Source organism: Procambarus clarkii, chromosome 29 (assembly GCF_040958095.1).
Source record: "Procambarus clarkii isolate CNS0578487 chromosome 29, FALCON_Pclarkii_2.0, whole genome shotgun sequence".
NCBI lineage: Eukaryota > Metazoa > Arthropoda > Malacostraca > Decapoda > Cambaridae > Procambarus > Procambarus clarkii.
Window position 1 is genome coordinate 21,224,863 of NC_091178.1, and position 72,089 is coordinate 21,296,951.

A 72,089-nucleotide genomic window follows, 5' to 3' on the forward strand; every position below is an offset into this window, starting at 1 on the left:
ATGTGCAAGCTTCAGAGCACGTTACTGGAGAACAGCTGGAATGACGATACGAGTACCTCGCAGCACAGTGTCGCGTTGTTGCGTAACACTTAATTCTGTCTGGATGCGTTCAAGTGCTTTGAATGCATCTTGGTCAACTCCTGAGGGTGGGATGCGTGGAAACTTTTTCTTAGTCAATGCATCCACTGTTGCTTGCAGAGTTGGGTCCTCTAGGGTTGCAGTACGGATTTCATCAAGATTAAGAGCCTTAGGGACTGCATCACAGGTTACAGAGTGTACATATTCCTCGGCAACTTGCTGATGCTTGGTGATGGTGAAACTGTTGGCAGGATGTCGACTGATGTAATCAGCGGGATTGCCTGCACCCGGCTTGTATTTCACCGTAAAGTTGTATGGTTGCAGACGAAGAGCCCATCTCTCAATGCGAGCTGGTGGTTTGGACTTTGGATTATTGAAGATGGTCTCCAACGGTTTGTGGTCAGTGACTATCGTGGTGAAGGGTGCACCAAGCAGATACACATTGAAGTGTTCACAGCCCCATACAAGAGCAAGAGCTTCCTTCTCTGTCTGACTGTATCGTTGCTCAACATCTGTGAGAGAACGGCTGGCGTAGGCAATTACTACTCTGGAATCTGGTTGACCAGGTTTGTGTTGGGCTAACACAGCACCTAAACCAACAGGACTAGCATCCACCGTTAACTCAGTGTCCATTGATGGATCAAAGTATGCAGCAGTCGCATTCTCTACTAGTGCATCTTTCACAGCATCAAATGCATTTTGCTCGATATCGCTCCAGTACCATGATGCATTTTTCTTCAGGAGCTCACGTAGAGGCTTCGTAATGGTAGCAAAATCTGGAATGAAGCGAGAACAGTAGTTTGCCATTCCCAGAAAACTATGTACTTCAGTGGACGTTGAAGGAGGTGCAGCATTCTTGATATCTGCAACTTTCTTAGGATCTGGAGACAGACCTTTGTCACTAAGTACATGTCCAAAGAATTCAATTTTATGTTGATTGAACTCACACTTTGCTCGGCTTAGCGTCAAATTCTTTTCTCGTAAGCGTTGCAATGTTGCACGAAGAGCTTTGTCGTGTTCAGCTTGGGTACGGCCATAAACAATGATGTCATCAGACATGTTGTCAGCATTAGGTATATCTTGCAATACCTGGCTGATGGTGTGCTGGAATACCTCGGCAGCACTGTTAATACCAAAACTCAGGCGCTTGTACCTATACAGACCTCGATGTGTCGTAAACGTTGTGATGAAGCGACTCTCATCATCAAGTTCAAGCTGATGATAGCCCTTGTTTAAATCTAACTTGCTGAATATAGTTGCACCATTCAAGCGGTAGATCATATCATCTACAGTGGGTGTAGGATGGCGTTCACGCATTATTGCCTTGTTGGGAACACGCATGTCCACACAAATGCGTATCTCATCTGGATTCTTCGGCTTTGGTGGAGTGACAATTGGGCTTACCCATGGTGTTGGACCTGTTACTGGTTCAATGATATCTAGTTCTATCAGCCTATCCAGTTCGGCATTGACTTTCTTGCGAGTATGGAATGGTTGTCGGCGATGTGGTTGGGCAACTGGAATTACATCTGGGTTGATATGCAGATGTACTTTGCTATCAGTATAACAACCTATGGATTTAAATCGATCAGAAAATTCAGCAACAATACCATCAACATTGTTTGCAGATTCCACTGCTACAGCATTAGAAAGCTGAAGTAGCCCCAATTTGGTTGAAGTCTTGTAACTGAGTAAAGACTCCTTTGCATTCCTAACAACATGGAATGTAGTAATGAGCATTGCATTCTTTGACTTAATCTCTGCAGTGAAAGTTCCAATCACTGGCAAGGCTACCTTTGAAGCATAGGCAGTGGCTTTGCCATTATAGTTTTCAAGCTTTGGGAACTGTTTTTTAAATTTTTCATAGTGGCACTCAGCAATGGTATCAATGTTTGATCCAGTGTCAATGAGAACTTTGAGACAAATACCAGCAATGTATACACGTGTCTCTGGGTTGTTTGGAAGATCATTCCATTCTGTGATTGCTTGTACTCCATAAGTATAATCACATTCACTGTCATCTGAGACTGGTTGTAATGAAATGTTGTCTTGTACATTATTAACATTCTGGATATGAGGTGCAATATTGTGTTTACCACCTCGACCCCTATGACCTGATCCTCGTACAGTGCTTTTATTCATTGACTGTGGTTTCTTTAGTGCGGAACGACACATAGCACCAAAATGACCTAGTTTTCCACACTCATAGCACTTCTTACCTTGAGCAGGACAAACATTATCTTGGTGTGGGTAGTCTCCTCCACAATTGTAACATTTATTGTTGACACCCTCTGATGTGGGTCGTTGTGACTGCATGAGCCTTGTTCCTTGACCCCAGTTGTGACGTGGTTCTCGGCTAAATTTACTGTTAGGTTTGGCATATCTTCTTTGATTACGATGTCCTCCCTGAACCTTACATACCTCATCACTGTTAGTAACAGTGGCAGAACCGTTGTTGGCACTGCACTCCATGACACGAGCATCACGTGCAGCATCTTCCATTCGACGAGCAATATCCAGTATCTTGGTAAGAGAACTTTCATCATCAACAAGTTCTAGAGCTCTTCGACGGAGACGTGTAGATGTGCATGTTTCAATTATTTGCTGTTTGATTTCTTTGTCAACATCAGCAAACTCACAATGGGCTGCTAAACCCTGCAGACGTGTGTGGTATTGATCCACAGTTTCATTAGAGAGTTGTCTGGCTCTCCTGAAATGCATAATTTCCATTGCAGTATTTTGCCTTGGTTTGAAATGCTCTGTTAGTTTGGCTTTGGCAGTGTCATAATCTTTGGCACCACCAGTGTCTTTCAGTGTGTCAAAGATGTCACAAACTCTATCACCTGCATAATGAAGTAGAAAGGCACGCTTTCTTTCAGCACTTTTGATGTCAGAAACTATCAACAAATTTTCAAACCTTTTAAGCCATTTGACCCACCTCTGTGACAGGTTTGTCTGGTCACAGTCAGGATCAAATGCAGGAAACTGAGGTATATTTGCCATTTTTACTGAATAAATGTAACTTATCACTTAAATGTTCCTCAGAATATTAAACACTTACTGCACTGTATATGTTAGTCAAGAATTCACTGTAATTACTTTAATTTTGCAAAGCACACAAGCATTTTAATGCAAAAGTTCACAACAGTGCACAATATAGCAGCAACTGACTTCTTACCTAGCCCTTGTGTACATGTGTTGTTCCTACTCACTGCAGCAGCACAGCAGTTGGTACAGCAGCAGTTGGTACAGCAGCAGTTGGTACAGCAGTTGGTGCAGCAGTTGGTACAGCAGTTGGTACAGCAGTCAGTTCAGTGTGATGAATTTTGTAGCACGAAGCGTCGTTTCGTAACCAAAACATCAGGTTTTGTACACATCAATGCGTCGTTTCGTACACAACGTCGGCAGATTCCTCAGTACACAGTTTCTTCAGCACAGCTTGGGTAGCACACAGCTTGGGTAGCACACAGCATTGGTTAGCACACAGCATCGTTTAGCACACAGCATTGGTTAGCACACAGCATCGGTTAGCATACAGCATCGGGTATGGCGCTCACAGCTTCTCTTCCTCCTCCAGGCAGCATGCTTCTCCCTTGTGTTTGAAACTGAACAAATACCTGCGTTCACAGTTCATCCTCGTCGCCAATGTGGTGTTTGTGTGTTACTGAGGAAGTCTTGGTTGTAGGGTTGATGTAAAGTCATGACTTGGTTACTGACTTTAATACTTAATATGATTACATGACTAGTAGCTACCAAGCTTGGCGGGCGTCCTGTACGCTCTATTGTTTACCTTCTCTCTCTGGCGTCTCAGCCGCCGCACATAGAAAACGGATGGTACCATTTTCTGTGAACATGACAGTGTGTTATACCAGGATAGTGAATTATTGTGTTCATTAATATAGAAATGTTTGATTGAGCTCAGGATCAGTGCAGCGGAGTATTTACGTTCTAGTGTTATTGATATTGTGTTGTTTGAACATTGAGTGATCCTTGAGAATTTAAAGAAACAGGCGCCTCACGCCAGGCAAACAAATAAACGAACATTCGCGCGGTGGGAGTCGCCAAGCTGATTTTGACATTGACGTGAGGGGGAGCATTGCCAGCTTGGCTAGTTAATGATTATTTGTGAGAACGAGCGACTTTCGCATGAAATAGCTGTTTGCTTATTGACTGTTACATCTACAGTCATGGAAAAGAGCCTAAAGTTTCCACACTGCAGTCTACACTAAGGAAACGAACATAGGAATGTGCCTAAATGCAAACAGCGACTGCCCAGACAGGTACAAGAGGAGTGTTGTTAACGCATATGTCGACCGTGCTCTCAGCCACAGCTCAGAATGGAAGCAAGTCGATGAAGAACTCTGTAGGGTAAGGCAGGTCCTAGTCAATAACGGCTTCTCCAATGGTTTCGTCGAAGACATCATAAGAAGGAAAGTGAAACGCCATGCAACCTCTGAAGAGACAACTAACACAACACCTATACCCCCTATTAGACTATTTTACAGGAACTTCTTTTCCACAGCTCATAAAACGGAGGAAAGGGTCCTGAAAGATATTGTTAATAGAAAGTTATCCCTACAGACAAAAATCAGAGGATACAACTGACGATTTACTATAAAACCAGAAAAACGGCCAGCCAACTCATGAGAAACTCTCCAGACACAAAGCAAAACGCTTTAAAAGAGACCAACGTCGTCTATGCCTTCAAATGCCCTCTTGGGGACTGTAAGCTCCAAAAAAACAATATATAGGCAAGACAACAACATCTCTTTCTAGGCGTTTAACGATGCATAAGCAACAGGGCTCCATTAAGGAACATATAATCTCTTCCCACAACCAAACCATCGCCAGAGAAATCCTAGTAAACAACACAGAAATCATCGATAGATACAGCGATAGCAGACGGCTTGACGTTTGCGAGGCACTACACATTAAGAAGTCAACACGAGCAATCAACAGCCAATTAATGCACAACTATATTCTACCCACCTCAAGACTCCGCTCCAATATAGAAGCATGAAGAAATATGGACCAATAGGCTTTCTACAATCACTTCCATTCAATACCCATTGTTTCGTGTTCTGTCTTGTGTTGATGAATTTAATATATATATATATATATATATATATATATATATATATATATATATATATATACATATATATATATATATATATATATATATATATATATATATATATATATATATGTATATATATATATATATATATATATATATATATATATATATATATATATATATATATATATATATATATATATGTCGTACCTAGTAGCCAGAACGCACTTCTCGGCCTACTATGCAAGGCCCGATTTGCGTAATAAGCCATGTTTTCATGAATTAATGTTTTTTCGACTACCTAACCTACCTAACCTAACCTAACCTAACTTTTTCGTCTACCTAACCTAACCTATAAAGATAGGTTAGGTTAGGTTAGGTAGGGTTGATTAGGTTCGGTCATATATCTACATTAATTTTAACTCCAATAAAAAAAATTGACCTCATACATAATGAAATGGGTAGCTTTATCATTTCATAAGAAAAAAATTAGAGAAAATATATTAATTCAGGAAAACTTGGCTTATTAGGCAAATCGGGCCTTGCATAGTAGGCTGAGAAGTGCGTTCTGGCTACTAGGTACGACATATATATATATATATATATATATATATATATATATATATATATGTCGTACCTAATAGCCAGAACGCACTTCTCAGCCTACTATGCATTGCCCGATTTGCCTAATAAGCCAAGTTTTCATGAATTAATATATTTTCTCCAATTTTTTTCTTATGAAATGATAAAGCTTCCCATTTCATTATGTATGAGGTCAATTTTTTTTTATTTGAGTTAAAATTAACGTAGATATATGACCGAACCTAACCAACCCTACCTAACCTAACCTAACCTATCTTTATAGGTTAGGTTTCGTTAGGTAGCCGAAAAAGTTAGGTTAGGTTAGGTTAGGTAGGTTAGGTAGTCGAAAAACAATTAATTCATGAAAACTTGGCTTATTAGGCAAATCGGGCCTTGAATAGTAGGCCAAAAAGTGAGTTCTGGCTACTAGGTACGACATATATATATATATATATATATATATATATATATATATATATATATATATATATATATATATGTATATATATATATATATATATATATATATATATATATATATATATATATATATATATATATATATATATACATATATATATATATATATATATATATATATATATATATATATATATATATATATATATATATATATACATATATATCTACTTGTATCTTCTGATTTTTGTCTGTAGGGATAACATTTCTATTAACAATATCTTTCAGGACCCTTTCCTCCGTTTTATGAGCTGTGGAAAAGAAGTTCCTGTAAAATAGTCTAATAGGGGGTACAGGTGTTGTGTTAGTTGTCTCTTCAGAGGTTGCATGGCATTTCACCTTCCTTCTTATGATGTCTTCAACGAAACCATTGGAGAAGCCGTTGTTGACTAGGACCTGCCTTACCCTACAGAGTTCCTCATCGACTTGCTTCCATCCTGAGCTCTGGCTGAGAGCTCCACACCCCCCCCCCCCCTCTCTCTCCACACACCACGAGAGCGAGGGGAGGTGGTAGATGGACCACAGCTGGATGCCCCATCTAGTAAAATATAAATATATCTGAACAGTGTTACAGTTTAATCCTGACCATTTTATTAAAAATATAAATATTAATATAACAGTTTAAGTCAGTTGTTTGCTCTTTTTATCTCACCGACTCAGTTTCATACTATTAGGAAAATTAAAGGAATATGAATGCATATGTCGGTCTGTTAGAGGTAATATCATAAAGTCTTGAAACAAATTACTCAACATATTAGACAAACCACAAGCTATATCACTCAAAGAGAGAGTAAGAAAATTCTGAACAAATGCTGCAATTTTTAAGTTATAAATCTCGCCATTGTTCTCCCTTGATGTTCAAATGTTAGTAAAAGAAATGTATTATCTAATCGATGACCACAATATAACTATCTTTTACATGTATACAAAATAGATGAATGCAATAAAAGTTGCAAGAGTACCAGCCCATGGCAGCCAACTCCACGGTAACGTAACGCAGACTGAAGCAAAGTGCTCTCTGATTGTCCATTACTCCAACAATAAATATTATTTTATGTTTTTGTAAGGCGAACAAATCGGTACATTTTGGGAGCTTTATGTGACTAGCAAAAGTGAATGTTATATGCTTTTAAGCAGTACAAACAAATGCATAAGTTCACTCACACAAATTACATACAATTCACCACAAAATCAGCGCCCAGCCACCATCAACAATTCATACCATTTCTTCTCATATTTCCTTCAAAACTTCATCGCTTCTTACCAGCTCGCGCTCTATAAGCACCTAACATTTACTATACCACAAACCCCACTCCACCAAAACGGCTTCCACTCCCTTGCCCTTTTCTTGATTCTCTTTCAACCCTTGTTGAAAGGGCATATAGGAAATTATTCTTGTTCTTGTTAAATAGGATTCTTGATCATGTGTTGCCACTTACTGTCAGGAGCTGTCCTTGTTCTTGTGTTGCCACTTACTGTCAGGAGCTGTCCTTGTTCTTGTGTTGCCACTTACTGTCAGGAGCTGTCCTTGTTCTTGTGTTGCCCCTTACTGTCAGGAGCTGTCCTTGTTCTTGTGTTGCCCCTTACTGTCAGGAGCTGTCCTTGTTCTTGTGTTGCCACTTACTGTCAGGAGCTGTCCTTGTTCTTGTGTTGCCACTTACTGTCAGGAGCTGTCCTTGTTCTTGTGTTGCCACTTACTGTCAGGAGCTGTCCTTGTTCTTGTGTTGCCCCTTACTGTCAGGAGCTGTCCTTGTTCTTGTGTTGCCACTTACTGTCAGGAGCTGTCCTTGTTCTTGTGTTGCCCCTTACTGTCAGGAGCTGTCCTTGTTCTTGTGTTGCCATTTACTGTCAGGAGCTGTCCTTGTTCTTGCGTTGCCACTTACTGTCAGGAGCTGTCCTTGTTCTTGTGTTGCCACTTACTGTCAGGAGCTGTCCTTGTTCTTGTGTTGCCACTTACTGTCAGGAGCTGTCCTTGTTCTTGTGTTGCCACTTACTGTCAGGAGCTGTCCTTGTTCTTGTGTTGCCCCTTACTGTCAGGAGCTGTCCTTGTTCTTGTGTTGACACTTACTGTCAGGAGCTGTCCTTGTTCTTGTGTTGCCACTTACTGTCAGGAGCTGTCCTTGTTCTTGTGTTGCCCCTTACTGTCAGGAGCTGTCCTTGTTCTTGTGTTGCCACTTACTGTCAGGAGCTGTCCTTGTTCTTGTGTTACTACTCACAATTCACTTCAGCATCTTTCATTTTCATTCATCATCTTTCTCCTGCCTGAAAGATTTCATCATAATTTAGTGTCCCGTGTTTCCCACGGATCACTCACCAGTATTATATCAGAAGACATTTGTCTCCTAATAATTTAAGTGCGGATTAATTATTCGATACTATTAAACAACATTTGAATTCAAGGTGAATGCTCAGTCATATAAATATATATATATATATATATATATATATATATATATATATATATATATATATATATATATATATATATATATATATATATATATATATATATATATATATATATATATATATATATATGCGAACAAGCCTGAATGAGAGAGAGGACAAGTTTTCAGTTATATATATATATATATATATATATATATATATATATATATATATATATATATATATATATATATATATGCGAACAAGCCTGAATGGTCCCCAGGACAAGTTTTCAGTTATATATATATATATATATATATATATATATATATATATATATATATATATATATATATATATATATATATATACATATATATATATATATATATATATATATATATATATATATATATATATATATATATTTATCTAACTTTATTTGAAAATGTCATTACACAAAAAAAGTTACAATATTGATTACATGCAGGGTACAAGGCTGCTTGTCACAAGTTGAACAGCTCCCCTAGCTCCTCAGATGGCGGGCAGGAACCATGGATGCAGTGAGCATTTCCTCTCTGGATTGCCACACTAAGGCGCTGAAAAAGAAAACTGGCAGCTCTATGGTCTCTAGTTGTATCGATTAGCTTAGATCCCAACTCCTTCAAAAAGCTAGCAGCACTTTTACCCCAGGCACCAAGTGTCTCTGAGGCAATGGGGGACAAAATTGTAGTGGTGCTCAAGGTCTCTGTATTTACGTGACTTGGCCGCTTCCCGGTGATTGGCAGCTCCTCCTGCTTGTGTAGCACTGAAGTCAACATAGGTATAGTGTGTGATTCATTCATCATTGTGCAGTGATATACGGGGTAATTATACCAGTGTTAGTGTCGCCCTGACCCCCGCCCCCACCCAGCGCCCAGGCCGGGAAGTACCTGCTCTCCCCCTCCTACCCACCCCACCACGTCGCCTCCCCACCCACGAGGCCACCTTGCCACCCGCCCATAGGTCCCGGGAGGCTCCCATGTGTGTCTACGCCACCCACCCACCCAATGTATACCCACATATTGTGTAGTGGGTGTATACCCACACATTGTATAGAGGTGGTATATGTATTACTACTCATCTGAGTGGTAAGTGTCACGGCCAGCTGACTATCCCCCCAGCCTCCAACCGCCGCCCACCCTCCAGTCTTCACCCGCTGTCCACCCTCCCGCCCAGCGCCCGCCCATGTCGCAGCTCTCAACAGACAGCCAGGCTTCTCCAAGCCAAGATGAGCTATCAAGCAGGGGTAGACAAGGCAGATGTCAGACGTGTGACCGGGTATGCTATATCCGGTCGAGTGACGGTAATGTGCACAATCATTACCACAACGGAGCCAGGTGTTTGGGTTCTGGGCGCCCTCCCAGGGAGAACACCAATCAACAGCCCACACCGCCCGTAAGGCAAAACACCTCCCAGACCTTCATTCCCACAGAAAATTTATTAGAAGCTATCAAAGCAACACTAGCCAGAACCTTGCAACACATCCCTAAAGCAGCCCGCCCCCATGCAGCAGCCAAATTATCTGCCCTCCTGAGAAAGGTCAACGACTCCTGGAACGACCCAAGTATGGCACAACCTCCTAATGTTTGGCAACATATGTCTAGCCACCCCTGCAAGGAGAGACAAAACCTTAGCTGCCTCAGTCATCAAAGCTATAAATGATTTTCCCAGGGAGGACAACCAGGTGCGCCTTCCCACTCGTGCGAGAAACACCCACGGCAGGAAGAGTAACAGTGGCATATCCTAGACATAAAAAATCAGAACATCAGTAACCAAGAAAATAGAAGAAGGAAACACTATTGGCGCAATAAGAGTCATCACCAGTGAGGACTCAATTGCCGACAGAGATACCGCAACAGCTCAAGCCCTATCTTTATAGGTTAGGTTAGGTTAGGTAGCCGAAAATGTTAGGTTAGGTTAGGTTAGGTAGGTTAGGTAGTCGAAAAAACATTAATTCATGAAAACTTGGCTTATTAGGCAAATCGGGCCTTGCATAGTAGGCTGAGATATGCGTTCTGGCTACTAGGTACGACATATATATATATATATATATATATATATATATATATATATATATATATATATATATATATATATATATATATATATATATATATATATATATACATATATATATATATATATACATATATATATATATATATATATATATATATATATATATATATATATATATATATATATATATATATGTCGTACCTAGTAGCCAGAACGCACTTTTCAGCCTACTATGCATGGCTCGATTTGCCTAATAAGCCAAGTTTTCCTGAATTAATATATTTTCTCTAATTTTTTTCTTATGAAATGATAAAGCTACCCATTTCATTATGTATGAGGTTAATTTTTTTTATTGGAGTTAAAATTAACGTAGATATATGACCGAACCTAACCAACCCAACCTAACCTAACCTAACCTATCTTTATAGGTTAGGTTAGGTTAGGTAGCCCAAAAAGGTAGGTTAGGTTAGGTTAGGTAGGTTAGGTTGTCGAAAAACAATTAATTCATGAAAACTCGGCTTATTAGGCAAATCTGGCCTTGCATAGTAGGCTGAGAAGTGAGTTCTGGCTAATAGGTACGACATATATATATATATATATATATATATATATATATATATATATATATATATATATATATATGTCGTACCTAGTAGCCAGAACTCACTTATCAGCCTACTATGCAAGGCCCAATTTGACTAATAAGCCAAGTTTTCATGAATTAAATGTTTTTCGACTACCTAACCTAACCTAACCTAACTTTTTCGGCTACCTAACCTAACCTAACCTATAAAGATAGGTTAGGTTAGGTTAGGTAGGGTTGGTTAGGTTTGGTCATATATCTACGTTAATTTAAACTCCAATAAAAAAAATTGACCTCATACATAATGAAATTTGTAGATTTATCATTTCATAAGAAAAAAATTAGAGAAAATATAATAATTCAGGAAAACTTGGCTTATTAGGCAAATCGGGCCTTGCATAGTAGGCTGACAAGTGCGTTCTGGCTATTAGGTACGACATATATATATATATATATATATATATATATATATATGTCGTACCTAGTAGCCAGAACTCACTTCTCAGCCTACTATTCAAGGCCCGATTTGCCTAATAAGCCAAGTTTTCCTGAATTAATATATTTACTATAATTTTTTTCTTATGAAATGATAAAGCAACCCTTTTCTCTATGTATGAGGTCAATTTTTTTTTATTGGAGTTAAAATTAACGTAGATATATGACCGAACCTAACCAACCCTACCTAACCTAACCTAACCTATATTTATAGGTAAGGTTAGGTTAGGTAGCCAAAAAAAGCTAGGTTAGGTTAGGTTAGGTAGGTTAGGTAGACGAAAAAACATTAATTCATGAAAACTTGGCTTATTAGGCAAATCGGGCCTTGAATAGTAGGCTGAGAAGTGCGTTCTGGCTATTAGGTACGACATATATATATATATATATATATATATATATATATATATATATATATATATGTCGTACCTAGTAGCCAGAACGCACTTCTCAGCCTACTATTCAAGTCCCGATTCGCCTAATAAGCCAAGTTTTCATGAATTAATTGTTTTTCGACTACCTAACCTACCTAACCTAACCTAACCTAACTTTTTCGGCTACCTAACCTACCCTAACCTACAAAGATAGGTTAGGTTAGGTTAGGTAGGGTTGGTTAGGTTCGGTCATATATCTACATTAATTTTAACTCCAATAAAAAACAATTGACCTCATACATAATGAAATGGGTAACTTTATCATTTCATAAGAAAAAAATGAGAGAAAATATATTAATTCAGGAAAACTTGGCTTATTAGACAAATCAGGCGTTGCATAGTTGGCCGAGAAGTGCGTTCTGGCTAATAGGTACGACATATATATATATATATATATATATATATATATATATATATATATATATATATATATATATATATATATATATATATATATATATATATATATAACACGGGCCTATATTCAAATAGGCAAGTGTTTCTATATACCTAGTATATACATAGCTTACCTGTGGCCGGAGAAAACATGCTTTTTTGAAAAACAACGCCATCTGTTGGATGTAAGAGCAACACATGCTGTAATCTCCCAAAGTTCTTCACCGATTGCTTTGAAATTCTGAAACAACGTTACATTCAAATATGTGCGTCCTTTTCTATACCTACTATATAGATGCCAACCCTGTGACAGGTAAAAACATGCGTTTTTTGAAAAACAGCGCCATCTGTTGCACATAATAGCAACATGCACGCTATACTAAATATGTCATGAATTCCATTTCAATGTTTCCGATTGCATTGATAAATTATATTTTCATAGACTTCAATTTATTTTACTTTTTATCGAATTATTTTGTGTGACATTTTGTTGCAATTGAGCTGTGTTGTTTACCATACCGTTCAATTCGTAAATATAAGTATAGATGCCACACCTGTTACAGGTAAAACTATGCTTTTCTTGAAAAACAGCACCGATGGTACCTGTATGAGGAACACTCATGCTATACTAAATATGTTACAATTCCATTTCAATGTTTTTGATTGCATTGATAAATTGAATTTTCATAGATTTCGATTTAATTTTCATTTTGATTTAATTTTTTTGGGTGTGAATTGCGTTAAAATTGAGCTGTGTTGTTTACCATACGATTCATTTCGTGAGTATAGTTTATTTTTTTACTTTTTCATATTTTCATTTCAGTTTTTTAACTGTTTTACTTATATGTCAGTGATGGGAACATCAGATCACTTGATGTTCCCAATTTTCTGATGGGAACATCAAACCATTTGGGAAGGCATCGGACGAGAAAGTGTGGGAATGGTGGGGATGACAACGGGACGGAAGTGAGAGATGGTGGGAAGGACTAGGGGCTAATGATGGGGAAGGACGAGGGGACGGGGGAGTTTGGGATGGTGTGGGACGAGGGGATGGGGGAATGGAGAATGGTGGGGAGGACAGAGGGACAGGGGGAGTGGGGCATGGTGGAGTGGGGAATGGTGGGGAGGACAGAGTGACAGGGAAGGTTGCTGTGGTCTGGTACTGCTAATATATATATAAATGAAAATGTCCGTTTGTTCAAAATCGCTAATCTCTGAAAGTTCTTCCCTGATTGCTTTAAAATTTTGACACCAAGTTCCATTCGCCTACGAGTGCATTTTTATATACACACACTATATAAATATTACGTCTTTGACAGGTAAATACATGTTTACTTTGAAAAACTGAGTTTTTCATGTGAAGGGAAATCTCCGAAACCTCTTTACCGATTGTTTTGACATTTTGACACAACGTTGCATTCGAATACGCGCATGTTTTTAAATCCCTGCTATATACATGCCACACCTGTGACAGGTAAAATCATTTTTTTTTAAACAGCGCCATCTGTTGGACCTAAGAGCAACATACGCTCTAATCTCTGAAAGTTCTTTACCGATTGCTTTAAAATTTTGACACAACGTTCTGTTTGAATACGTGTAAGTATTTATATACCTACTAATTAAATGCTACACCTGTGACAGATAAAAACAATTTTTTTCAAGTCAGCGCCATATGTTGTACGGCATAGCAACACACTCTTTACTAAATACATTTTGATTACAGTTGAATGTTTCTGATTGTATTGATAAATTGAATTTTCATAGATTTCAATTTATTTTCGTTTTGATTTAATTATTTGTATAGCATTGCGATGGAAGTGAGCTGTTTTTTTTACGATACCATTCATTTCGCGAGTATATATATTTTTTTCATTGTTTTTCATTTCGTTTTTAAACTGTTCTTCTTATTGCCAGCTAATAAATCTACTCAAAAGGTTCCCTGGTCAAAACTGACAACAGAACGAAAAATAATACTCAAAACCCACATTAGGCTTAGAAAAACTATATTGGGCTTTTCTACTAAAAAAAAATTATAAGCCATACAATTACTAATCTTAAAAATAAAAAAATACCCTTTTTCATTAAAATGATAAGTTAGAAATGCAACAGAGGAGATGCAAGAGCTAAGACAAGCAAGTCTCGAGGTGCGCTTCGAACACAGGAAAAGACGAAACACTTTTCAAACGCGATCTATATAACTCATATATAATGTGCTTTGCAATCGTTTACAAAATAATGGCAGCACGACTAGAGAGCTGAAATCCCTCTAATTGTGCAGCAATTTAATGGACGTATTGGTTGGGATGCCTTTGGTGTCGTGATGAAGCTGCGTGTGTCACTAAAAGTTAATGGATAGTAAACATTGTCTGTGTTTACCCCATCACCAAGGCCATCGGTATCCACCTCACTCGTCGTGACCTGCATCATGGCTTCCAACCTTGACACATCGTTTATTTTACCACTGGCGTCCATCCTAGTTCCGGTGTCCATCCTCGTCCGAGCGAGGATGGGACGGGGATGGACAACCTCAACCCCGTGTCCACACCCGTCCGAACATCCACACCAAACACGGCTATTACACCCGTCCCAGCGTCCTCGCTCAACCCCGTGCCCATACTCATTCAAGTGTCCACACACATCCCAGCGTTCACACTTATCCCAGCGTCCACACTCATCCCAGCGTTCACACTTATCCCAGCGTCCACACTCATCCCAGCGTCCACACTCATCCCAGCGTCCACACTCATCCCAGCGTTCACACTTATCCCAGCGTCCACACTCATCCCAGCGTCCACACTTATCCCAGCGTCCACACTCATCCCAGCGTCCACACTCATCCCAGCGTCCACACTTATCCCAGCGTCCACACTCATCCCAGCGTCCACACTTATCCCAGCGTCCACACTCATCCCAGCGTCCACACTCATCCCAGCGTCCACACTCATCCCAGCGTCCACACTCATCCCAGCGTCCACACTCATCCCAGCGTCCACACTCATCCCAGCGTCCACACTCATCCCAGCGTCCACACTTATCCCAGCGTCCACACTTATCCCAGCGTCCACACTCATCCCAGCGTCCACACTTATCCCAGCGTCCACACTCATCCCAGCGTCCACACTCATCCCAGCGTCCACACTTATCCCAGCGTCCACACTCATCCCAGCGTCCACACTTATCCCAGCGTCCACACTTATCCCAGCGTCCACACTCATCCCAGCGTCCACACTTATCCCAGCGTCCACACTCATCCCAGCGTCCACACTCATCCCAGCGTCCACACTTATCCCAGCGTCCACACTCATCCCAGCGTCCACACTCATCCCAGCGTCCACACTTATCCCAGCGTCCACACTCATCCCAGCGTCCACACTCATCCCAGCGTCCACACTTATCCCAGCGTCCACACTCATCCCAGCGTCCACACTTATCCCAGCGTCCACACTCATCCCAGCGTCCACACTCATCCCAGCGTCCACACTTATCCCAGCGTCCACACTTATCCCAGCGTCCACACTTATCCCAGCGTCCACACTCATCCCAGCGTCCACACTTATCCCAGCGTCCACACTCATCCCAGCGTCCACACTCATCCCAGCGTCCACACTTATCCCAGCGTCCACACTCATCCCAGCGTCCACACTCATCCCAGCGTCCACACTTATCCCAGCGTCCACACTCATCCCAGCGTCCACACTCATCCCAGCGTCCACACTTATCCCAGCGTCCACACTCATCCCAGCGTCCACACTTATCCCAGCGTCCACACTCATCCCAGCGTCCACACTCATCCCAGCGTCCACACTTATCCCAGCGTCCACACTCATCCCAGCGTCCACACTCATCCCAGCGTTCACACTTATCCCAGCGTCCACACTCATCCCAGCGTCCACACTTATCCCAGCGTCCACACTCATCCCAGCGTCCACACTTATCCCAGCGTCCACACTCATCCCAGCGTCCACACTCATCCCAGCGTCCACACTCATCCCAGTGTTCACACTTATCCCAGCGTCCACACTCATCCCAGCGTCCACACTCATCCCAGTGTCCACACTCATCCCAGTGTCCTCACTCATCCAAGCGTCCACACTCATCCCAGCGTCCACACTCATTCCAGTCTCCTCACTCATCCAAGCGTCCACACTCATCCCAGCGTCCACACTCATCCCAGCGTCCACACTCATCCCAGTGTCCACACTCATCCAAGCGTCCACACTCATCCCAGCGTCCACACTCATCCCAGTGTCCTCACTCATCCAAGCGTCCACACTCATCCCAGCGTCCACACTCATCCCAGTGTCCTCACTCATCCAAGCGTCCACACTCATCCCAGCGTCCACACTCATCCCAGCGTCCACACTCATTCCAGTCTCCTCACTCATCCCAGTGTCCTCACTCATCCCATTGTCCACACTCATGCCTGTCTCCACACACCACCCTCCCCTGTCTCCACACTCCGCCCCCTCCCCGGTCTCCACACACCACCCTCCCCTGTCTCCACACACCACCCTTCCCTGTCTCCACACACCACCCTCCCCTGTCTCCACACACCACCCTCCCCTGTCTCCACACTCCACCCTCCCCTGTCTCCACACACCACCCTCCCCTGTCTCCACACACCACCCTCCCCTGTCTCCACACTCCGCCCCCTCCCCTGTCTCCACACTCCACCCTCCCCTGTCTCCACACTCCACCCTCCCCTGTCTCCACACTCCGCCCCCTCCCCTGTCTCCACACTCCACCCTCCCCTGTCTCCACACTCCACCCTCCCCTGTCTCCACACACCACCCTCCCCTGTCTCCACACACCACCCTCCCCTGTCTCCACACACCACCCTCCCCTGTCTCCACACACCACCCTCCCCTGTCTCCACACACCACCCTCCCCTGTCTCCACACACCACCCTCCCCTGTCTCCACACTCCACCCTACCCTGTCTCCACACTCCACCCTACCCTGTCTCCACACTCCACCCTCCCCTGTCTCCACACTCCACCCTCCCCTGTATCCACACTCCGCCCCCTCCCCGGTCTCCACACACCACCCTCCCCTGTCTCCACACTCCACCCTACCATGTCTCCACACTCCACCCTACCCTGTCTCCACACTCCACCCTACCCTGTCTCCACACTCCGCCCCCTCCCCTGTCTCCACACTCCACCCTCCCCTGTCTCCACACACCACCCTCCCCTGTCTCCACACTCCACCCTCCCCTGTCTCCACACACCACCCTCCCCTGTCTCCACACACCACCCTCCCCGGTCTCCACACACCACCCTCCCCTGTCTCCACACACCACCCTCCCCTGTCTCCACACAACACCCTCCCCTGTCTCCACACACCACCCTCCCCTGTCTCCACACTCCGCCCTCTCATGTCTCCACACTCCACCCTCTCATGTCTCCACACACCACCCTACCCTGTCTCCACACTCCGCCCCCTCCCCGGTCTCCACACACCACCCTCCCCTGTCTCCACACACCACCCTCCCCTGTCTCCACACAACACCCTCCCCTGTCTCCACACACCACCCTCCCCTGTCTCCACACTCCACCCTCCCCTGTCTCCACACTCCACCCTCCCCTGTATCCACACTCCGCCCCCTCCCCGGTCTCCACACACCACCCTCCCCTGTCTCCACACTCCACCCTACCATGTCTCCACACTCCACCCTACCCTGTCTCCACACTCCACCCTACCCTGTCTCCACACTCCGCCCCCTCCCCTGTCTCCACACTCCACCCTCCCCTGTCTCCACACACCACCCTCCCCTGTCTCCACACTCCACCCTCCCCTGTCTCCACACACCACCCTCCCCTGTCTCCACACACCACCCTCCCCGGTCTCCACACACCACCCTCCCCTGTCTCCACACACCACCCTCCCCTGTCTCCACACAACACCCTCCCCTGTCTCCACACACCACCCTCCCCTGTCTCCACACTCCGCCCTCTCATGTCTCCACACTCCACCCTCTCATGTCTCCACACACCACCCTACCCTGTCTCCACACTCCGCCCCCTCCCCGGTCTCCACACACCACCCTCCCCTGTCTCCACACACCACCCTCCCCTGTCTCCACACAACACCCTCCCCTGTCTCCACACACCACCCTCCCCTGTCTCCACACACCACCCTCCCCTGTCTCCACACACCACCCTACCCTGTCTCCACACTCCACCCTCCCCTGTCTCCACACACCACCCTCCCCTGTCTCCACACTCCACCCTCCCCTGTCTCCACACACCACCCTCCCCTGTCTCCACACACCACCCTCCCCTGTCTCCACACTCCACCCTCCCCTGTCTCCACACACCACCCTCCCCTGTCTCCACACTCCACCCTCCCCTTTCTCCACACTCCACCCTCCCCTGTCTCCACACTCCACCCTCTCATGTCTCCACACTCCACCCTCTCATGTCTCCACACACCACCCTCCCCTGTCTCCACACACCACCCTCCCCTGTCTCCACACTCCACCCTCCCCTGTCTCCACACTCCACCCTCCCCTGTCTCCACACACCACCCTCCCCTGTCTCCACACTCCACCCCCTCCCCTGTCTCCACACACCACCCTACCCTGTCTCCACACTCCGCCCTCTCCTGTCTCCACACACCACCCTCCCCTGTCTCCACACTCCACCCCCTCCCCTGTCTCCACACTCCACCCTCCCCTGTCTCCACACACCACCCTCCCCTGTCTCCACACTCCGCCCCCTCCCCGGTCTCCACACACCACCCTCGCCTGTCTCCACACTCCACCCTCCCCTGTCTCCACACTCCACCCTCCCCTGTCTCCACACACCACCCTCCCCTGTCTCCACACTCCACCCCCTCCCCTGTCTCCACACTCCACCCTCCCCTGTCTCCACACACCACCCTCCCCTGTCTCCACACACCACCCTCCCCTGTCTCCACACACCACCCTCCCCCGTCTCCACACACCACCCTCCCCTGTCTCCACACACCACCCTCCCCTGTCTCCACACACCACCCTCCCCTGTCTCCACACACCACCCTCCCCTGTCTCCACACACCACCCTCCCCTGTCTCCACACACCACCCTCCCCTGTCTCCACACACCACCCTCCCCTGTCTCCACACACCACCCTCCCCTGTCTCCACACTCCGCCCTCTCATGTCTCCACACACCACCCTACCCTGTCTCCACACACCACCCTACCCTGTCTCCACACTCCACCCCCTCCCCGGTCTCCACACACCACCCTCTCCTGTCTCCACACTCCACCCTCCCCTGTCTCTATACACCACCCCACCCTGTCTCCACACCCCCCCCCCCCCTCTATCCACACACACCGAGGACGAGGGGAGGTGGTAGATGGACCACAGCTGGATGCCCCATCTAGTAAAATATAAATATATCTGAACAGTGCTACAGTTTAATCCTGACCATTTTATTAGAAATATAAATATTAATATAACAGTTTAAATCATGGAGATTACAGTTTAAAACACTAACCTCACCAACAGGTACATTAATAAGGATAAAGTCTGTAGATTAGAGTGTACTGGGTAGTTCGGTAGTTGATCGTATTCTTCGTGAGTGATAAACGAGACTGTGTTAAATGTAAACAGAAGTGCAAGGTTTATCTTTTACAAGACAAGGTCGAATCGGTGGATTTTTAGGATGTATACCATTTATATACGGCGGCGTGACGGCTGAGTGGACAGAGCGCGGGGTTCCTAGTCCTAAGGTGAAAATAGTTTATTTCACCCCGATGCCCCTGTCCACCTAGCAGTAAATAGATATCTGTGAGTTAGACAGCTGGTAAGGACTGCTTTCTGGGAATGTGTGTATGTGTGTGCGTGTGAAAATTAGGATTAAGGACTTGCCCGAAACTCTATGCGTGCTAGTGGCTGTACAAGAATGTAAGAACTCGTGTTTAAAAAAAATGTATAAATTTTCCTGAGGTGATAAAGCAGTTTGGGAATTGTATGTGTTACTTCTAATTCGATTACCCGATAACTTTCTAAAATGTAATCAGTTTCCGGTCCTTGCTACAAGCAGCAGTGAAATATTGTCAAATTTTGCGTACAAGTTATTATTCTTCCATCTCTGGTTGTGTGTTAGTAAGTGTGCAGCTGTATCTTAGTTGTAACCTCTTCTGTAGACTAAAAAATCCTTACAAAAACTGGCGATGTTTTTGTCAGATGTTTGCTCTTTTTATCTCACCGACTCAGTCTCATACTACTAGGAAAATTAAAGAAATATGAATGCATATGTTGATCTGTTAGAGGTAATATCATAAAGTCTTGAAACAAATTACTCAACATATTAGACAAACCACAAGCTATATCACTCAAAGAGAGAGTAAGAAAATTCTGAACAAATGCTGCAATTTTTAAGTTATAAATCTCGCCATTGTTCTCCCTTGATGTTCAAATGTTAGTAAAAGAAATGTATTATCTAATCGATGACCACAATATAACTATCTTTTACATGTATACAAAATAGATGAATGCAATAAAAGTTGCAAGAGTACCAGCCCATGGCAGCCAACTCCACGGTAACGTAACGCAGACTGAAGCAAAGTGCTCTCTGATTGTCCATTACTCCAACAATAAATATTATTTTGTTTTTGTACGGCGAACAAATCAGTACATTTTAGGAGCTTTATGTGACTAGCAAAAGTGAATGTTATATGCTATTAAGCAGTACAAACAAAAGCATAACTTCACTCACACAAATTACATACAATTCACCACAAAATCAGCGCCCAGCCACCATCAACAATTCATACCATTTCTTCTCATATTTCCTTCAAAACTTCATCGCTTCTTACCAGCTCGCGCTCTATAAGCACCTAACATTTACTATACCACAAACCCCACTCCACCAAAACGGCTTCCACTCCCTTGCCCTTTTCTTGATTCTCTTTCAACCCTTGTTGAAAGGGCATATAGGAAATTATTCTTGTTCTTGTTAAATAGGATTCTTGATCATGTGTTGCCACTTACTGTCAGGAGCTGTCCTTGTTCTTGTGTTGCCACTTACTGTCAGGAGCTGTCCTTGTTCTTGTGTTGCCACTTACTGTCAGGAGCTGTCCTTGTTCTTGTGTTGCCCCTTACTGTCAGGAGCTGTCCTTGTTCTTGTGTTGCCCCTTACTGTCAGGAGCTGTCCTTGTTCTTGTGTTGCCACTTACTGTCAGGAGCTGTCCTTGTTCTTGTGTTGCCACTTACTGTCAGGAGCTGTCCTTGTTCTTGTGTTGCCACTTACTGTCAGGAGCTGTCCTTGTTCTTGCGTTGCCACTTACTATCAGGAGCTGTCCTTGTTCTTGTGTTGCCACTTACTGTCAGGAGCTGTCCTTGTTCTTGTGTTGCCACTTACTGTCAGGAGCTGTCCTTGTTCTTGTGTTACTACTCACAATTCACTTCAGCATCTTTCATTTTCATTACATCATCTTTCTCCTGCTTGAAAGATTTCATCATAATTTAGTGTCCCGTGTTTCCCACGGATCACTCACCAGCATTATATCAGAAGACATTTGTCTCCGAATAATGCACGTTGTGTAGAGTTAGGCTTAAGTGCGGATTAATTATTCGATACTATTAATATATACATATATATATACATATATATATATATATATATATATATATATATATATATATATATATATATATATATATATATATATATATATATATATATATATATATATAAATATTAACACGAATTTTCTCTATCTTTCTTACGTTTCTTTTCACTGTTGATGGTAATTCAAAGATCAATTCTCAAAAATTCATTTTTATTTCTAGTCTGACGTGACACTTGAGAGCGTTTCGTAAAACTTATTACATTTTCAAAGAAAATCATTGAAAATGTAATAAGTTTTACGAAACGCGCTCAAATGTCGCATCAGACTAGAAATAAAAATAAATTTTGGAGAATTGATCTTTGAATTACCATCAACAGTAAAAAGAAACGTAAGATAGAGAAAATTCGTCTTAGAATTATTTATCTTACTTTTTCGGTCATATTAATTAATATATGTCTACAGGAAAGACTGCTACCAAAATATACTAATATATATATATATATATTTTTTTTTTTTTTTTTTTATAAAAGTTTGTGAGGGTACCACCTCTGGTGCCAATGTGGGGACCCATAGCCTCGGAGAAGAAAATAAAAAGTATTCAGAGGAGACCTTGTGGTTTCTCACTGAACACTAATATTATCTTCTCCTACCACCCCCATTCTTTTGTATGTACACATATATATTTACTTTATTTGAACTTTGTTACAAAAAAGGAGTTACATATAGGTTACAAAGATGGTTGTCATAGGTTGTCGAGTTCCTCCAGCTCCTCAGATGGCGGGCAGGAACCCTGGATGCAGTGCGCATTTCCCCTCTGTATCGCCACACTGAGGCGCTGGAAAAGAAAGCTTGCAGCTCTCGGATCCCTTGTTGTTTCAATGAGCCTAGAACCCAGTTCCTTCAAAAAACTGGTAGCACTTTTACCCCAGGCGCCGAGCGTCTCAGAAGCAATGGGGACAAAATTGTAGTGGTATATAAAATTGTATATATATATATATATATATATATAAATATATATATATATATATATATATATATATATATATATATATATATATATATATATATATATATACATATATATATATATATATATGTATATATATATATATATATATGTATATATATATATATATATATATATGTATATATATATATATATATATTTATATATATATATATATATATATATATATATATATATATATATATATATATATATATATATATATATATATATATAAAATGAAACCTCATACTCTCTGACCAAACTAAATTCCAAAGGGTAACGAAGGACACTACAGCCGAACTGAAAGCAAAGGTCAACAAATTGATCGAAACTGTGAACGCCAAGAAATCTGGACTCCACCTGCCAAAGATTATTGGGGAATATAAACCTGGATATGCGTATGGAAATGTCAAGACACACAAGCCTGGAAACCCACTTCGGCCAATCATCAGCCAGATACCCACACCCACGTACAGACTGGCGAAACGACTCAACGGCTTGCTGACTCCTTATGTCCCTTGCGCCTTCAGCCTGAAATCTCCAAAGGAATTTGTTGACTTGCTGCAGGAAACACGGGCCACAGGGATAATAAGAGCCTCGTTGGACGTAGAATCTCTGTTTACCAACGTACCTGTGGATGATACAATCGGGATGATAGCCGACAGAGTGTACCGTGATCCGGCCTGTACTCCTCTTGACATACCAGAAAACAGTCCAAGGAAACTACTCCAAGCTTGTACTAAAGAGGCACCCTTCTTGAGCCCGGATGGACACATGTATAAGCAAGTAGATGGGGTCGCCATGGGTTCTTCCCTAGGTGTCCTGTTTGCAAACTTCTACATGGGTACCATCGAGCAAAAAGTCTTAGTCGACATGAACTTGAAACCGGCCATATACTGCAGGTATGTTGACGACATTTTTACACAGGTACCTGATGTCAGACATCTGCAGGAGCTGAAGGAGGCATTTGAGCAGAATTCTGTGTTGCGTTTCACTTACGAGATGGAGAAGGATGGGAAGCTGCCCTTTCTAGATGTAACAGTCATGGAAAGGAGCGGAGTTTTCCACACTGCAGTCTACACTACGGAAACAAACATAGGAATGTGCCTGAATGCCAACAGTGACTGACTGGACAGGTACAAGAGGAGTGTTGTTAACGCTTATGTCGACCGTGCCCTCAGCCACAGCTCAGAATGGAAGCAAGTCGACGAAGAACTCTGTAGGGTAAGGCAGGTCCTAGTCAACAACGGCTTCTCCAATGGTTTCGTGGAAGACATCATAAGAAGGAAAGTGAAACGCCATGCAACCTCTGAAGAGACAACTAACACAACACCTATACCCCCTATTAGACTATTTTACAGGATCTTCTTTTCCACAGCCCATAAAACGGAGGAAAGGGTCCTGAAAGATATTGTCAGTAGAAACGTTATCCCTACAGACATAAATCAGAAGATACAACTGACGATTTACTATAAAACCATAAAAACGGCCAGCCTACTCATGAGAAACTCTCCAGACACAAAGCAGAACGCTTTAAAAGAGACCAATGTCGTCTATGCCTTCAAATGCCCTCTTGGGGACTGTAAACCTAAAAAAAAACAGTATATAGGCAAGACAACAGCATCTCTTTCCAGGCGTTTAACGATGCATAAGCAACAGGGATCCATTAAGGAACATAATCTCTTCCCACAAACAAACCATCACCAGAGATATCTTAGCAAACAACACAGAAATCATCGATAGATACAGCGATAGCAGGCGGCTTGACGTCTGCGAGGCACTACACATCAAGAAGTCAACACCAGCAATCAAGAGCCAATTAATGCACAACTATATTCTACCCACTTCAAGACTCCGCTCCAATATAGAAGCATCAAGAAATATGGACCAATAGGCTTTCTACAGTTACTTCCATTCAATACCCATTGTTTCGTGTTCTGTCTTGTGTTTGAATTTAATGCCCATTGAATACCCATTGTTTCGTGTTCTGTCTTGTGTTGGAATTTAATACCCATTGAATACCCATTGTTGAAAGTTCGTTTTTCACCTCATCCACCTCACCCAAATGTAGATATAAACCTCGAAGATGTGTAAGCTCTATTCAGTTTCAGTTGTGTGTTTGTAAACTAAAGTCTTTGAAAATGTAATAAGTTTTACGAAACGCGCTCAAGTGTCGCGTCAGACTAGAAATAAAAATGAATTTTGGAGAATTGATCTTTGAATTACCATCAACAGTGAAAAGAAATGTAAGAAATTTTATTTCTAGACTAGAAATAAAAATGAATTTTGGAGAATTGGTTTTTGGAATTACCACCAACAGTGAAAAGAAATGTACCAAAGATCGAGAAAATTCGTGTTAGAATCATTAATCTTACTTTTTCGGTCATATTTAATAATATATATATATATATATATATATATATATATATATATATATATATATATATATATATATATATATATATATATATGTCGTACCTAGTAGCCAGAACGCACTTCTCAGCCTAGAATGCAAGGCTTGATTTCCCTAATAAGCCAAGTTTTCTTGAATTAATATATTTTCTCTAATTTTTTTCTTATGAAATGATAAAGCTACCCATTTCATTATGTATGAGGGCATATTTTTTTTATTGGAGTTAAAATTAACGTAGATATATGACCAAACCTAACCAACCCTACCTAACCTAACCTAACCTAACCTATCTTTATAGGTTAGGTTCGGTTTGGTAGCAGAAAAAGTTAGGTTAGGTTAGGTTAGGTAGGTTAGGTAGTCGAAAAAACATTAATTCATGAAAACTTGGCTTATTAGGCAAATCAGGCCTTGCATTCTAGGCTGAGAAGTGCGTTCTGGCTACTAGGTACGACATATATATATATATATATATATATATATATATATATATATATATATATATATATATATATATATATATATATATATATATATATATATATATATATATATATATGACAATGTCAGACCACGGAAGAAAAATGAAACAGGAATTTCCTTAAGAACTTTCGTATATTAATACATCTTCAGAAGGAGTGACTCCTTCTGAAGATGTATTAATATACGAAAGTACTTAAGGAAATCCCTGTTTCATTTTTCCTCCGTGGTCTGACATTGTCACATTTTTAATCACGTGTTTATTTTCGTTATATACACACACACACACACATATATATATATATATATATATATATATATATATATATATATATATATATATATATATATATATATATATATATATATATATATATATATTTATATATATATATATATATATATATATATATATATATATATATATATATATATATATATATATATATATATATATATGTGTGTGTGTATATAAAGTTAAAGTTTATATATGTGTATATAAAGTTAATGGATAGTAAACAATGTCTGTGTTTACCCCATCACCAAGGCCATCAGTGTCCACCTCACTCGTCGTGACCTGCATCATGGCATCCAACCTTGACACATCGTTTATTTTACCACTTGCGTCCATCCTAGTTCCGGTGGGACGGGGATGGACAACCTCAACCCCGTGTCCACACCCGTCCAAACATCCACACCAAACACGGCTATTACACCCGTCCCAGCGTCCTCGCTCAACCCCGTGTCCAAACTCATTCAAGTGTCCACACTCATCCCAGCGTCCACGCTTATCCCAGCGTCCACACTCATCCCAGCGTCCACACTCATCCCAGTGTCCACACTCATCACAGCGTACACACTTATCCCAGCGTCCACACTCATCCCAGTGTCCACACTCATCACAGCGTACACACTTATCCCAGCGTCCACACTCATCCCAGCGTCCACACTCATCCCAGTGTCCACACTCACCCCAGTGTTCACACTCATTCTAGCGTCCACACTCATCCTAGTGTCCACACTCATCCCAGCGTCCACATTCATCCCAGTGTCCACACTTATCCCACCGTCCACACTCATCCCAGTGTCCTCACTCACCTCAGCGTCCACACTCATGCCAGCGTCCACACTCATCCCAGCGTCCACACTCATCCTAGTGTCCTCACTCATCACAGTTTCCACACTCATCCTAGTGATCTTTCTGACCCCAGTGTCTTCAATCATCCCAGCACCCTCACTCATCCCAGTGTCCAGACTCATTCTAGCGTCCTCACTCATCCCAGTGTACCACACTCATCCCAGTGTCCACACTCATCCCCTTGTCCACACTCATCCCTCTGTCCTCACTCATTCCAGCGTCCACACTCATCCCAGTGTCCACACTCATCCCAGCGTCCACACTCATCCCAGCGTCCACACTCATCCCAGCGTCCACACTCAACCCAGAGTCCATACTCATCCCAGCGTCCATACTTATTCCAGCGTCCACACTCATCCCAGCGTCCACAGTCATCCCAGTGTCCACACTCATCCCAGTGTCCACACTAATCCCACCGTACACACTCATCACAGTGTCCACACTCATTCCGACGTCCATACTTATCCCAATGTCCACACTCATTCCAGTGTCCTCACTCATCCAAGCATCCACACACATCCCAGTGTAAACACTCATCGCAGAGTCCTCACTCATCCCGGCGTCCTATCTCATCAAAGCGTCCACACTCATCCCAGTGCCCTCACTCATCCCAGGGTCACACTCATTCCAGTGTTCTCACTCATCCCAGCGTCCACACTCATCCCAGCGTCCACACTCATCCCAGCGTCAACACTCATCCAAGTGTCGTCAATCATCCAAGCATCCACACTCGTCCCAGCGTCCACACTCACCCCAATATCCTCACTCATCCCAGTGTCCTCACTCATCCCAGAGCCCACAATCATCCCAGTGTCCACACTCATCCCAGCGTCCACACTCATCACAGTTTCCACACTCATCACAGTTTCCACACTCATCCCAGTGTCCTCACTCATCCAAGTGTCCACACTCATCCAAGCGTCCACATTCATCCCAGTGTCCACACTCATCGCAGCGTCCACACTCATCCTAGCGTCAACACTCATCCCAGCGTCCACACTCATCCCAGCGTCCTCACTCATCCCAGTGTACCACACTCATCCCCCTGTCGACATTCATCCAAGTCTCCACACTCATCCAAGTGTCCACACTCATTCCAGCATCCACACTCATCCCAGTGTCCACACGCATCCCAGTATCCACACTCATCCCAGCCTCCACACTCATTCCAGTGTTCTCACTAATCCCAGTGTCCACACTCATCCCAGTGTCCATACTCATTACAGCATCCAGACTCATCCCAGTGTCCATACTCATCCCACTGTCCACACTCATTTTAGCGTCCTCACTCATCTCAGCGTCCACTCTCATCCCATTGTCCTCACTTATCCCAGCGCCCAAACTCATCCCTTGCGTCATCATTCATCCTAGCGTTCACACTAACCCGGTGTGACACTCATCTGGAATATGTTTGACTCATCCCAGCGTCCGCACTCATCCCAGTGTTTACACTCATCCCTACGTCCATTCTCATTCCATTGTCCTTACTCATGCCTGTGTCCAAACTCATCCAGGTGTCCACACTCATCCCAGTGTCCACACTCATCCCAGTGTCCACACTCATCCCAGTGTTCATACTGATCCCAGTGTCCATACTCATCCCAGTGTCCTCATTCAACCCAATGTTCACACTCATCCCTACGTTCACACTCATCCTAGTGTACTCACTCATCCCAGTGTCCTCACTCATCCCAGAGTCCAGTGTTCTCACTCATCCCAGTGTCCACACTCATCCCAGCGTCCTCATGCATCCCACTGTCCTCACTAATCCCAGAATCCATACTCATTCCAGCGTCCTCACTCATCCCAGTGTCCACACTCAGCCCATCGTCCAAACTCATCCTACCGTCCACACTCATCCCCAGTGTCCTCACTCATCCCAGTGTCAACATTCATCCTTGTGTCCACACTCATCTCAGTGTCAATACTCATCCCAGTTTCCTCACTCATCTCAGTGTCCTCACTCATCCCAGAGTCCAAACCCATTCCAACGCCGACACTCATCCCAGTGTCCTCACTCATCCCAGTCACCTCACTCATCCCAGTGTTCTCACTCATCCCAGTGTTCTCACTCATCTCAGTGTCCACACTCATTTCAGCGTCCACACTCATCCGAACGACCGCTCTCATCCCAGTGTCCTCACTCATCCCAGCGTCCTCACTCATCCCAGTGTCCTCACTCATCCCAGTGTCCTCACTCATCCCAGTGTCCTCACTCATCCCAGTGCCCTCACTCATCTCAGTGTCCTCACTCATCCCAGCGTCCTCACTAAGCTCAGTTTCATAACTCATTCCAGCGTCCAAACACATTCCAGCTTTCTCTCTCATCCCAGTGTCTTCACTCATCCCAGTGTCCTCACTCATCCCAGTGTCCTCACTCATCATAGCTTCCTCACTCATCCCAGTGTCCTTTCTCATCCAAGTGTCCACACTTATTAAATCTCTTACACTCATCGTAGTGTCCTCACTCTTCCCAGCGTCCAAACTCATCCACGCGTCCACACTCATCCCAGTGTCCAAACTCATCCCAGTGCCCATACTCATCCCCGTGTTCTCACTCATCCCAGTGTCCACACTCATCCCTACATCTACGCTCATCCTAGTGTACTCACTCATCCCAGTGTCCTCACTCATCCCAGAGTCCACACTCATCCCAGAGTCCACATTCATCTCAGTATCCTCACTCATCCCAGTGTCTACAGTAATCCCATCGTCCACACTCATCCCAGTGTCTTCACTCATCTCAGTGCCCTCACTCATCCAAGCGTCCTCACTCACCCTAGCGTCGAGACTCATCCCAGCGTCCACACACATCCCATCGTCCTCACTCATCTCACCGTCCATACTCATCCCAGCGTCAATATTCACCCAGTGTCCTCACTGACCCCAGCTTCCGCAGTGAAAACACTGGGATGAGTGTGGACGCTGAGATGAGTGAGTACCTTGGGATGAATGAGGACGCTGGTGTGAGTGAGGACACTGGGATGAGTGTGGGGGCTGGGATGAGTGTGGACGCTGGGATAAGTTTGGGATGAGTGTGATCCCAGCGTCTACACTCATACCCGCCCTCGCACTCATCCCAGTGTCCTCACTCACACCAGCGTCCTCATCCATCCCAGGGTCCTCACTCATCTCAACGTCCACACTCATCCCAGTGTTCTCACTCAACCCACCCAGTGCCTTCTCTCATCCCAGTGACTCTCTCATTTCATCGTCCACACTCATACCAGTGTCCACTTATCCCAGCGTCCTCACTCATCCTAGTGTTTTCACTCATCCCAGCGTCCACACTTATCCTAGCGTCCTCACTCATCTCAGCGTTCTCACTCAACCCATCGTCCTCACTCATCCTTAAGTACTCACTCATCCCAGTGTCTACGCTCATCCCAGAATCCACACTTATCCCAGTTTCTTCACTCATACCAGTGTCCACACACCTCCTAGTGTCCTTACTCATCCCAGCGTCCTCACTCATCCCAGCGTCCTCACTTATCCCAGTATCCACACTCATCCCAGTGTCCACACTCATCCCAGAGTCCACACTCATTCCAGAGTCCTTACTCATCACAGTGTTCAAACGCATCCCAGTGTCTACGCTCATCCCAGCGTCCTCACTAATCCCAGTGCCCACACTCAACCCACCGTCCACCCTCATCCTACCGTCCACACTCATGCTAGCGTCCACATTCATAACAGTGTCCTCACTCATCCCAGTGTCCACACTCATCCCAGAGTCCACGCTCATCCCAATGTCCGCACTCATAACAGCGTCCTCACTCATCCCAGAGTCCACACTCATCCCAGTGTCCTCACTCATCCCAGAGTCCACACTCATCCCAGTGTCTTCACTCATCCCAGAGTCCACACTCATCCCAGTGTCTTCACTCATCCCAGCTTCCACAGTTATCCCAGCGTCCTCACTCATCTCAGCGTTCTCACTCAACCCATCGTCCTCACTCATCATAGAGTACTCACTCATCCCAGTGTCTACACTCATCCCAGCATTCACACTTATCCCAGTGTCTTCACTCATATCAGTGTCTTCACTTATACCAGTGTCCACGCTCATTCCAGCGTCCTCACTCATCCCAGTGTCCACACTCAACCCACCGTCCACACTCATCCCAACGTCCACACTCATCCCAGTGTTCACACTGACCCCAGTGTCTTCTCTCATCCCAGTGACTCACTCATCTAATCGTCCACACTCATCTTAGCGTCCAATTATCCCAGAGTCCTCACTCATCCCAGTGTCTTCACTCATCCCAGCGTCTACACTCTTCCCAGCGTCCTCACTGCTCCTTGAGTACTCACTCATCTCAGTGTCCACACTCATCCCAGCATCCACACTTTTCCCAGTGTCTTCACTCATACTAGTGTCCACACTCCTCTCAGTGTCCTGACTCATCCCAGTGTCCACACTCATCCCAGTGTCCACACTCATCCCAGTGTTCACACTCAACCCACCGTCCACACTCATGATAGCGTCCACACTCATAACAGTGTCCTCACTCATCCCAGTGTCCACACTCATCCCTACATCCACACTCTCCTAGTATACTCACTCATCTTAGAGTCAAAACTCATTCCAACGCTTACACTCATCCCAGTGTTCTAACTCATCCCAGTATCCTCACTCATCCCAGTGTCTTCACTCATCCCACTGTCCTCACTCTTCTCAGTGTCCACACTCATCCCCGTGTTTACACTCATCCCAGTGTCTTCACTCATCCCACTGTCCTCACTCTTCTCAGTGTCCACACTCATCCCCGTGTTTACACTCATCCCAGTGTCTTCACTCATCCCAACGTCCACACTCATTCAAGCGTCCACACTCATCGCATCGTCCTCACTCATCCCAACGTCCTCACTCATCCTAGTGTCCTCAGTCATCCCAGTGTTTACACTCACCCCAACGTCCACACTTATCCCAGTGACCTAACTCATCACAGTGTTCACACGTATCCCAGTGTCCCCACTCATACAAGTATCACCTCTCAGCTTATCTTCCTTACTAATCCCAGTGTTCTCACTCATTCCAGCGTCCAAACACATTCCAGCTTTCTCACTCATCCCAGTGACCTTACTCATCCAGTGTCCTCACTCATCCCAGAGTCCTTACTTATTATAGCGTCCTCACTCATCCCAGTGTCCTCTCTCATTCCAGTGTCCACACTTATCCCTACGTCCACAGTCATTCCAATGTCCAAGCTCACTCATCCCAGTGTCCTCACTCATCCCAGCGTCCAAGCTCATCTACGCATCCACACTTATCCCAGTGTTCTAACTCATCCCAGTGTCCTCACTCATCCCCGTGTCCTCACTAATCCCAATGTCCACACTCATCCCAGCGTCCACACTCATCCCAGTGTCCTCACACATCCCAGTGTCCACAGTAATCCCAGCGTCCACACTCACCCCAGTGTCTTCACTCACCCCAGTGCCTTCACTCATCCAAGCGTCCTCACTCATCCCAGCGTCTACACACATCCCAGCTTCCTCACTCATCCTAGCATCATCTCTCATCCCAATGTCCTTACTTATCGCAGTGTCGACACTCATCCCACCGTCCACACTCATCCTAATGTCCACACTCATCCCACCGTCCACACTCAATCCAGTGTCCTCACTCATCCCAGCGTTTAGACTCATCCTGCATCCACTCTCATTCCTGTATCCTCACTCATCCCAGTGTCCACACTAACCCCAGGGTCCTCATTTATATCAGCGTCCTCACTCATCCCAGCGTCCTCTCTCATCCCAGTATCCACACTTATCCCAGTGTAACACTCATCCCTTTGTCCTTACTCATCCTAGTGTCCTCACTCATCCCAGTGTCCACACTCATTCCACAGCCCAAACTCATCCTAGTGATCTAACTCATCCCAGTGCGCACATTTATCCTAGTGTCAACACTTATTCCAGCGTCCACACTCATCCCAGCGTCCACACTCATCTCAGTGTCCTCACTCATCCCAGTATCTTTACTCATCCCAGTGTCCTCACTTATCCCAGTTTCTTCACTCATCCCAGCATCCACACTAATCACAGTGTCCTCACTCATCCCAATGTCCTTAATTTTCCTGCGTCCACACTTATCCAAGAATCCAAACTGATCCCAATGTCCTCACTCATCCCATCGTCCTCACTCATCCCAGCGTCCACACTTATCCAAGTGTCCACACTCATCCAAGCATTCACACTCATCAAAGTATCCTCACTCATCCCAGTGTCCATACTGATACCAGCCTGCTCACTCATCCCAGTGTCCTCACTCATCCCAGCATCCTCACTCTTCCCAATGTCTTCACTCATCCCAGTGTCCACTCCTTTCTCTGCGTCCCCACTCACCCCAGCGTCCACACTCTTCCCAGCATCATCACTCATCCCAGTGTCCTCACTCACCCCAGCGTCCTCATTCATTCCACTGTCCTCACTTATCGCAGTGACCACACTCATCCCAGCTTCCTCACTCATTCCATTTTCCACACTTGTCCCAGGGTCCTCACTCATTCCAGCGTCTAGCCTCATCCCAATGCCCTCACTCATCCCAGCGTCCACACTCATCCCAGTATCTTCACTCATCCCAGTGTCCTAATTTATCCCAATATCTACACTCACCCCAGCGTCTTCATTCATCCCAGTTTCCTCACTCATCCTAGCGTCCACACTCATCCCAGTGTTCTCACTCACCCCAGTGTCTTCCCTCATTCCAGGGACTCTCAGCGTCCACAGTCGTCCCATTGTCCACTTATCCCAGCGTCTCCACACATCCCAGTGTCTTAACTCATCCCAGTCTCCACATTCATCCCAGAGTCCCCAATCATTGCAGTGTCCTGACTCATCCTAGTGTCAACATTCATCCCAGCGTCCTTGATCACTCATCACTACGTCCTCGCTCATCCCAGAGTACTCGCACACCCCAGGGTCCACACTCATCCCAGCGTCCACACTCATCCCAGCGTCCTCACTTATCCCAGCGTCCACACTTATCCCAGTGTCCACACTCATTTCAGTGTCCTCACTCATCTTTGTGTCCTCACTCATCCCATCGTCCACACTCATTCCATCGTCCACACTCATTCCAGCGTCCACACTCATCCCAGAGTTCACACTCATCCCAGTGTTCTCATCCACCGCAGTGTCCTTACTCATCCCAGCGTCTTTACTCATCATAGTGTCCACACTCATTTCCAGCGTCCTCACACATCCAGGCGTCCACACTCGTCCCGGCGTCCTCACTCATCCCAGTGTCCTCACTGCTGCCAGTGTCCACACTCTTCCTAGTGTCCTCACTCATACCAGTGTTCTCACTCATCCCAGTGTCCTCACTCATCCAAGCGTCCATACTCTTCCCAGTGTCCTAACTCATCCCCGTTTTAACACTCATTCCTATGTTTTGAATAATCAGGACGCTGGAATGCGTCTTCACTCGTCCCAGCATCCCCAGTCATCCCAGTGTCCTCACTCATCCCAGTCTCCACACTTATCCCAGTGCTCTCACTCATCCCAGTGCCCTCATTCATTCCCGTTTTAACACTCATCCCAGTGTTTTGAATAATCAGGACGCTGGGATGTGTCTTCACTCATCCCAGCATCCACAGTCATCCCAGTGTCCTCACTCATCCCAGTCTCCACACTCATCCCAGTGCCCTCACTCATCCCAGTGCCCTCACTCATCCCAACGTCCCAAACTCATCCTAGTGTCCACACTCGTGACAGTGTCCTCACTCATACCAGCGTCCTCACTCCTCCTCCTAGTGTCCTTACTCACCCCAGTGTTTTGACTCATCCCTAGGTCCACTCTCATTTCAGTGTCCTCACTCTTCACAGTGTTCACATGTATCCCAGCGTCCTCATTCATCCTAGTGTCCACACTCATCTCAACGCCTTCACGCATCCCTGTGTCCACAATCATCCCAGCGTCCTCACCAAACCCAGCGTCCACACTCATCCCAACATACTCTCTCATTCCTTTGGCCTAACTCACCCCAGCTTCCTAATTCATCCCAGTGTCCCTATTCTTCCCAGCTTCCTCACTCATCCCAGCGCCCACACTCATGCCAGCGTCCTCACTAATCCTAGCGTCTACACTCATCCCAACCTCCTAATTCATCCCTGTGTCCATACTCATCCCAGTCTCCTCATTCATCCAAGCGTCCTCACCAATCCTAGTGTTTTCACTCGTCCCAGTGTCCACGCTCATCTCAGTGTCCTCACTCATCGCTGTGTCAACTATAATCCCAGCGTCCACTTATCTTAGCGTCCACACTCATTCCGGCGTCCAAACTCATCCCAGTGTCCTTACTTATCCCAGTGTGATCACTCATCCTAGTGTCCACACTCATTCCAACGTCCACACTCATCCCAGTGTCCTCACTCATCCCATTGTCCATACTCATCCCTACGTCCACACTCATTCCAGTGTCCTTACTCATCCCAGTGTCCACACTATTCCCAGTGCCCTCACTCGCCCCAGCGTCCTCACTCACCCTAGCGTCGAGACATCCCAGCGTCCACACACATCCCAGCGTACTCACTCATCTTAGCGTCCACACCCATCTCAGTGTCTACACTCATCCTAATGTCCACACTCACCCCAGCATAATGATTCGTCCCATTGTCCTCACTCATCCCACCGTCAACACTCATCCCAGAATTCTCACTAATCCCAGCGTCCACACTCATCCCAATGTCCACACTTATCCCAGCGTTCTCACTCATCCCAGCGTCAACATTCATCCCAGTGTCCACTTGTCCCAGCGTCCTCACTCATCCCAGTGTCTTCACTCACACAAGCGTCCACACTCATCCCAGCATCCTCACTCATCCCAGTCCACACATTGATAACAGAGCCCACACTCATTGCAGTGTCCTCACCCATCCCAGTGTCCACATTCATCCCAGCGTCCTTGATCACTCATTCAATCGTCCTCACTCATCCTAGAGTACTCACTCATCCCAGTGTTCACACTCATTCCAGCGTCCTCACTCATCCCAGGGTCCACACTCATCCCAGTGTCCACCATCAACTCAGTGTCCTCACTCTTCCCAGTGTCCTTACTCATCCCAGCGTCTACATTCATTCCACTGTCCACACTCATATCAGTGTCCTTACTGATTCCCGCGTCCATACTCATCCCAGCGTTCACACTCATCCCAGTGTCCTCACTCATTTTTGTGCCCTCACTCATCCCAGCGTCCTTACTCATCCCAGTGTCTTCATTCATTTACAGCGTCCTCATACATCCAGGCGTCCACACTCATCCCAGCGGTCACTTTCATCCCAGTGTCCTCACCTATCCCAGTGTATACACTCATACCCGCGTCTTCACTCGCGTGGGGACACCGAGTGTCCCCACTCATCCCTGTGTCCTCACTCATCCCAGTGTCTTCACTCAACCCAGCGTCCACATTCTTCCCAGGGTCCTCAATCATTCCAGCATCTACACTTATCCCAGCGTTCAAACTCACCCCAGTGCCTTCACACGCCAAAGCGTCCTCTCTCATCCTAGCGTCCAAACTCATCCGAGTGTCCTCACTCATCCCAGTGTTCTTATTCATCCGACGTCCTCACTCATCCCAGCGTCCACACTTATTCCAGCGTCCAGACTTATCGCAGCGTCCACACATATCCCAGTGCCCTCATTCATCCCAATGTCCTTACTCATCCAAGCGTCCACACCTATCCCAGCGTCCACACTCATCCCATTGTCCTCGCTCATCCCAGTTTCCTCATTCATCCTACATCTTCACTTATCCCAGCGTCTACACTCATTCTGGCGTCAACACTTATCCCAGCGTCCATTCTGATCTTAGTTCCAACACTCATCCCAATGTCCTTATTCATCCCAGCGTCCACACTTATCCCAGCGTCCACACTCATCCCAATGTCCTCACTAATCCCAGCGTCCACACTTATCCCAGCGTCCTCACTCATCCCAGCGTCCACACTCATCCCAGCGTCCACACTTATCCCAGCTTCCTTACTCGTCCCAGCGTCCACACTCATCCCAGCGTTTTCACTTATCCCAGCGTCCACACTCATCCCAGCTCCCACTCTCGTCCCAGCGTCCACACTCATCCCAGCGTTTTCACTCATCCCAGCGTCAACACTCATCCCAACTTTAACACTTATCAGAGTGTCCTCACTAATCCCAGTGTCCTCACTCATTCCAGCGTCCACACTCATCCCAGCGTCCTCACTTACCCCAGCATCACACTCATCCCCATGTCCTCACTCATCCCAGCGTCTACACTCATCCCTGCGTTCACACTCAACCCAGTGTCCACACACATCCCAGTCTCCACACTCATCCCAGCGTCCACACTCATTGTAGTAACCATACTCATCCCAGGGTCCACACACATCCCAGTCTCCACACTCATCCCAGCGTCCACACTCATTGTAGTAACCATACTCATCCCAGGGTCCACACTCATTGTAGTAACCATACTCATCCCAGGGTCCACACTCATTCCAGGGTCCACACTTATCCCAGTGTCCAGACTCATGCCAATGTACTCACTCATCCCAGCTTTCTCACTCATCCCAGTGTCCCCACTCATCCCAGTGTCCCCACTCATCCCAGTTTCCTCACTCATCCGTGTGTCTTCACTCATTCCAGCGTCCTCATTTATCCCACGTCTTTACTCATCCCAGTGTCCACACTTATCCCAGTATCCAAACTCATCCCAGTGTCCTCACTCATTCCAGTGTCCTCACTCATTCCATTGTTCTCACTCATTCCAACATCCACACTCATCCCAGTGTCCTCACTAATCTCAGTGTCCTCACCCATTCCAGCGTCCACACTCATCCCAGTGTCCTCACTCATCTCAGTGTCCTCATTCATCCCACGTACTCACTCATCCCAGCGTCCACACTCATTCTAGCGTCAACACTCATCCCATCGTCAACACATCGTCCACACTAAAGCTACTCCACAGTCACATCAGGAGAAAAACAACAGTGAAAGAACAGGTAATGAAACTTAGAACGGACGAGGACAGGTATACGGAGAATGACAAAGAGGTGTGTGAGGAAATCAACAAGAGGTTCCAGGAGGTCTTCACAATAGAACATGGTGAGGTCACTGCGCTAGGAGAGGGGCAGTAAACCAGGCGGCCTTGGAAGGGTTAGAAATTACGAGAGATGAGGTCAAGAGACACCTGTTGGATCTATATGTGAGAAAGGCTGTTTGTCCAGACGGGATATCACCATGGGTATTGAAAGAGTGTGCAGAGGCACTCTGCTTGTCACTCTCCATAGTGTATAGTAGGTCACTGGAGACGGGAGACCTACCAGAAATATGGAAGGCGGCTAATGTTGTGGGAACCGACCTGTGAGATTTATATTTACTTAATTTATATGAATTTATATAGAATTTATGTTTACATTAATTTATATACTTCGATAGCAATTTGTATGATGTTAAGTGGACTGTATTTCTGCAATAATCTCACAAATCGATCCACTACACGTTAGGGGGGTTTATATTGAATTTATATATATGCAGCCAATCAAACTACAGTATTAAACTTCATATATTAGTATACATTGAGGAGGTTCCTTATCTTATTATACAGCGGCAAAGTCCACCAGATATAACTAGGATGTAGACACCAAATTTTCTCGATGAGGCAGCTTCCATCACCCAGTAACTGATACACAAAGTTTGCTTCCTCTTCTTGACCTGTCAAAAGGGCGCTAGCTAAAAGCCAAAATCCTAATATATGACAGCTATATCAGAGAAAACACTGTATAATGAATTATAAAGACCAAGGCTTAATTACCTTTTATTAAAAGGCTGTTCGCATTCTAACCGTTTTGCCCTATCTACTGACATTAATGGCCAAAAATGATTAGATAAATGGGTTTCGGCAGAACACTTTCCTTGATTATGTTGACAGCGTGTTGATGATGGAAGACCTTTGGTTTCCATAACACTTTATCCAAGAGAAATAATAGGAGCCGAATTTGCTTCCTGCGCCTCTGTGGTCTTAAACAACAATGGCTGACCACTCCTTCACCACTGCTACTGGCCTATTTGTCCAGATATCAGTAAGTGATAGAAGAGTCACATTTACTCTATTTTAATCCTGATAATTAAATTAATTCAAATGAGATGTTTTATGATGGTAAAGTCCAAAGACTAATGTATTTAAGAATAATTCCCACCATAATAGGTGGTGAATTTATAATAGTATGTGACAATGATATCCCTTTTCTATAGACGGAAAATTCCACTACAAGTTACATTTTCTATGGGTAACTTGTGTATACAATGCAGCAATATTATCTGTAATTGCATTGATATTATTAAATGGTGTCAGATTTTCCGACATAATTCCCAGGGGGGCTGCTCACGGGTCTAAGTCCTATTTAGAACAGACGAACACCGATACTCCTCCTTCGAATTATTAGATTAATTTGAATTTAGTAGTTAGTAACCATACATTTGTGTGTCTGTTCGTACAGGATGGATGTCCCGTACTAGAGTTGCAGGGGTTAGAAGTCTAATGTGATTTAATTTCCCTGTTAAGTCTTGAAAGGCTAAAATTCAAGCCTAATTACATATTATTTAACCCAAAAGACTGGATGTGATCAAGTACTACAGTCAAGTATGATTCAGGGACTGCAGTGAGATCAGTGACATTAGATATAACTTGAAGCTTGTTCAGGTAACTGATCACTGATATATAAACACTGAGGCCATGGAATACATCTTGATTAAATAATAAATGTATCAAATCAGTCGTCAGATTTATTGGGGTTTAATTTAGTTAATTGATTCAGAGGATTAAATAGCCCATCATTAAAGTAGAGAATGGTTCTGAGACTGCAGTGGGTTCAGTGACATTGGTCGCAGTGACTTGTAGCTGTTTAGGCTACTGTTCACTGATTTGCCACTGAAGCCTCATGAACTCATCTTCAGCTTTAAATGATGATATTAACATCAACCTCTGTTGTTATAGTCAGCTGTAATCTCCTTAGTATAATGCTACTGGAGAAATATAATCAGCTGACAAATTTAGATTTCTACTGGTATTGTTTATCTGCAGGCATAGGTCTCCTCAAGCTTGATACTGGGCCTGAGAGTAATTTACCTCCTGCAGAATTTAACATGGTTATGCCCTGACATTTAATAGGGCTATTGATGAATCGATGGCAATAGTCTGTCCCTACAAGGAGACCGAAGTCGGTGAGGTGATCAGACTTAATATTATCTGCCAATTTTATTCCTCTATTTCTCAGGAATTTGGCTGTTGCTCTCAGACATTGAACTTGTAGGTCTACTGGTATTTTGTCCACCACAATGGCTTGTACTCGACAGACGTACCTGCCTAAATGTACTGATGGTTGTACCACCTGGTAGACTTGAGGTCCTGTATCTGTTACAAACCCTGAGATGTTGAATGACGTCTGGGCTACAGGCCTTAATTGTAGTTCATCTGCCAACTTTTTAGTGACATATGTTCTCTGGGACCCTTGGTCAAACAACCCACGGGTATGGACCTTGGCTCTCTTATTCAGGATGGTAATTTTGGCAGTAGGCAAAGTCGTATTACCTTTAGACTTTGCCGTTTGGACACTCTTCGTTTGTTGCACCTTGCAGTACTGTACTGTGGTGGGAATGCTATCTTCCACCTTGGATCTTGAATACGTTAATTTCGTATATTTGCACAGTGCTGCATGGTGCCTACCTCTTCTACACCTGTTGCAGGTGTTGAATTGAGTATCACAATAGTCTATGTTGTGTGACTTGAGTCACCTTGAACATCTCCCTAATTCCTGGAGTCGCTCAATACGAGTGTGTCTGTCTGGATAATTAGCACAACAGTATGTTGAATATTTCTTTTTGCAGAACATACATGTCCCCCAGCCTACTGCACGTTTGGAAGTTACCGGGTTGGGTGAACTAGTAACAGTAGGCGTGGAGGATTCTGCTGTATTGTCAGATTTTCTCCAACTAGATGTGAGAGTACTTGGCTGATGTTTATTTGGGGTAGTTATTTTACCCTTTAATTGACTATTTTTTTCTATTTCTGAAGGCTTGCATGAGGCTTTAACTTCCTCATTTGCACGTCGTTGTTTATGATGGAATGTAAACCTTCAGTGATGTCCTGTACTGTCAGGATGGTGTTATGTTGATGTGCGTATAATTCATCTAGTGACTCAAACTCCATGCTGAAGGATTGTAAGAGTCAGCAATCTGATAAGGTTGAGGTAAGTCCACCAATTGTAGTACTAAATGTATGAAAGTTTTCTCATTGCCAGCATTATCCATATTGGCTAGATGGTTAAGCCTTGTGCGGCTTGTAATGGGGCTGCTCATAATGCTGAACAAGCACTGATGGTAGCCTAGGGTAAAATTCTGCACTCACTAGGCTATAATCCTACCTCTACTAGAGGTTAGCACTTAAAATTAATACACATTATATATATACAATCATACACACTAATGATTTGAGTGATAAACCAGTGTCACTGGAAGTACCATTAGGTTAGCTCTTCTATATCACCCTAGGATGGTATAGACACTAATTAATCACTCAAAGGTGTAATGATCATAAGTAAATTATTATATATACAACTCAACTCGAGTTGATAAAAATTATACCCAAAATAGGGTCTGCACCATTCATTAACGGTGCTAGGTTGTTCAATATAGTACAACTAGACTATGGTAATAATGGGACAAGGATGAACAATAAATAGTTCAACTAGTCAATGGTAATAGGGGACTAGGTTATCTATAAACACTAGTCAATGTATATCCTACCCTGTTGTGGGTTGGCAATTGGTAAATATTATATTGTGAACACTAGTGCAATATATATTAAATAATTCTCTATTTTGGAGAAATAATATACACAATTATTGATAATAGCCTCTTAATTGCCTCTATGAAACTTCTAATATTATCAAGAAGTATTAAATATTATTAGTGACCTTGCGAAATTAACTCCACAAAATTCGTGGATAATCTCTCGCGAAATTTAACACCACGAAATCCGTGAACAATCTCGCGAAGACACAGCCACTAATTTGGCTGGCTTCAATATTAGCGCTGTCATCTCACAGAATAACACGCCACCAAATATCTGTGGGTGACCCTGAAACCACTGACTAAGGCTGAACCGAGGGGCTCTTGAGCTCAGTCGAGGCTACGCTGCTGTCTTTGACTGGCTTTGTATAAATCTCACTGCACTAATATATTTAATGAAGATGACCAATGATGTGGGTTCAAAGGACCAAATAATCCAGTTCCGAAGGTCCAAATAATGTGGGAACCGACATGTGAGATTTATATTTATTTAATTTATATGAATTTATATAGAATTTATATTTACGTTAATTTATATACTTCGATAGCAATTTGTATGATGTTAAGTAGACTATATTTCTGTCATAATCTCACAAATCGATCCACTACACATTAGGGGGGGTTTATATTGAATTTATATATATGCAGCCAATCAAACTACAGTATTAAACAACATATATTAGTATACATTGAGGAGGTTCCTTATCTTATTATACAGCAGCTTAGTCCACCAGATATAACTAGGATGTAGACACCAAATTTCCTCGTGTGAGGCAGCTTCCATCACCCAGTAACTGATACACAAGGTTTGCTTCCTCTTCTTGACCTGTCAAAAGGGCGCTAGCTAAAAGCCAGAATCCTAATATATGACAGCTATATCAGAGAAAACACTGTATAATGAATTATAAAGACCAAGGCTTAACTACCTTTTATTAAGAGGCTGTTCGCATTCTAACCCGTTCGCCCTATCTACTGACATTAATGGCCAAAAATGATTAGACAAATGGGTTTCGGCAGAACACTTTCCTTGATTATGTTGACAGCGTGTTGATGATGGAAGACCTTTGGTTTCCATAACACTTCGTCCAAGAGAAATAATAGGAGCCGAATTTGCTCCCTGCGCCTCTGTGGTCTTAAACAACAATGGCTGACCACTCCCTCACCACTGACGCTACTGGCCTACATTGTCCAGATATCAGTAAGTGATAGAAGGGTCACATTTACTCTATTTTAATACTGATAATTAAATTAATTCAAATGAGATGTTTTATGATGGTAAAGTCCAAAGACTAATGTATTTAAGAATAATTCCCACCATAATAGGTGGTGAATTTATAATAGTATGTGGCAATGATATCCCATTTTCTATAGACGGAAAATTCCACTACAAGTTACATTTTCTATGGGTAACTTGTGTATACAATGCAGCAATATAATCTGCAATTGCATTGATATTATTAAATGGTGTCGGAATTTCCGACAAATGTGGTCCCAATATACAAGAAGGGTGACAGACAAGAGGCACTGAACTACAGGCCAGTGTCCTTAACTTGTATACCATGCAAAGTGATGGAGAAGATCGCGAGAAAAATCTAGTAACACATCTGGAGAGAAGGGACTTCGTGACAAATTGCCAACATGGGTTCAGGGAGGGTAAATCTTGCCTTACTGGCTTAATAGAATTCTACGATCATGTGACAAAGATTAAGTTAGAAAGAGAAGGCTGGGCAGACTGAAATTTTTTAGATTGTCAGAAAGCCTTTGATACAGGAGGCTGGTACATAAGCTGCAGAGACAGGCAGGAATAACTGGTAAAGTGCTCCAGTGGATAAGGGAGCACCTAAGCAAGAGGAAGCAAAGAGTTACAGTGAGGGGTGAGACCTCTAATTGGCGTGAAGTCACCAGTGGAGTCCCATAGGGCTCTGTACTCGGTCCTATCCTGTTTCTGATATACATGAACGATCTCCCGGAGGGTATAGACTCATTCCCCTCAATGTTTGCTGACGATGCCAAAATTATGAGAAGGATTAAGACAGAGGAGGACTGCTTGAAGTTTCAAGAAGACCTAGACAAACTAAAGGAACAGTCGAACAAATGGTTGTTAGAGTTAAACCCAAGCAAATGTAATGTAATGAAGATAGGTGTAGGGAGCAGGAAGCCAGTTACTAGGTATCATTTGGGAGATGAAATTCTACACAGTCAGAAAGAGAGAAAGACCTAGGGGTTGATACCACGCCAGACCTGTCCCCTGAAGCGCATATCAAGAGGATAACACCAGCAGCATATGCCTGGTTGGCTAACATAAGAACGGCATTTAGACACTTGTGAAGGAATCATTCAGAACTTTGTATACCACCTATGTCAGACCAATCCTGGAGTATGCAGCCCCAGCATGGAGTCCATATCTAGTCAAGCATAAGACCAAACAGGAAAAATGTCAAAGGTTTGCCACCAGACTAGTACCCTGGCTGAGAGGGATGAGCTACGAAGAGAGACTACGGGAATTAAACCTCACGTCGCTGGAAGACAGAAGAGTTAGGGGGGATATGATCACCACGTACATGACTCTCAGAAGAATTGGCAGGGTAGATAAAGACGGGCTGTTTAACACAAGGGGCACACGCACAAGGGGACACAGGTGGAAACTGAGTGCCCAAATGAGCCACAGAGATATTAGAAAGAATTTTTTTAGTGTCAGAGTGGTTGACAAATGGAATGCATTAGGAAGTGGTGTGGTGGAGGCTGACTCCATACATAGTTTCAAGTGTAGATATGATAGAGCCCAATAGGCTCGGGAACCTGTACACCAGTTGATTGACAGTTGAGAGGCGGGACCAAAGAGCCAGAGCTCAACCTCCACAAGCACAAATAGGTGAATACAAATAGGTGAGTACTTATCCAAGATTCCTCACTTGACCCAGCATCCACACTCTTCATATTGTCCTCACTCATCCCTGCGTCCTCACTCATCCCAGTGTCTACACTCATCCCAATGTCCTCATTCATCTCAGCGTCCACACTCTTCCTAGCGTCCTCACTCATCCCAGCGTCCAAACTCATCCCGACGTCTGCACTCATCCCAGCGTCCAAACTCATCCCAGCTTCCACACTTATCCCAGCATCAACATTCATCACAGTTTCCTCAATCATCCCAGCGTCTTCAATCATTCCTGCGTCAACACTCATTCCAGAGTCCTCACTCATCCCAGTGTCCTCACTTATCCTAGCGTCCACACTGATCCCAGCGTCAACACTGATCCCAGTGTCCTCACTCATACCAGTGTCCTCACTCATCCCTGTATCCACACTCATCCAAGCGTCCACACTCATCCCAACTTAATCAATCATCCTAGCTTCCATACTCATCCCAGCGTCCATACTTATCACAGGGTCCACACTCTTCCTAGTGTCCACACTCATTCCAGCGTCCACAGTCATCCCAGTGTCCTCACTCATCCCAGTGTCCTCATTCATCCTGCGTCCTCACTCATTCCAGCTTCCACACTCATCCCAGCGTCCTCACTCATCCAGCGTCCACACTATTCCCAGTGTCCTCACTCTTCCCAGCGTCCTCACTCATCCCAGCGTCCACACTCATCCCAGTGTTCACACTCATCCCAGTGCCCTCACTCACCCCAGTGTCCTCACTCATCGTAGCGTCCACACTTTTCTCTGATTCCACACTCATTCAAGCGTTCTCACTCATCCCAGCGTCCTCACTCATCCCAGTGTCTTCACCTATCCCAGTGTCCTCACTCATCCCAGGCTCTTCAATCATCCAGGTGTCCAAAGTCATCCCAATGTCCTCACTCTTCCCAGTGTCCTCAATCATCCCAGCGTCCAAACTCATACCAGTGTCCTCACTCCTCCCAGTTTCCTCACTCATCCCAGTGTCCCCACTCATCCCAGTCTCCTCATTCATCCCACGTCCTCACTCATCCCAGCGTCCACACTCATTCCAGCGTCCACACTTATTCCAGTGTCCACACTCACCCCAGTGTCCTCATTCATCCCAGAGTCCTCACTCATCCAAGTGTCTTCACTCAACCCGTCATCCACACTCATCCCAGTGTCCTCACTCATCCCAGTGTCCTTATTCATACCACGTCCTATTCATCCCAGCGTCCACAGTCATTCGAGCGGCCACACTTATCCCAGTGTCCAAACTCATCCCAGTGTCCTAACTCATCCGTGTGTCTTCACTCATTCCAGCGTCCTCATTTATCTCACGTCCTCACTCATCCAAGGGTCCACACTTATCCCAGCGTCCAAACTCATACCAGTGTCCTCAATCATCCCAGTGTTCTCATTCATCCCAGCTTCCTAACTTATCCCAACGTCCACACTCATCCCTATATCCTCTCTCATCCCAGTGTCTTCATTCATCCCAGCGTGCACACTCATCCCAGTCTCCAAACTCATTCCAGCGTCCACACTCATCCCAAAAACCATACTCATCCCAGGGTCCACACTCATACCACCCTCTTCACTCATCCCAGTGTCCGCACTCATCCCTTCTTTCTGACTCATCCCAGCGTCCACACTCATTCCAGAAACCATACTCATCCCAGTGTCCTAACTCATCTGTATGTCTTCACTCATTCCAGCGTACTCATCTATCCCACGTCCTCACTCATCCAAGCGTCCACACTTATCCCAGCGTCCAAACTCATAGCAGTGTCCTCACTCATCCCAGTGTCCTTACTCATTCCAGTGTCCTCACTCATTCCAGCGTCCACACTCATCCCAGTGTTCTCACTCATCCCAGTGTCCTCACTCATTCCAGCGTCCACACTCATCCCAGTGTCCTCACTCATCCCAGTGTCCTCATACATCCCTCGTCCTCACTCATTCCAGAGTCCACACTCATTCCAGCGTCCACACTTATACCAGCATCCACACTCATCCCAGCGTCCCTACTCATCCCATCGTCCACACTTATCCCAGCTTCCTCACTCGTCCCAGCGTCCACACTCATCCCAGCTTCCACACTTATCCCAGCTTCCTAACTTATCCCAACGTCACACTCATCCCTATATCCTCACTCATCCCAGTGTCTTCGTTCATCCCAGCGTGTACACTCATCCAAGTCTCCACACTCATCCCAGTCCCCACACTCATCCCAGCGTTTTCACTCATCCCAGTGTCCTCATTCATCCCTTCATTCTGACTCATCCCAGTGTCCACACTTATCCCTGCGTCCACACTCATCCTTGTGTCCACACTCATCCCAGTGTCCTTACTCATCCCAGAGTCCTAACTCATCCCTAAGTCCACACTTATTCCAGCGTCCACACACATCCCAGTGTCCTCACTCATCCCAGCGTAAACACTCATCCCAGAGCTAGCACTCATCCCCGTGTCCTAACACATACTAGTTTCCCCACTCATCCCAGTTTCCTCACTCATCCCAGTGTTCTTACTCATCCCAGCGTCCACACTCGTTCCAGTGTTCTCACTCATCCCTGTGTCCTTACTCATCCCAGCGTCTACACCTATCCCTGCGTCCAAACTCAGGCCAGTGTCCTCACTCATTCCAGTTTCCTCACTCATCCCAGCGTCCATACTCATCACAGCGTCCTCACTCATCCCAGCATCCACACTCATCCCAACGTCCAAACTCATCCCAGCGTCCTCATTCATCTCACTGTCCACATTCATTTCAGCGTTCTCATTCATTTCAGCGTCCACACTCGTCCTAGCTTCCTCATTCATCTCAACGTAACACTCATCCCAGCGTCAACGTTCAACCCAGTGTCTTCACTCATCTCAGCGTCCGGACTCATTCAAGCGTCCAATCATCCTAGTGTCCTCACTCATCCCAACTTCCTCACTCATCCCAGCATCCTCACTCATCCCAGCGTCCACACTCATCCTAATGTTCACACTTATCCCTGCGCTCACACTCATCCCAGTGTCCTCACTCATCTCAGCGTTCACACTCATCCCAGCGTCCACACTCGTTCTAGTGTGCACAGTCGTCCTTATGTCCACACCCGTCCAAGTGTCCCACACTCGTTCTAGTGTCCACATTCGTCCTAGTGTCCACACTCGCCCTAGGGTTCACACTCTTTCTAATGTCCACACCCGTCCTAGTGTCCACACTCGTCCTAGTGTCCACTCCAGTCCTAGTGTCCACACTCGTCCTAGTGTCCACACCCGTCCTAGTGTCCACACTCGTCCTAGTGTCCACACTCGTCCTAGTGTCCACACTCGTCCTAGTGTCCACATTGGTCCTTGTGTCCACACTCGTCCTAGTGTTCACACTACGCCTAGTGTCCATACTCATCCTAGTGTCCACACCCGTCCTAGTGTCCACACTCGTCCTAGTGTCCACACTCGTCCTAGTGTCCACACTCGTCCTAGTGTCCACATTCGTCCTAGTGTCCACACACGTCCTAGTGTCCACACTCGTCCTAGTGTCCACACTCGTCCTAGTGTCCACATTCGTCCTAGTGTCCACACTCGCCCTAGTGTCCACACCCGTCCTAGTGTACACACTCGTCCTAGTGTCCACACTCGTCCTAGTGTCCACACCCGTCCTAGTGTCCACACTCGCCCTAGTGTCCACATTCGTCCTTGTGTCTACAATCGTCCTAGTGTCCACACTCATCCTTGTGTCTACACTCGTCCTAGTGTCCACACTCGTCCTTATGTCCACACTCGTCCTAGTGTCCACACTCGTCCTAGTGTCCACACCCGTCCTAGTGTCCACACTCGCCCTAGTGTCCACACTCGTTCTTGTGTCCACACTCGTCCTTGTGTTGTAACACGGGTTCGGGTTCCTCTCTCTTTACTTCCTTCTTTCTACTCCCTCTACCCGTATTCTTACTTATTATTCTCTACCAAGGGACTCCAAAACTTTTACCAAAGCCCACTCCACGCCACGTGGTCCTAAGACGATTGACCGACTTAGGATTCTACACCCAGTATGACGTGACCTAAGCTCTGAACAAAACCCTAGAGTCACCTCTGCTGCCACCACCAGACCAGTAATACAAGAGCAATGATCGAGGTCTGGATCGATCACGCTAATTAATCAACCTAGGGGCTTGATCCCCACTATATATGATGACCTTGAGTGTGGAATAAATTACACGGTAATGATAATTCCGATTCGATGTTAGCATCGGCGCCCAATCCAACTTTACCTCGTGTGGACCACGTGACCAGGACAAGTATACACATAAAACACATGGAAACAATAAAATGCAAATTAATAACAAATTTAATTTATTAAAAGAAAACTAAAACAAAATCTAAATATGTTCACTCCCTATTACTTTAACACTCCCTACTTGACCTGAGTGGCAAATGAGAAGACTATTTCTATAATTAACAATAGCAACTATACCTTGGGCGACCAGCTAGATGTCTTGGCTGGTCTAGGGGAGAGGTAAGATGTTTGACCTCTCCTAGCTGCTTCCGTGACCACACTGCTCTTTTCCTTGTCTGGTCTCCCCCAGACAGAACATTGTATCCTTCCGCCTAGTCAAAGTTCTACCCAGTTACTAGCAAGGTTTAAGTTATAACAATTAACCTCTGTTGTACTTAATTGATCCAGACTGGTTGAATTATTTTACTGAATTAAATTACAAACATCTAACGGCAGAGCTGTTCCCGATCACAAAAATGGTTCTTAAAACTTTGAGAAATAGTAGACCTGTCAACCCCTGATGACCTATGACCGCCGGTCACTCCGCTTTAAAAGTTAGATCTGATTCGTGACGTCACTGATGGTGACTTAAACTCAATAATTAGAATACTCTTGATATTGTATCCAGTACTATTATACAATACAATTTTAATGCAAAATGAATAAAGGCTAATTTTCTCTAAATTACTGAATACTATAGGATGATTCATTATACGCCGATATGAACAAAGCGTCGGTTATTTCCACCGCGAATTCCCCTGGGGGTCAGGTCACCATGCGGCTCAGCTTCCCATTCTCTTTTGTCGATAAACCACTCTGGATAATTCTTACAACAGCCTAGTTTGTTACAACCCCCCCCGCACAAGCACTTAGTAAACCTTGTTAATTTGTAAAAATTCACGAGGTTTAGTATCCAAACCCACAATTCAACTCATGCCACAAACAAAAGCTAACCTAACTAATAAAATTTGACAAATAATAGTCCAACATCATAATGAACATGTTCATATTTCATAAATTTCTCAGCTGTCAACTGACAGCAATCTTCTAATATCAGGAAACATACATCCTATCCTTACTGACATAGCTAAATAACATGTCCCTACTCTACCATCAAAAACTAGCTATTAAACTCTCTTGGCTCTTCACTAGCCAAGTCCATGTGTCCTCTAGAGCCGGCCACACCGTGCTCAAACAAACATTAAAGTTATATCATCAGACTGAACTTTCAGTCATCCGGGAGCGTACTACGGAACTATCAAACTCACATCCGTGTACTAACCACTCCCCATCAATGTCAACCTTGACATGTTAAGGAACACACCTAACGTTTATTTCATGTATCTAAAAATATAAAAAAAAATTCCTATACTATATCACAGGTTTCAGCTGACTGTACAGCCAAGTGTTCTCACTCACTAGAAGTGTCAATGTTTATATTGGTCCGCCTCTCCTGTGTTCAAACATTCTGAAAAAATAGCACAACATAATTTTCCATAACCGTTTGTTCTGGGCTGAGACAATTACACAGGGGCTTCGATTTTGATTACCGACCAATTTATAGAGTTAAATTTTCATATATTATACCAGAATTATTTTAAATCTGTTTTTCAACATTTAAAAAGAATTGATTCTAACTCTGTTTTTCAACATTTAAACAAAAGTGTCCAGATGTTCTTTACACAGATGTTCAGAGCCACTTTGTTGTTTGTATCAATTGTTCATATTGAGTAAACGATAAAAAAAAAATCGATGCTGCTGGATGCTGAATGTAGTCGATGACGGTGTCGATCTTGCTTCTTCTCATGTGTAGACATCAATACCTGGTCCTCTTGTACTCCCATCCGGTACTCTTGAATGACGACAGAGTGTAGTAGAGCGGAGTGCCAAGTGACAGCTGTAGAATACTGTTACTTCGGCCATTAATCTTGCTCTCGACAGTCCACACGCCTTCGTATCAATCACAGTTCACACGGCAGTTCTTGATGTTAAACTTGACGGCGCAGATGACCACAGCAGAGCAGAACTGGATGTACCAACGGTGTCTCTTAGCAGGAGTGGTGTCAGAAGGTCGTAGAGGCGGGTTGCTTGTTTGCAGAACAGGTGAATCTCGTCTTCCATCATTGCTCACGTCATCTCAGGCGTTTCTTGATGTCACCAGGTTACTAGGCCGTAAACACCAACTGTGCATACCCTCGTACCGCCGACTTTAGGCCAAAGGAGACAATTTTGTGACCTTCTATTGGCGAGTCCCGGTACTCTGTAGGGAAACCGTGCCTTCCACCTGTGACCGCCTTACTTCTGCTTTCTTGTTACTTCAGCTGACGTAATCATTAATCTTCCGGCGAAATTCTTGAGTACTGCTACGTGCTTTCCATTTCTTGACCTCTCCTCCAACACTGCTGGAATGACTGCAGTCTTGATGACGCAGCAGGTGGGTATTGGTGATCTCGAGACAGCTACCCCGGCGTTGTATGGCACCTCCGGTGACTGCTATAATGTGGACAGCTCGCTGGCCCTGACAACCTCGTTAGTGACGTGAGGCGTCGGCCGGGTGACTCTTGGACAGTCACTCATCCCCAAAGTAACTGATGTATGGGTTACTGGGTCTGGTGGGGGAGGGCTTTGTGTAACGTGCCTCCCCCTCGGTCTTTACAGACAAGGGTTCACGTGTGGCTGGAACAACTGGGTCGGTGTACCAATCAGACCTGGGAACAGACAGACACAACACAGCGGAAGCATAGATATACTCTGGGTTTGGTGGAGGTGGAACCCCAGAGCACGGTAAAAGTTGCTACCTGAGTTAAGTATAGACATAGTACATCTCATTGCCTTTACAGGAAAATCTAATGAACACTAAATTATACTAACTAGGGAAGTTACTTTACTGTATAGCGCGAGATCTCGTCACCATAGGGTGGCGAGACTGCACCTGACTACTGATGAGCGATGACAGAGGGTCATCCTCATCTTCTGACTCGTCGGTGAAGCCATGAGTCAGCACTGCTGAGTCAGGAACTAGACCCGCTGAAGGCAGTTCTAATTCCTCTCTAGCATGATAATGTTTCAATTTATTTACGTGAATTGTCCTTTCCACCTGGTCCTCGAACACTCCTTTTATAACAAGATTAACCGGCCCCGCCCTTTTAATTACTCTATATGGTCCTCGCCACCTCGGAGCTAGTTTCCTGCTCTGATTGGCGGGCGCAGCCTCATTCACTCTCAATACGAGGCTTCCTTCCTTCAACTCAAGAGGGCGCACTTTCTTGTCATAAAAATGAGCATACCGAGTCCGTGCCTTCTTGGACGCTTCAGCTGCAATATTCCATGCATTTCTCATTTTACCCAGGACCTCTTTTACCCAGGACGAACTTCAGGTCCTTTGACCTTCCTACTGAAATAGGCTACTGGATGGGGTAAATTATCTGCGTCTCGCTGAATTAAGCACCCGCCAATAGCAATACCGCTGGCGTCAGTGTGCACTTCCCACTCTTTCTCAAAATCAGGAATAGCCAATACGGGTGTCGTGATTAGTTGGTCTTTCAGTTTGCGATAGGCCTCGTCATGTTCAGATTTCCACACAAACTTCGCATTTTTCTTTGTCAGATCAGTCAGGGGTGCTGAAATGCCAGCGAAACCTTCAATATGACGACGAAAATATCCGGCCGCCCCCAAAAACCTACGCACGTCCTTTGCTGTCCTTGGAATAGGCATGTCAGCAATGGCGCGGCAAGAATCTGGGTCAGGTCGGATACCGTCTGGGCACACCTGGAACCCCAGAAATTTGAATTTCTGAGCCGCCAGGGTGCACTTCTGAACATTCAGCCTGAAACCTGCCTGATCTAACAACTTCAAAGTCTCAGTCAAGTCCTGCAGGTGTTCCTCAAACGTCCTGGAATATATCACAACATCATCCAGGTACGCTAAAGAATGCCTACCCAGTACCGGACTAAGGATAAAGTTGATGGCCCTCTGAAACGACGAAGGCGCTGTCTTCAAACCAAACGGCATCCTACGGAATTGATAAGTGTGCCTACCATCCGAGAATGCTGTTTTTTCCCTATCCTGTTCTGCCACCGGAATCGCCCAATACGCCGATTTTGCGTCAAGAGTTGAGAAATACTTAGCAGCACCAAATTGATCTATTATCTCCTGTATTCGGGGCAACGGATACACATCACCCTTAGTTAGTTCGTTCACCTTCCGGTAGTCAACACAGAAACGATAACTACCGTCCGGTTTCCGAACTAGCACAACAGGAGAGAGCCATGGTGACGTACTAGGCTCTATTACGCCCTGTCTCAACATTTTCTGGCACTCCTCTCTGATAATGTTCTTTGCCTGTTCCGGCAACCTCCACTGTCTTGTGTACACAGGCAAATGGTCACCAGTTGGAATGGTGTGCTCGATCTTATCAAGGAGACCAATCTGGTCATCCTCTGTCGCAAACAATTTCGGGAATTTTCGTAAAACTCCTCTCAGTGCCTTCCTATCCGCCTGTGCAACATGTTGCAAATCAAGTGCTGAAATTAATTTTTCTATTTCCTCTACATTCTGTGCAACATTTCTCGTCTGGTATTGTACTTTGGATGGTGTTTTAGTGTTCAACATATTTAGTGCACTACATTGTGCAGTGACGGCTGGCGTCTCAGCTGACTCATGGTGAAAGATTTCTGTGTCCTCCACCATGGTTCCCTGAGATACCCTATCACCTGCCCTGAAGCGAAAAGTCTTATGTGAAAGATTGACAACTGGAATGAGTGCACCTTTATCGAGCACTTCAACTAAGTGATGAGGAATTAATAAACTATCACATCTCCCAGCCACCTGAAGGGTGGTACCTGGTTGTATGTGACGTCCCACGGCTACTTTAATAAATTTAACAGAATGTGGTGGGCAACTCTGTTTGGTCAATGCATGCAAGGCGCATGACCTCTTAACTGTGTCTGGAAGAGACTTAAAAATCAATTTTGGAAAGTGCGCATTATATTTCAGCTTCCGTTTAATTGAAGCTACAACTGGGGGATGGTCGATCATCTCCACTGGGTAGGAAGTCTGTCCCAACTGCAACCTGCAGTTCCTAGCCCCTTTTTGAGCAGACAAGGAATAATCAAATCGCGACAGAAAATCAGTTCCCATTAAGATGTGACCAGGAAAATCAAGGTTCTCTACGATCGTACATGTGTGAGGCTGCAATGCCCCATCAATCTCAAAATTAACTGTACCTTGACCTACGATCTCAATCTTCTCCCCATTGACTGCTGTTAATGTCTTTGCGCAACGTTGAAGACGTGCATACTTAAAATTGCTGAAGGCTGACTTTTTAATTACCGTCGCCTGGCTTCCTGTATCAACAAAAGCTGTCAATCTCACACCTTCCACTTTCACCTCAAAAGTAGGCCTACCATCACTAGGAGCCTGCTTTCATGCTTTCGTAGGAGTGACTTCGCAATCCCTCTGTATATGCCCGCGCTTCCAGCAGGAGTAACACCTCCGCGGATCTCTGTTAGTACCCCGCGCAGGGTGGCTCGAACTTGCAGCTGAGGGCTGCTTCCCGCCTGATGAACCCGCGCCACAGTTCCTCGGCTTGGCTCCCTCGCCTTTACTTAACGCCTCTACGTATGGCGACAACTGAGTGCCCGGCGTCTCCGTGCGCATCTGCCTGTCTAAGGCTGTGGCGGCCTGGGGTTGGGGTTGAGGTATGGTGTGGGTGGCCTCGGGTTGGGGTGTGGATTGAGGTTGGGGTTGAGGTATGGTGTGGGTGACCTCAGGCTGGGGTGTGGATGGAGGTTGGGGTTGAGGTATGGTGTGGGTGGCCTCGGGTTGGGGTGTGGATTGAGGTTGGGGTTGAGGTATGGTGTGGGTGACCTCAGGCTGGGGTGTGGATTGGGGTTGGGGTGGGTATGGGGTGGCCTGGGGCTGGAATGGGTATGGGTATGGGTATGGGGTGGCCTGGGGTTGGAATGGGTATGGGTATGGGGTGGCCTGGGGTTGGTATGGGTATGGGGTGGCCTGGGGTTGGTATGGGTATGGGGTGGCCTGGGGTTGGTATGGGTATGGGGTGGCCTGGGGTTGGAATGGGTATGGAGTGGCCTGGGGTTGGGGGAAGGGTTGGTATGGGAACTGAGGATGGGGTTGGTATGGGAATTGAGGATGGGGTTGGTGTTGTTGTAGTGACGGATGAGGTGTACCTAGGTGGTCCCCAGTGGTGTCGGAAGAGGTGCTGTCCTCTACACTTCCACTTCCACTCCCACTGGTCCCCACTGACTGGTCATTATCTGGGTTAAACATTTTCTGTGATTCCTGGTGTGCCACGTCTCTTCTAAACTACCCTTTAGTACACCCTCGACCCGGACTCACTACAACCGTGATCTTACACAAATAATAAAAAAAAAAATCGCAACTCTATTCTAAGAGAAAACTACTAACTTCCCAAAATAGGAAATACACAGATTTATCGAGAGAATCGCTGAAGTGAATCCAGTGAATCCAATGCCCCGCACTCGTGTCTGACCGTGAAATATCCCACAGTTCTATTGCTGAAGCCTAAGTCCTTTACGTTAAAAAAAAAATTAAAGAATCTAATTTATATAAAACAATTTAAATGATAACGCAACTAACGCGCAGCCCTCGTGATGGATTAATAAAGAATATTTACTGTACTTGAATACTAAACGCGCTTGAAGTGAGCAGCGTGGCCACTGATGACTGATGGAGCAGGACCAGCTGCGCTGAAAAAAAACTAAGTCCCGCGCTTTTTCGCTTAAACGCTGAAAAATCAAAATCTTTGTTCTGAAGGAAAATAACTAGTTTTACGTTAGTAAATCGCTCTAGCGATTAATATAGACACCCAGGACCTATATATGCTTACTAAAAATTGAATTTTTATCAAAAACTGCGTTTTTACTCCATTGCTGGACTCTGCCAATTTTCCTGACTCTGAGGGAAAAAATATTCTATCACCCCAAATATCACAAAACTCCTTTAATTCACAAAAATTCGGGTTTCTCGTTCCCGGATATAAATACGTTATTATTTACTACTGACGTTATATGCAGAACAATACTGACACATCGGGCGGTTTCAACACTCACTAATTCGAATTTTCGTCAAAATCCGAGATTTTCACCTCAAATGGACTCTGACAAAATTACGACACGATTTTCTCGAAAAATAACTAAATTCGGCAAAAATGTAATTATCACTGTTTAATGCTTTACGAACAGAATTACGTCCCTTGCGCGCACTAGAGAGTAATACTGACCCTAGGATATACACAAAACCTGAAAATTAGAATTTCCGCCAAAAAGTCAGATTCTAGCCCAAGCTGGACTTAGAAAATTTTCCACCTACGTTTCTACTGAAAACAGAATTCTAAGTCTAAAAACACAATTCTACCGTCTTACTGGTAAAAACTAGAAAATATCACACGCATCGACTGGGGAATCCTAATGATACCCAGATCATACACGTGACCCACGAATACAAATTAATTACAATTAACGACTTTCCGACATCGACTTAGCCGAAAACTTATCCCAAAATACTTAGAAATATTCCACGGACAATTAACATTTACACTCAACTTTACTATCCCTTAAAGTCCTTCACTTATCTATCGTGACCGACACATAGCCCTAAGTCCAGAGGATTAACTACACTCTAGCAACAACGCCTCTGACTTAGACTAATACAACAGGGAATAGCAAAACTTAACGTACGCACTTAGCCTAATATGCAAGAAAATGCTAAACACTTGGGAAAAATTTTAACCGGGGATTGAATTTAGGGGAAAAATTAATCTAGAACAACGCAAATAAACGGAAATTACTTTATAAATTTAAGTATACTTAATTCAAAAATGCACTCGACTTAATCTTATAATTGTTCCTACCGGCTCGCCGTACCACACCTAGCCTAGAGGCCACACCATCTAGGTTCCAACAGAGCGACACGCAGCTTTCAGCAACAATTATGACTAGGGACGACTCAACCTCCACTAAGTGTGCGATCACTTAGTTGTTGAATCGCTGCTAGGTAGGTTACTAGTCCGTCCCTCGGAGGCCGCAACGCCCTTCACGGATTACGTTTTTCCTTAGCGTTTTGGGTCGTCTAATAACGCCCTCGGACTATCTACTGGCGTCCCACAGATATATCCGCCCCCGACAGCCCTCAAGGAACTGCTGTTGAGAGTATGGCGGCTCCCAACACCTCTGAATTAATTGCAATGGGTCGAGTATGGTACCCAGTCCAATCAACTCGGAGCGGTCTCCTTTTCAATAAATCTAATTTTAACAACCTAATCTTACTAACTAACCTTAATCATATCAGCCCGCATGACCCAAGATTCGCCAATCCCCACTCAAACGCACTTGTGGGGCGCACTGCTAATCCTGGCCCGCGGCTGTCTCCCTAGCATCCGCGCACGTGTTCGAACGGCTAGACGCGTGAGCCTTTCAACAATTTCAAACAAAATTGTTGAAACCACCGCTGTGCACCATTGTAACACGGGTTTGGGTTCTCTCACTTTACTTCCTTCTTTCTACTCCCTCTACCCGTATTCTTACTTATTATTCTCTACCAAGGGACTCCAAAACTTTTACCAAAGCCCACTCCACGCCACGTGGTCCTAAGACGATTGACCGACTTAGGATTCTACACCCAGTATGACGTGACCTAAGCTCTGAACAAAACCCTAGAGTCACCTCTGCTGCCACCACCAGACCAGTAATACAAGAGCAATGATCGAGGTCTGGATCGATCACGCTAATTAATCAACCTAGGGGCTTGATCCCCACTATATATGATGACCTTGAGTGTGGAATAAATTACACGGTAATGATAATTCCGATTCGATGTTAGCATCGGCGCCCAATCCAACTTTACCTCGTGTGGACCACGTGACCAGGACAAGTATACACATAAAACACATGGAAACAATAAAATGCAAATTAATAACAAATTTAATTTATTAAAAGAAAACTAAAACAAAATCTAAATATGTTCACTCCCTATTACTTTAACACTCCCTACTTGACCTGAGTGGCAAATGAGAAGACTATTTCTATAATTAACAATAGCAACTATACCTTGGGCGACCAGCTAGATGTCTTGGCTGGTCTAGGGGAGAGGTAAGATGTTTGACCTCTCCTAGCTGCTTCCGTGACCACACTGCTCTTTTCCTTGTCTGGTCTCCCCCAGACAGAACATTGTATCCTTCCGCCTAGTCAAAGTTCTACCCAGTTACTAGCAAGGTTTAAGTTATAACAATTAACCTCTGTTGTACTTAATTGATCCAGACTGGTTGAATTATTTTACTGAATTAAATTACAAACATCTAACGGCAGAGCTGTTCCCGATCACAAAAATGGTTCTTAAAACTTTGAGAAATAGTAGACCTGTCAACCCCTGATGACCTATGACCGCCGGTCACTCCGCTTTAAAAGTTAGATCTGATTCGTGACGTCACTGATGGTGACTTAAACTCAATAATTAGAATACTCTTGATATTGTATCCAGTACTATTATACAATACAATTTTAATGCAAAATGAATAAAGGCTAATTTTCTCTAAATTACTGAATACTATAGGATGATTCATTATACGCCGATATGAACAAAGCGTCGGTTATTTCCACCGCGAATTCCCCTGGGGGTCAGGTCACCATGCGGCTCAGCTTCCCATTCTCTTTTGTCGATAAACCACTCTGGATAATTCTTACAACAGCCTAGTTTGTTACAGTGTCTACAATCGTCCTAGTGTCCACACTCATCCTTGTGTCCACACTCGTCCTAGTGTCAACACCCGTCCTAGTGTCCACACTCGCCCTAGTGTCCACACTCGCCCTAGTGTCCACACTCGTCCTTGTGTCTACAATTGTCCTAGTGTCCACACTCGTCCTTGTGTCCACACTCGTCCTAGTGTTCACACTCGTCCTTGTGTCCACACTCGTCCTAGTGTCCACACTCGTCCTAGTGTCCACACCCGTCCTAGGGTCCACACTCGCCCTAGTGTCCACACTCGTTCTTGTGTCCACACTCGTCCTTGTGTCCACACTCGTCCTTGTGTCCACACTCGTCCTTGTGTCCACAATCGTTCTTGTGTCCACACTCGTCCTTGTGTCCACATTCGTCCTAGTGTCCACACTCGCCCTAGTGTCCACACCCGTCCTAGTGTCCACACTCGTCCTAGTGTCCACACTCGTCCTAGTGTCCACACCCGTCCTAGTGTCCACACTGGCCCTAGTGTCCACACTCGTCCTTGTGTCTACACTCGTCCTAGTGTCCACACTCATCCTTGTGTCCACACTCGTCCTTGTGTCCACACTCGTCCTTGTGTCCATACTCATCCTTGTGTCCACATTCGTCCTAGTGTTCACACTCGTCCTAGTTTCCACTCCCGTCCTAGTGTCCACACTCGTCCTAGTGTCCACACCCGTCCCAGTGTCCACACTCGTCCTAGTGTCCACACTCGTCCTAGTGTCCACACTCGTCCTAGTGTCCACATTCGTCCTTGTGTCCACACTCGTCCTTGTGTCCACACCCGTCCTAGTGTTCACACTACGCCTAGTGTCCATACTCATCCTAGTGTCCACACCCGTCCTAGTGTCCACACTCGTCCTAGTGTCCACACTCGTCCTAGTGTCCACACTCGTCCTAGTGTCCACATTCGTCCTAGTGTCCACACACGTCCTAGTGTCCACACTCGTCCTAGTGTCCACACTCGTCCTAGTGTCCACATTCGTCCTAGTGTCCACACTCGCCCTAGTGTCCACATCCGTCCTAGTGTCCACACTCGTCCTAGTGTCCACACTCGTCCTAGTGTCCACACCCGTCCTAGTGTCCACACTCGCCCTAGTGTCCACACTCGTCCTTGTGTCTACAATCGTCCTAGTGTCCACACTCATCCTTGTGTCCACACTCGTCCTAGTGTCCACACTCGTCTTTGTGTCCAAACTCGTCCTAGTGTCCACACTCGTCCTAGTGTCCACACCCGTCCTAGTGTCCACACTCGCCCTAGTGTCCACACTCGTTCTTGTGTCCACACTCGTCCTTGTGTCTACAATCGTCCTAGTGTCCACACTCATCCTTGTGTCCACACTCGTCCTAGTGTTCACACTCGTCCTTGTGTCCACACTCGTCATAGTGTCCACATTCGTCCTAGTGTCCACACTCGTCCTTGTGTCCACACTCGTCCTTGTGTCCACACTCGTCCTAGTGTCCACACCCGTCCTAGTGTCCACACTCGCCCTAGTGTCCACACTCGTCCTTGTGTCTACACTCGTCCTAGTGTCCACACTCATCCTTGTGTCCACACTCGTCCTTGTGTCCACACTCGTCCTTGTGTCCACACTCATCCTTGTGTCCACACTCGTCCTAGTGTCCACACTCTTCCTTGTGTCCACACCCGTCCTAGTGTCCACACTCATCCTAGTGTTCACACTCGTCCTAGTGTCCACACTCGTCCTAGTGTTCACACTCGTCCTTGTGTCCACACTCGTCCTTGTGTCCACACTCGTCCTAGTGTCCACACTCATCCTTCTGTCCACACTCGTCCTAGTGTCCACACCCGTCCTTGTGTCTACACTCGTCCTAGTGTCCACACTCATCCTTGTGTCCACACTCGTCCTAGTGTCCACACTCGTCCTTGTGTCCACACTCGTCCTAGTGTCCACACTCATCCTTGTGTCCACACTCGTCCTAGTGTCCACACTCGTCCTTGTGTCCACACTCGTCCTAGTGTCCACACTCGTCCTTGTGTCTACACTCGTCCTAGTGTCCACACTCATCCTTGTGTCCACACTCGTCCTAGTGTCCACACTCGTCCTAGTGTCCACACTCGTCCTAGTGTCCACACTCGTCCTTGTATCCACACTCGTCCTAGTGTCCACACTCGTCCTAGTGTTCACATCCGTCCTAGTGTCCACACTCGTCCTAGTGTTCACACTCGTCCTTGTGTCCACATTCGTCCTAGGGTCCACACTCGTCCTAGTGTCCACACTCGTCCTAGGGTCCACACTCGTCCTTCTGTCCACACTCGTCCTAGTATTCACACTCGTCCTAGTGTCCCACTCGTCCTAGTGTCCCACTCGTCCTAGTGTCCACACTCGTCCTAGTGTTCACACTCGTCCTTGTGTCCACATTCGTCTTAGGGTCCACACTCGTCCTAGTGTCCACACTCGTCCTTGTGTCCACACTCGTCCTTGTGTCCACACTCGTCTTTGTGTCCACACTCGTCCTTGTGACCATACTCGTCCTTGTGTCCACACTCGTCCTTGTGTCCACACTCGTCCTTGTGTCCACATTCGTCCTAGGGTCCACACTCGTCCTAGTGTCCACACTCGTCCTTGTGTCCACACTCGTCCTTGTGTCCACACTCGTCCTTGTGTCCACACTCGTCCTTGTGTCCACACTCGTCCTAGTGTCCACACTCGTCCTTGTGTCCACACTCGTCCTTGTGTCCACACTTGTCCTTGTGTCCGCACTCGTCCTTGTGTCCGCACTCGTCCTAGTGTCAACACTCGTCCTAGTGTCCACACCGGTCCTCGTGTCCACACCCGTCCATGTGTCCACACTTGTCCTTGTGTCCGCACTTGTCCTTGTGTCCGCACTCGTCCTAGTGTCAACACTCGTCCTAGTGTCCACACCGGTCCTCGTGTCCACACCCGTCCATGTGTCCACACTCGTCCTAGTGTCAACACTCGTCCTAGTGTCCACACTCGTCCTAGTGTCCACACCCGTCTTAGTGTCAACACTCGTCTTAGTGTCCACACCTGTCCTAGTGTCCACACCTGTCCTAGTGTCAACACTCGTCCTAGTGTCCACACTCGTCCTAGTGTCCACACCCGTCCTAGTGTCCACACTCGTCCTTGTGTCCACACTCGTCCTTGTGTCCACACTCGTCCTTGTGTCCACACTCGTCCTAGTGTTCACACTCGTCCTTGTGTCCACATTCGTCCTAGGGTCCACACTCGTCCTAGTGTCCACACTCGTCCTTCTGTCCACACTCGTCCTAGTGTTCACACTCGTCCTAGTGTCCCACTCGTCCTAGTGTCCCACTCGTCCTAGTGTCCACACTCGTCCTAGTGTTCACACTCGTCCTTGTGTCCATATTCGTCCTAGGGTCCACACTCGTCCTAGTGTTCACACTCGTCCTAGTGTCCCACTCGTCCTAGTGTCCAACTCGTCCTAGTGTCCACACTCGTCCTAGTGTCCACACTCGTCCTAGTGTCCACACTCGTCCTAGTGTCCAGAATAGTCCTCGTGTCCACAATCGTCATAATGTCCACACTCGTCCTAGTGTCCACATTCGTCCTAGTGTCCACACTCGCCCTAGTGTCCACACCCGTCCTAGTGTACACACTCGCCCTAGTGTCCACACTCGTCCTTGTGTCTACACTCGTCCTAGTGTCCACACTCATCCTTGTGTCCACACTCGTCCTAGTGTCCACACTCGTCCTTCTGTCCACACTCGTCCTACTGTTCACACTCGTCCTAGTGTCCCACTCGTCTTAGTGTCCCACTCGTCCTAGTGTCCACACTCGTCCTAGTGTCCACACTCGTCCTTGTGTCCACACTCGTCCTAGTGTCCACACTCGTCCTAGTGTTCACACCCGTCCTAGTGTCCACACTCGCCCTAGTGTCCACACTCGTCCTTGTGTCTACACTCGTCCTAGTGTCCACACTCGTCCTAATGTTCACACCCGTCCTAGTGTCCACACTCGCCCTAGTGTCCACACTCGTCCTTGTGTCCACACTCGTCCTTGTGTCCACACTCGTCCTAGTGTCCACACTCGTCCTAGTGTCGACACTCGTCCTAGTGTCCAGACTAGTCCTAGTGTCCACAATCGTCATAATGTCCACACTCGCCCTAGTGTCCACACCCGTCCTAGTCTCCACACTCGTCCTAGTGATCACACTCGTCCTTGTGTCCACACTCGTCCTAGTGTTCACACTCGTCCTAGTGTCCACACTCGTCCTAGTGTTCACACTCGTCCTAGTGTCCAGACTCGTCCTTGTGTCCACACCCGCCCCAGTGTCCACACTCGCCCTAGTGTCCACACCCGTCCTAGTGTCCACACTCGTCCTACTGTCCACACTCGTCCTAGTGTCCACACCCGTCCCAGTGTCCACACTCGCCCCAGTGTCCACACTCGCCCTAGTGTCCACACCCGTCCTAGTGTCTACACTCGTCCTAGTGACCACACTCGTCCTTGTGTCCACATTGGTCCATGTGTCTACACTCGTCCTAGTGTCCACACCCGTCCTAGTGTCCACACTCGTTCTAGTGTCCACACCCGTCTTAGTGTCCACACTCGTCCTAGTGTCCACACCTGTCGTACTGTCAACACCCGTCCTAGTGTCCACACCTTTCGTAGTGTCCACACCCGTCATAGTGTCTACACTCGCCCTAGTGTCCACACTCCTCCTAGTGTCCACACTCGTCCTAGTGTCCACACTCGTCCTAGTGTCGACACTCGTCCTAGTGTCCAGACTAGTCCTAGTGTCCACACTCGTCTTAGTGTCCACACTCATCCTTATGTCCACACTCGTCCTTGTGTCCACACGCGTCCTTGTGTCCACACTCGTCCTATGGTGTCCACATTCGTTCTAGTGTTCACACCTGTCCTAGTGTCCACACTCGTCATAGTGTCCACACTCGTTCTAGTGTCCACACCCGTCCAAGTGTCCATACTCGTCCTTGTGTCCACACACGTCCTTGTGTTCACACTCGTCCAATTGTCCACACTCGTCCAAGTGTCCACACTCGTTCTTGTGTCCACACTCGTCCAATTGTCCGCACTCGTCCTAGTGTCAACACTCGTCCTAGTGTCCACACCGGTCCTCGTGTCCACACCCGTCCATGTGTCCACACTCGTCCTAGTGTCAACACTCGTCCTAGTGTCCACACTCGTCCTAGTGTCCACACCCGTCTTAGTGTCAACACTCGTCTTAGTGTCCACACCTGTCCTAGTGTCCACACCTGTCCTAGTGTCAACACTCGTCCTAGTGTCCACACTCGTCCTAGTGTCCACACCCGTCCTAGTGTCCACACCCATCTATGTGTCCACACTCATCCTAGTGTCCACACCCGTCCTAGTGTCAACACTCGTCCTAGTGTCAATACTCGTCCTAGTGTCCACACCCATCCTAGTGTCAACACTGGTCCTAGTTGAACGCCTGAAAGGCAACCTGGAGGCGAAACTTGACCACAGCACGGTGGCCCTGAAGCATCTGGATGCCCACCAGGTCAGACAGCTTCACATGTAGCACGTCCACCAGGGCGGTACCAACCAATGGATGGTCCACCGGCACCGTAAACGCGAGACCAGCCGACAACGTCCTCTTCATTGGAGGGCGAGACGTCCCCTTGGCTAAGCAAACGTCACCCTGTCAGTGGCAAACCACCACCTGCAGGGCAAACAAGCAATCACCCAACGGAAACACAAGCAAGGAGCGGAGAGACCTCAGGAACGTCCGACCTGGCCGGCGGTCACCACGCAACTCCCCACACCCGTCCTAGTGTCCACACACGTCCTAGTGTCCACACCCGTCCTAGTGTCCACATTTTTTTTTTATTTTTATTTTTACATGCAAGCATGCGATTTAAATTACAATAAAACATAAAACCAGAAACATAACAGAACAAAACAAGAAACCGCCGGCCAGAAGGACCGACAGAACAACAATTACCAAAACTGGAAAGGGTACAGGAAATGCAGGATAAAAACACAAAAGGCTACAAAATAGAGAACAAAACAGAAAACAATCACAAACAAGCATGCAATGCAAGCGAAACAAGAACATAGCAACAAGTTAAAACATTTTAGCAGTATGAAACAAAACAGAAGCGCCGGCCTGAAGGACCGACAACAAAGCACAACAGTATGAACAAAATGAAATATAATAAAAAATACAATAAGATAGCACACCACACAACCAGCCAATAACAAAAAAAAAAAAATAAAAAATAAAATAAAAGACAAAAACAACACGTAAGCATAAAATAAAACACATAGGGCACGGTAATAACACAAAATAAATACATGAAGACTAACACACACACCAAACCACCTGCTTCGCCACAAACAAAGGGAGAATCACGGACACAAACTACCAGAAGGCAAACAAACAGCCAGAAGGGCACACAGCACAAAATTAAGCACAAAAGTAGAAAATCATCAGACATACTTGCCCGGAAACACGTCCCGAGGGAATCGTACATGGAACGCCTCCCATCGTAACCACTGCCAAGGGCCCTGACCATCCACCGGGGACGCCATATCATCCGGGACATTGGCAACAAACACCCTCAAACAGGGCACCCAAATGGTATCACTCCTGATCCGAGTGACCGGCACACGCTCCCACACCAATGGAACTGCCCCACCCTGAAAGTCCAGTGCCTCCTCGCAGATCGGTAACACAGCAATCCGCGCCCAGTGACCCAACGGCATCACAGACTCCGGTAACACAGTCCCCAAGTCCCCAACGGACGTCCTCAGAGGAGGAAGCCGGACAGAAGGCACCACCACAGGGGCACCAGCGTCCATGAGCACACCACCGGACGACTGCCGGGAAACCGAACTGCGCACATCCTTGCGCAAGGTCACCACCAGGCCACGCCCAACCCCTTCATCCCCACCATCCCTGGCAGTGGAGGCCACCACGCCCCACCGCGGAGAGGCCCCCGGTGGAGAAGAAACATCAGACACACCCGAGACACAGGCACCAACGTCAGCAGGCACATGGACTTCCGCCACCACTAACTGCGGAGCCAGCGACGCATCCGGAACCACTCCATCCACACCCGAAGAACCACAGTCACTAAATTCCCCAACATCAGCCCAGGCAGAAGACGAACGCCGGGAACGTTTGGGCACCGGCCTGAAATCGTCAGAGCCGGAAGCTGACTCAGAAACACGGGCCCCACTAGCCGGACGAACTGACGCCTGCCGCAGAACAGCAGCAGCCTCGACCACAGGGGGAACTGGACCACACACATCAGGGGCCCCCACAGCCACCCCAGCAGCCAGAACAGCCGGGACCCGAGGCAAGGATGCAGAGCCAGGCGCAGCAGCTGAAGTCGGGTGTGCAGACGGCGATGCCTCACAGGAAGCATCAGGAAGGCCCACGGGAGCAACAGTGACAGGAGCAGGAGTAGCATCCGACAACACCGCAACATCCGGAGGAGGGTCGGCAACATCCGGGGGAACGTCGGGCGACGCAGGGGGAGCCTCAGCAACGAACGGAACATTCACCTCCTCACCCCCGGAGTCCTCGTCCAGAGGGAGCGGCGGGAAATCATCTTCCCGGAACAAGTTGACTTGAGCAACCAGAGCCGCAGCGCACCCAGCAGCCTGATGCCCCAACAGGCCAAACCGGAAACAGGTACGAGGCTGCCAGGCATAGTATACCCGGACGTAGTACCCCAGAAGCCGGACCGAAGATGGAATATCCGACCGCAGGCGCATCCCCAAGGTGCGAACGTTCGTCAGCCTACCTGCATACTTCCCAGAGGAGAGCGTGTTGACCCGCACACTGACGACCGCACCAAACCGCTAAAAGTAACACCGGAGAATGTCCTCGGGAAACTCCAGGGGCGCCCCATGCACACTGACATAAGTCAGTGCACCAATACGGTCTGAGATGGATACAGAGCCGGCACCACCCGGCAGCGGCAACGAACGTCCCTCGTAATGACGGAGGAAATCACGGTACTCCTCCTCCGTCACGAACTTGATGACAACCCGGTGGGCAGTTACAAGCTCAATACCGTAAATGGCCATCACAGGGATACGGAGCATGTCGAACATGACCATTTCTATAGCCGCATATCCAGCACCACCAGTGAACTCCAGGCCCACGGAGTGCACGCGCTTAACAGGAGGAAGGGGACCACCCATGGCAAGCTCGCCACGTCAACACGCAGGCAGCAACAACAGCAGGGGAGGGGGGGGGGGTGGCAGAGACGCCCACACCCCTTGGTGACGAAAACAGCAAACACCCCAAACTACCAGAGGCCAGACGACACGTCTGTACCCCACGGCAGATCCAGGTGGACTCCCATGTGTCCACACTCATCCTTTTGTCCACACTCATTCTTGTGTCCACACGCATCCTTGTGTCTACACTCGTCCTAGTGTCCACATTCGTTCTGGTGTCCACACCCGTCCTAGTGTCCACACTCGTCCCAGTGTCAACACTCGTCCCAGTGTTAACACTCGTCCTAGTGTCCACACCCGTCCTAGTGTCCACACTCGTCCTTGTTTCAACACTCGTCCTAGTGTCCACACCCGTCCTAGTGTCCACACTCGTCCTAGTGTCCACACTCGTCGTAGTGTCAACACTCGTCCTAGTGTCCACACCCATCCTAGTGTCCACACTCGTCCTAGTGTCCACACTCGTCCTAGTGTCAACACTCGTCTTAGTGTCCATACTCGTCTTTGTGTCCACACCCGTCCTAGTGTCAACACTCGTCTTAGTGTCCACACTCGTCTTTCTGTCCACACCCGTCCTAGTGTCAACACTCGTCCAAGTGTCAACACTCGTCTTAATGTCCACACTCGTCTTTGTGTCCACACCCGTCCTAGTGTCAACACTCGTCTTAGTGTCCACACTCGTCTTTGTGTCCACACCCGTCCTAGTGTCAACACTCGTCCAAGTGTCAACATTCGTCCTAGTGTCCACACCCGTCCTAGTGTCCACACTCGTCCCAGTGTCAACACTCGTCCCAGTGTTTACACTCGTCCTAGTGTCCACACCCGTCCTAGTGTCCACACTCGTCCTAGTTTCAACACTCGTCCTAGTGTCCACACCCGTCCTAGTGTCCACACTCGTCCTTGTGTCCACACTCGTCGTAGTGTCAACACTCGTCCTAGTGTCCACACCCATCCTAGTGTCCACACTCGTCCTAGTGTCCACACTCGTCCTAGTGTCAACACTCGTCTTAGTGTCCACACTCGTCTTTGTGTCCACACCCGTCCTAGTGTCAACACTCGTCCAAGTGTCAACATTCGTCCTAGTGTCCACACTCGTCCTTTTGTCCACACTCGTCCTAGTGTCCACACTCGTTCTAGTGTCCAAACTCGTCTTAGTGTTCACACTCGTCCTAGTGTCTACACTCTTCCAAATGTCAACACTCGTCCTAGTGTCCACACTCGTCCTAGTTTCAATACTCGTCCTAGTGTCCACACCCATCGTTGTGTCCACACCCGTCCTAGTGTCTACACTCGTCCTAATGTCAACACTCGTCCTATTGTTATTATAGGCTTGTGGGTTGGTGGTGTTGTTGTCGTCGTGTTCCTCCTTTACGGACAACCCAACCCACAACTCGGTAGAGTTCTTATACCTCACTAGGAGATCACCCTTGGCGTTTCTGGCTCTTGGAGAGGGGCTCAACGTCTCACATTTAGGTGATGCGGCTCCAACACTTAGCCTCGTTGTCACGTGCACACACCCACTCGAGCCGCTGTGACTCCCCACTCTCTCCTTAGGTGATATGATCTCCTCAATCCCCTTTTTACTTATTAGTATTACCTTCTACCCTGTCCACAGCAGTGGTTCTTGGTTCTTTCTCTCTCTCTCTCTTCTTCTGTACTATTTCATGGGAAGCCTCACTAGGACAAGGGCAAACACCAGCAAATTGGAATACATTTACTGGACAAAGCACATACACAATACATACACACATAATAATAATGAATCCTATACTCTATACTATTACAATCAGGTTGCACTCCAACATCATCAGAACTCTATCATCAGCTTATCAAGTGGTATCCTATCTCCTGGTTCACCACCTGATACTATCAACCTCCTCAAGTTGATCAAGTCTACATACACTGTTGCACCATCAGCAAGAGAATATATATATGTATCTATAAATGTGTACAAAGAAAATCAGCATGTGAATGCAATAACATATATCATTATAAACGTTCCTTGATACACAACAATGATCAATCGATCACTCTATCAGTCCTAGAACACATACATCTGTAGGTAATCCAGCCTACGACTGTAACTCTAAACTTCAGTATAAAACACTCCTTGACATAAGAATGCAAACAGTCACTCACCTCTCACTGCGTCTTGCACGCTAATGACAACCAAACACTATCAACTCCCTACAAGTAATCCACCAGAACTTCCCTTCCACCTCTGGAAGTTCACTACCCTGATATCTTTAGGTTCTTCCGGGCTTCACTACCAGGATCCTCTGCTCCTCAGCTCCTCCAGGCTGCTATCATGAAGTTTCCTTGAGCAACTACGGTGCTTCACCCTTCTGCTAGGGTCCTCCACAGCTCTCTTGGCTGCTACACCATGCAGTTCCCTCGAGCAACTATGGTGCTTCACCACCTCTACAGAAGAACGTGACACTCCTCTTCACTGTTTCTCCTCACAGCTCGAGGTCCTCTGCTACACTACCTTGGAGTCTCATCAACTACTCACTCTGTGCTGGCTTTGAAGTTCTCAGCAACTTCTTCCCCAAAGGACAAACCACAGATTGTCTCGTCTAGGGCGCTCCTCCCTCTGACGAAGCTTGGACAGGGCGCCGCCACGGCCCACGATAATGCCTCTGGGCGGTTTAATACTCTCCTTGTCGACCAGGACTTGAGACCACACCTCCCCAGCTCGATTCCACAGCTGGTACGTCTGCACACTTCACTTCTCTTCTCTTCGAGATATATCACTAGGGTTCCCTTCTGATGGGAGCACAACGGAGCGCGGCTTTCCCCCTGCGATGTCTGGCCTCAAGTGAGGTCAAAGCCCTCCAGAAGCGAGCCTCACGCCTCCCGCAAAAGGTCCACATCTCCTAGCAAGTCATTTATCTGTTTTCTTCTTCACTGCCCATAATCTTAAATTGTTATTTATATCCAAGCAACTGTTTTACATATGTGTTATCACCTCAATATTTGCTAGACCTTCTAATCAGGTCAGGCTTGCTGAATAACTCTCAAGTGGGAGACTCGTTTCTCCTGTAGGCTGAGATCATAACAATTGTCCACACTCGTCCTAGTGTCCACACTCGTCCTAGTGTCAACACCCGTCCTAGTGTCCACACTCGTCCTAGTGTCAACACTCGTCCTAGTGTCCATACTCGGCCCGAAGCTAGGGTGTGTGCACTGCTCGTGTCTGCAACTAAGGTGTTGTGTGCACATTGCTCGTGTCTGCAGAGTGGGGAAGGTTATATCATTGATGGCTATATGTTCGTGTCTGTCACTAAGATACGATCATATATGGTTCAGAGAAGGGCCTAGGATTTCGAAGTAGTGAAGTTTAGGTGAGAGGTATTTCTGGTTTACAGTATCAAAGGCCTTTATCGGGTCAATGAAGTGCCCTATTTGTTAAAAGTCTTTTGATAGGCGCTGTTGAATTTTACAAGGCAGGAGAAGGGCTATTTGTAATAATAAATTTTTCAAATATTTGTGAGAAAGATTTGATATCAGTGTTCTATTATTTATGTCAGCCGTACGCCTTCATTATGAGCTTGCTTTCCTAATGCTTTTTAACGATATCAGGAAAAGTATGTCATGACATAGATTTGTTGAATAGCTGAGCTATGGGTGGTGCAAGGGCATGAGGGGCATTCTTCCTTACCATAGATGTTATTTCACTAATGTTCCAAGCTTTGGTTTTTAGTGAGTAATTGATGGATGTAATGTTTGTCGAGCTGACTGGTAAAGGGAGTAGAGAGTTAGGATAGCTGCCAGTGAGTTATGTAGTAACATGTGTCTGAGTCTCTGGGATTTTCCTGACAACGTTACCACAAATGGATGAAAATTAGCTATTAAATTCACTTGCCATTTCTTTGTCTGTTGCAAGGGTGTAACAATCCTTAGAGAGTGTTATCTGCTTGTTATGTGATTGTTGTTTAGATCCTTGGATGTTAACGATGCTTCTTAGAATCCACTCTAATAAAAGGAAAGTTTTGCCATTTTTATCATACTGGTAATAAGAAGAGCGAAAACTACGTAGTAAAATATAAATCTGTTAAGAAAGGAGTGGTAAAATATAATGATAACATTAGTATTTGTTTAACAGTTGGACGGGTCAACTTTGCCGGACAACGAATCTTTACTACACGCTTATAGGATTATTTTTTTTTGTTACTAGCGAGTTGTTATGAAGGAGGAGTAGAAAGAGGAGAGAACATAGTCCTTCACCCAGTCAGTCAGAACTAACTCTACATATCTCGCACGACAAACAGGCGCAGAACCAGAGCGACAATGTACTGAACAGGATTGTGCTTAGCACAAGAAGAATCTCTCAGCCCCTCATTAACAACGTCAGGAGTTTTAAAAAAATTCTACACAAATGCCAGAAGCCTAGTCAATAAAATTTATTCATTATTTGCGTATGCTGATGCCCAAAATCCCGACAACATTGGCAGCCGTGAAATATGGGGCTGAGAGGACATTATAGAAGAGGAATTACATCTCCCGGGATACCACCCAACATTCAGAAGGGACAGAACAACAAGAGCAGGCGGGGGTAATGCGAAACGTGAAAGAGGACTTGGATGCAACCAAGAATGAGGAACTGAAAACTATGGTATCCTCAGAGTAGGTATGGCGCAACATACTGGCTCAATATGGTTGCAAAAGGACAATAGGAGTATGCTACAAGGCTGACACAGCAGCGGCAGAGGAAGTTGGTAATCTGCATAAATGATCACTGCGGCATCAGAAACCCAAACCCTAATAATGGGGGATTTAACCATGAGACCATAGATTGTCTGAATCTAACTTCACTAGCAGAAGGAGAACAATTTCTAGACCTGGTTCAGGAGCCCACACGAGGTAACAGCATTCTAGATCTTGTGCTAAAATCAGTAGAGGGTATGATTGATCAAATTCAGGTAGGGGAAAAGCTAACCCCCGCATGTGAGCACCATATTTTAAGATGGACAACAAACATAGAAAC

General features: G+C 45.9%; 10 protein-coding genes across 10 annotated transcripts; all 10 read right to left on the bottom strand.

The window, feature by feature from the left end:
- Window positions 1–26,791: 26,791 nt before the first annotated feature.
- LOC138369638 (chloride intracellular channel protein 6-like) lies at window positions 26,792–27,295 on the bottom strand. The gene has a single exon (XM_069333062.1). It carries the CDS (start codon window positions 27,293–27,295, stop codon window positions 26,792–26,794), a length of 504 nt encoding a protein of 167 aa, XP_069189163.1.
- Window positions 27,296–27,305: 10 nt separating this feature from the next.
- On the bottom strand, window positions 27,306–27,728 carry LOC138369639 (chloride intracellular channel protein 6-like). The gene has a single exon (XM_069333063.1). The coding sequence runs from the start codon at window positions 27,726–27,728 to the stop codon at window positions 27,306–27,308; it is 423 nt and encodes a 140-aa protein (XP_069189164.1).
- A 50-nt stretch (window positions 27,729–27,778) lies between these two features.
- On the bottom strand, window positions 27,779–28,141 carry LOC138369640 (chloride intracellular channel protein 6-like). Its single transcript, XM_069333064.1, has one exon. The coding sequence runs from the start codon at window positions 28,139–28,141 to the stop codon at window positions 27,779–27,781; it is 363 nt and encodes a 120-aa protein (XP_069189165.1).
- Window positions 28,142–29,015: 874 nt separating this feature from the next.
- Window positions 29,016–30,023, bottom strand: LOC138369641 (processed variable antigen-like). Its single transcript, XM_069333065.1, has one exon. The coding sequence runs from the start codon at window positions 30,021–30,023 to the stop codon at window positions 29,016–29,018; it is 1,008 nt and encodes a 335-aa protein (XP_069189166.1).
- Window positions 30,024–30,381: 358 nt separating this feature from the next.
- Window positions 30,382–31,296, bottom strand: LOC123765119 (uro-adherence factor A-like). The gene has a single exon (XM_045753590.2). The coding sequence runs from the start codon at window positions 31,294–31,296 to the stop codon at window positions 30,382–30,384; it is 915 nt and encodes a 304-aa protein (XP_045609546.2).
- A 1,160-nt stretch (window positions 31,297–32,456) lies between these two features.
- On the bottom strand, window positions 32,457–32,825 carry LOC138369642 (processed variable antigen-like). The gene has a single exon (XM_069333067.1). It carries the CDS (start codon window positions 32,823–32,825, stop codon window positions 32,457–32,459), a length of 369 nt encoding a protein of 122 aa, XP_069189168.1.
- A 408-nt stretch (window positions 32,826–33,233) lies between these two features.
- Window positions 33,234–33,758, bottom strand: LOC138369643 (processed variable antigen-like). The gene has a single exon (XM_069333068.1). It carries the CDS (start codon window positions 33,756–33,758, stop codon window positions 33,234–33,236), a length of 525 nt encoding a protein of 174 aa, XP_069189169.1.
- Window positions 33,759–36,912: 3,154 nt separating this feature from the next.
- Window positions 36,913–37,365, bottom strand: LOC138369644 (chloride intracellular channel protein 6-like). Its single transcript, XM_069333069.1, has one exon. It carries the CDS (start codon window positions 37,363–37,365, stop codon window positions 36,913–36,915), a length of 453 nt encoding a protein of 150 aa, XP_069189170.1.
- Window positions 37,366–37,379: 14 nt separating this feature from the next.
- LOC138369645 (processed variable antigen-like) lies at window positions 37,380–37,796 on the bottom strand. The gene has a single exon (XM_069333070.1). It carries the CDS (start codon window positions 37,794–37,796, stop codon window positions 37,380–37,382), a length of 417 nt encoding a protein of 138 aa, XP_069189171.1.
- A 9,572-nt stretch (window positions 37,797–47,368) lies between these two features.
- LOC138369646 (processed variable antigen-like) lies at window positions 47,369–47,719 on the bottom strand. The gene has a single exon (XM_069333071.1). The coding sequence runs from the start codon at window positions 47,717–47,719 to the stop codon at window positions 47,369–47,371; it is 351 nt and encodes a 116-aa protein (XP_069189172.1).
- Between the last annotated feature and the right edge of the window lie 24,370 nt (window positions 47,720–72,089).

What these genes read in the sequence shown, in the direction of transcription:
- LOC138369638 (XM_069333062.1), bottom strand. Translation starts at nt 27,295, where the DNA reads ATGAGTCTGGACACTGGGATGAGTGAGGGTGCTGGGATGATTGAAGAC.
- LOC138369639 (XM_069333063.1), bottom strand. Translation starts at nt 27,728, where the DNA reads ATGAGTGAGGACTCTGCGATGAGTGTTTACACTGGGATGTGTGTGGAT.
- LOC138369640 (XM_069333064.1), bottom strand. Translation starts at nt 28,141, where the DNA reads ATGAGTGTGGACGCTGCGATGAGTGTGGACACTGGGATGAATGTGGAC.
- LOC138369641 (XM_069333065.1), bottom strand. Translation starts at nt 30,023, where the DNA reads ATGAGTATGGACGGTGAGATGAGTGAGGACGATGGGATGTGTGTGGAC.
- LOC123765119 (XM_045753590.2), bottom strand. Translation starts at nt 31,296, where the DNA reads ATGAGTGTGGACGGTGGGTTGAGTGTGGACACTGGGATGAGTGAGGAC.
- LOC138369642 (XM_069333067.1), bottom strand. Translation starts at nt 32,825, where the DNA reads ATGAGTCTAAACGCTGGGATGAGTGAGGACACTGGATTGAGTGTGGAC.
- LOC138369643 (XM_069333068.1), bottom strand. Translation starts at nt 33,758, where the DNA reads ATGAGTGAAGATACTGGGATGAGTGTGGACGCTGGGATGAGTGAGGGC.
- LOC138369644 (XM_069333069.1), bottom strand. Translation starts at nt 37,365, where the DNA reads ATGAGTGTGGACGCTGGAATGAGTGAGGACACTGGGATTAGTGAGGAC.
- LOC138369645 (XM_069333070.1), bottom strand. Translation starts at nt 37,796, where the DNA reads ATGAGTGAAGACACACGGATGAGTGAGGAAACTGGGATGAGTGGGGAC.
- LOC138369646 (XM_069333071.1), bottom strand. Translation starts at nt 47,719, where the DNA reads ATGAATGAGGAAGCTAGGACGAGTGTGGACGCTGAAATGAATGAGAAC.